We start from the raw sequence: 61,518 nt of genomic DNA on the forward strand, positions 1-61,518 counted from the left end.
AATTACATTTTGATGTTGTTTGGGTCGGTTTGGTTCCCAATTTGTATTACCTTCAAAAATGTTTATTGCATAACTTCTAGGAGCCATAAGAGATAAAACCATACATACAGCATACATACATACATAATAATAAAAAGGAAATATGAGGGGTTTTAGAACATGATGAACACAATTTTCTGTTGCAAATTTATAGTTTTCCTCTCATCCTGAAAAGGGTCGTGTGCCCAAATGTTCCTTTCCCCTTTCCAATCGTAGACAGCATATTGTGACCCCTTGTAGAGGATTTGACCCACAGGTTGGGAACTACTGTCCCAAAGTACTAAAAGTGCCCATTAACTGGAAAAATCCCAGAGAAAGGGTTTCATTTTGATATCAGTCATATTTCAAACACTCTTATTTCGGTAAAATAAGCAAAACCAACAAACCCACAGAGAGAACACAATGAAATTGTAGTGATCACTCTGTGTAGTGAACACAGAGTGATCACTACAATTGCATCACACTTTGGTGTGTTACTCACTGTGTTATCACGGTTCAACCACATGGGGGAGCTTGTTCAACAGCCAGAAACACTCTGGCCTCCGCATTACAGTTAGATGGACTTCAGTGCCTCCTCATGGTGTTTTTGTGGTAAGTGCCTCTCCCTCTTCTTGTTTTGTCCCTCTTATTCCTCCCAAAGCCTTTCACCTTTAATCCCCGTCTACCTTTCACGTACAGTGGACAGGGCACACTACAGAGATCCGCTTCACTACATTTTGCATAATGTGTTGTCATGGGGGGGTCACTTTCCAATACCAACAAGGAGTCATAAATAATATCCATGTATAAGTGTTGCCTTTCATCAACTGTCATCAGAGTCTGATTCAAATGTTGCTGAATTGTGTTTGCGTAGGACCCCAGTACTTCTAGTGAGAAGCCCATTGAGAAGGTTTTCAGGGCCCTTTTAAGGTGTTTTCAGATCGAAAGCAATGTGAATTTTTGTCTTTTGCAAAATATTTTACGACTAGACTGTGTTTATTTGCCCCAAAGAGCCATTGTACCCACTGTACAGATGTTAGCTGTAAGCTAGCTAGCAAAACGAGAAAAGGATACTTACTCATCAACTGCACTGCGCTTATGAAGCAGATTCATGAAGCAGCAGGATATGCATATATTATTTGCTCAACTTGAAACATTTTCAACCCACGTGGACGGGCTGCCCTGAGCGAATAAGTGTCCAATCTTGACTTTCCATGATGGTTTGGTGCACAACTGCCTCTAAAATTTTCTTTGTGTTCTGTTTGAACACACAGTTAAAACTAGTTTTTGACACGTACACAATCACAAGAAACGAAGTTGATATTGTACGTAAGTGGCGCAGGTTCCGTGACAAGTTACCAAAAGGGTCTACAGCCATGTGAGGCTTTGAGCTAAATCATAACGTCAGCATGCTAACATGCTCACAGTAACAATGCCAATGTTTAATGGATGGGCCATAATGTTTACCATGCTCACCATTATAGTTTAGTGCGTTAGCATTTGCTAATTAGCACTAAACACAAAGTATCACATAAGATGATGGGAATGTCATTAGTTTTGCAGATCTTTGGTCAGAGTTACACCAAAATATTGGACAATTCAAATGTTTGACCCGATGAGTAAACAGAGAATGCGAAAAGTTATCAGAATCTATCCTGAGGATGAGTTTTATGATTGTCATGACAGACAATCCATCGAATATTTTCTAAGATATTTCAGTCTAGATCAAAGTGGTAGACTGACCGACCGACCGACCAACACGACTGACTGAATTTGCCATCCGTTGAGCATCTAGCGTGGCTAAAAACCAGGGAGCAACCTGACATTCTGAAAAGTGAAGCCAATGCGGAAGTGCCTTTCACTTGCAATCCATTTAATGGCTCCCCTGGGTGTAAAAAGATTTCTGATTGATTGGCAACGGCCAAAAACTATGATGAGGACGGCTGAAATGCCGAACTCTGGGGCCTCGAGGCATGTTGTTACCCGTTGCTAATCCAACCACGCTTTTAGAGACAGAGTGCAGCCATCTATGTTTGAATCCAAAGTCAAGACATGTAAGATTTGTGTGATCTCGTCTATCCAGAAACAGGTGGTACTCATCATGGCTGGACTGTTGAAACATTGAGGGGATGTGCAATAGAGACTCGACAGAGACAATTCAAGCATTACCAGTGTAGACTGTTGTTTATTAGGTGTTTTGTTCATACAAACCATAACGCTGTTGCAAAGTGTTTGTATCTATTGATGAAAGTAAGAATAAAGTGCTTGTTCTTCAACTGTACATGTTGGACTAACTTTTCATGGCCCTTTTCAAGTGATTAGAACAATGGAATAAAAGGCTTATTTATCTAATGTGAAAAGTAACAGAACTCAAGCAGGAAGACAGAAGTTCAAAATACTGAAATATTTTATTTTTTACACAGAGAAAATAAGTCTGTTGAAGTTTGGCATTTGTGTCATGCCTCCTTTCAAATAAATAGATTTTTCTCTCATAGCATTTATGTATATGATGCATAATCATTTCAAAATTAAAACAAAATCATATCATATTTACAAAAACTCAATGGAAATCAAGAACAAAAAAACTTGACTTCACTGTAGATCATACACTGTCATATTGACTAAAACAAGAAAGCAATACAGTTTTCAAGATACCTCATGATTTGAGAGAAATACCCGGTCGCCATGTTCAAAAGAAGATGAGCTGTGCGTTGTTTAGATGCTGATGTTACAACTGAAAGTGTAATACCTGGAAACAGAGCAAGTTATGATCGAAAGCCGAGTGGATTTTGTGACAGCTGCAAAAAATATTTTATGTTCAAACTAGTTCAATACTTTGGTTGGATGCACACAGACAAAGAGATGAAACAAATGGATGGGCCGCCATTACCATCGATTAAACTCCTGACTCTCTGCTGATGTATAAAGGTAGGGTGGGCTGTAGTCTGTCAAGGCTGATCTGATTCTCTGAGTCCAGAACGCACAGCATCTCCACCTTCTGCTCCTCCACAAATGTCTCTTTGAATCCCAAGTGAATATCATCCCTTATCTTTACCTCTCTGTCACTTCTTACGTTCAGACTCCCCGCCTCCTCTTTCACATCCTCCTCGTCGTCCCCGCAGCACAAGGCCACCTCGTTCTCGTAGCAGAAAGCACTGGGGGAGTGAGGGCCCAGGATGTGGCGGGCTGCCCTCTGGGCAAATGGTGATGGAGACCGGGAGTAACTCGAGCTGGAGGATGAGGACTGCCCACTATGACCCATCATCTGGTTTAGTTCCCTGGCACTGCAGTGAGGCGTAGATGGCACTTCGTAGGACTTATGGAAGCGGGAGTAGTCCACCTGGTAGCGGTGACCCTTCTCAAAGACCACCGGCTCAAAGCGGTGACCCCACAGGATCTCCTTGGACAAGTAGGAGCTGCGGGCCTGAGTGGTCATAGCTGTGGCCTCCACCATCCCCTCCAGGATGACCACGATCTCAAAGTCTTCCTTGAGCAGGTCGTTGCGGCTCAGGTTATACAGAGGACTGTTCTTGTTGATCTCGTGGACCACCACCAGCGGTAACACCAGAAACAGCCGGTCCAGCCCGTCGTCATAGCCGACATCAATGTCCGTTTGCTCCAAAGGTAGGTACTCGCCCTCCGCCGTCACGTGTGGCTTAATGAGCTGAGCGCGAACATGTGCTTCAACAATGTGGCTCTTGCGCATGTTGCCCATGCGCCACATTAGGCACAGCTTGCCATCTCGCAGAGCGATGACGGCATTATGTGAGAACAGCAAGGTCTGCGCCCGCTTCTTGGGGCGCACCATCTTTGCCATGATGGTGCCGATCATGAAGGAGTCAATAATGCAGCCCACGATGGACTGGACCACCACAGTCGCCACAGCTGCTGGGCACTCTTCGGTGACACACCGGAAACCGTATCCAATGGTGGTCTGGGTCTCTATGGAGAAGAGGAAGGCCCCAATGAAACCCTGGATGTGGAGAATACATGGCCGCCATTCGTCTTTTCCGTCCCCTACGTTGTTTCGAGGATCACCTTCCTTCACGGGTATGCGAAAGCTAAAGTCTCCGTGAATGAGCGCAACCCCCCAGAAGATCACGCCAAACAGCAGCCAAGACAGAAGGAAGGTGGTGGTGAAAATGAGTAGCAGATAGCGCCAGCGTATGTCCACGCAGGTGGTGAAAATGTCAGCCAGGTAGCGCCGTGGCTTATCTTCCATGTTGTTGAACACCACGTTGCACTGACCGTTCTTTCTCACAAAGCGGCTGCGCAGGCGGCCGGTGCCCAAATCCAGGCCGAGACGACATGAAGGTGAAGCGCGGCAGCTTTTATGGATGATGGGCTCATTTGTTACTCTCAAAGACAAAGCCCCTCTTGCCTCATCACCTCCTGGACACTCTCCTCCTCCTCCTTCTTCAGCCCGCATGCAGGCCCCCGACAGCGCCTGCTGAGTCAGAGAATTGTGGCCGTTGTGGAGGCCCAAGCTGGAGATCTTCAGGGCATCTTCGTCTGTGGAAACGATGCTGTATCTGGACGAACAGAGGGGAGAAAATTTGTTTGTGGCTGCTTAGCTTACATACTTGTCCATATTTTCAAACAGTTTTCACATTTTACGTAACAAGAGAAAAGGCGTGTGCCGCTAACATTAGCCTGAACTCTGAAAAATGCCAGGATTGGCTTGCATACAGTAGGGAAATACTACACAGTGGATGTATTAGTGGTGAAAGGTATTGCTTTTGTTGTCCTTTTATAAATACACTGTTTAATTCATTCTTTATGCTTTTGCTCTTATGCTTTTGGCTTTGAAACAAATACACTACCCTCCAAACTCGTTAAATGCGGAGTATCTCCCCTACTACAGCTCCATGCACACTCCTTCAACATGTGAAGAAATCCAAAGCTTGCCAGACCTGCATTGCCTAGTTGTCGTTGCTAAACTACGATTGCCAACAGTTAATTGGATTATTTTGGTGCCCTTTTCTTATACGTCACATTTTATAAAGGGTTTATCTTTCTTACTGGTTTAACGATTTACTTTATTTTATGTCCATCAGTTATAAGTCATAATCTAGAACAACCTTTAGGTTGACAGGCTGTAACAAATCTCATGCTGTATAATAAGTCATGCCATCAATAAATCCTCATGATTCTCACACTTTCTAATAAGAAAGCAAGTTTGCAATTATAAATCTTGATACGCTATGTATGAAGAGTAATAAACTATCACAGTTACACAAACTAATAAACTCAATAAAGGGTCATTACATACATGGGTTTCTCAACAAAAATGAGAGAGTCATCTGCATGGAAATATAAATGTTATGTATACAGGGTTTCTGTAATAATCCATCAAGTCTGCAGGTATAAATGTTCTTAATAGTTTATAAATGTGTTGTCCAGATGCCCTGCAGCCATGTTCCATAAGGAGGTCAAATGATATATTTGAGGGTCCACCTCATGGTGTCCATTTTTCACTACCTGGCAACCCAAATGTTGTTCTAAATATTGACTTATAATTGAGCTATACCAGTTAATTATAAAAATAAGCCCTTTATTAAGGGTGACTTATAAAAGCAGTACACATATGTTTAATATCTGTAATTTTGTGGTGGCAGCAGTAATTTGTTATTTTTGAGGTTGACATGGAACAAAAATATCCAAAACTTTCTTTTTCTTTTCTTCAATAAAACAGTTGTGGGAACTGACACAGTTCTATTCCCCATTGTCTCTTACCTATTGACTCGCACCGCTCCCATGGCACCGGTGATCATCAGGCTGTGTCTGCGAGGGCAGTAATGTAGGTTGGGGCGGGCAGTTCCAACCATTAAAGTACTGGTGCTGGACAGGGAGGCAGTATGAGCTCAGGTGCTTCTCGCATTTGTTGTCAGTGCTGCCTTCTCATGATACATTTACTGTGAACAAAGAACATTTGATTAATCATCAGAATGGTGAACTTAAGTACATTTAACATGTAGTACTTTTAGCTAAATGCTAACATAAACATGCTAACGTGCTCAGAATGACATTGTTAACATGCTAATATTTACTGTGGCAAATAGTGTTTACCATGATTAGCACGCTAACATGCTAAACAGACGTGGCCATGGGAACATCTGGTAATTAGCAGCAGTACAGCTGAGGCTGATGGGAATGACTTTAGTTCTGCAAGACTTTGGCCATAGTTTTGGACAAATTGAAAATTTGACCTGAGCCAACTTTCGTGGCAGATCATCCAACAGTTGTTGAGATATTTCAGACTAAAAGCAGGGGATCAAGCAACATTGCCATCCATAGTGCCACGTTGTGAGCGTAACTAAAAATCTGAAGAATTAAACATCTCTCTAAAAATGTTAGCCTCGCTCTAATGCACGGAGCAGACCAGACAGTTTTTTGGTGATGAAAGCTTATTAATTAGGTTCTTGCTAGTGATTAGCCTTAGGGACCTTCATGGCCAACCAGGGGTGGAAAACCAGACATGCAGTGGAAGGGACAAATGTCTAAAAAAGAGATGAATCAGTGGTAAGCTACTGTTAGAGGAACAATTGATCTGCTGTTTGGCCTGATGACAAGATTGAAGGGTAATTTTGCTCGGCTTATTATGTCAGCAAGCTGGGAACCAAGAGAACCAAAAAGCACTGGGTTGCATAGAAGGCCAATCGCACGCAACACGAAAGGGCAGCAGTTGTTGTTGTTGATGTTTTATGGTACCCGAATCCTTTCGGCTGATATAAGTAAATTAGTGACAATAAAAGGTAGTCATAGATTGTCTTGGGAAAGTCTCTGAAAACTGCGTTTTAAAAGCCTTTGTTCAATATCACCGCCAATAACAAGTACACGCAAACAGAAACACACTCACACACACAAACACGAACAGATTTTGATGGGATTTGTTGTCATGTAATGTGTGTGTGTGTGTGTGTGATGCTTCAAGACTCTTTTTCCTGTTACACCAAGGACAGATGTTACGAACTGGCTGCTGATTGGCTGGATGAAGAGTGATTGTCGACTGGATAATCCCAAAAGGGCAGATGATTGCGTCAGCTCGATAACTCCCACAGCTGGAGGAGTGAGTCCTCTAAGTCCCAACCTTTTCTCACAGAGTCCTTAAAGACGACAGCCAATATGTCAATACGGGCACCGCGTAGGTCGGCGTCAGTGCCAGCAGCATCATGAACGAGATTAGGACAGAACAACACAGTTCACAAGCCAGTCTGCTTTAGTGAAAGACGTCATTATTGTGGTGTACTTCTGCTGAATTTATCTTTTGTTTTATTTTATACTGTTACTCTTGGTGAGGAGAACCCCATGTTTTTTTTTACATCAGCATCGGTTGTTTTTTTACATGTTGGTGTTGTTTCTAACGTTCCATGTGTTAATGTTGTTGGTTTGTTTTTATTTCCGTGTCATGCCAAAAATTTGGTCCATTCCACATGGAATTACAAGTCACAGCTATTTATAAAAAATATATAACATGCCTCTTTTTTTTTTAATAAGTTGTTACATTGGAAAGGTGTGGTCAATAAAGTTGCATTGCATTGTGTTATTTTGTTACATTTTCTGAGAATAATTCTCCGTTACTTCTGAAGAATGATACTTGTTTCATTATTAGAATCATGCAAAGCTGACTGTATATCATGTTCAGTTGTTGTTGAAATGACAGAGATGTGAGTGGACTGTTCTTTTGTCGACCTGTTGATAATGTAATGCAGTATAATAGTGTGTGGGGAAAGTGTTGTTGCCATGATGACCATCAGGTTTATAGTGGAACAGAGTTTTATACAAAACACCAAGACAAAGCTATCCACACTCGACGTCCACTAACTGGCTCTGCTTTTGGGCGCATGTGGACATGAAGTCCTAAAAATGCTCTGCTGTCATCTCCATGACAACTGAACAAATTCCATCCAGACAAAAAGATATCGAGTGATCCTCGAGTCAAGACTGTTTTTGTCAAAATGTCAACTACGACTTCAAAAATGATGTCAAAAACTCTCAAGATAAAAAATGATAATCTTCACAAATGTGGCATGTGTTGCAGGAGCATTACACCGGTCCATTTGACTGGATTCATGTTATTGTTTTAGTATCTGTGACTTATCAAAGACCTAATCCATGTTCGTTTCATGCCTGCCCGCGTGAAGCTGTGTTTACATTTCAATTTATGACATTGAACCCAAAATAACTGAGATTGTTCCATGTTTGTGGTTGTAAATGCTTTTTTTCATAAATGCTGATATATATGTATGTTAGTAATTGAATGCCTGAATGACCAATAAATACCACCATGAACTCAATATTGCTACTAATTCAGCCCGTATCTGCCTGGCTTTATTTCTCAGCTGACGAGATCCCTGGGGGAGAGTACAAGTAATTACGTAATGGCTGATCATCGTTACTGTATTAGCCGTCTCCATATCTCTCCTCTCCCTCTGGGCGTGGGCGTGTGTGTGTGTGTTGTGTGTGTGTGTGTGTGTGTGTGTTTTGTGATGGTTTATCATGTGAGACAACTTGAGAGGAGGAGGTTGAGGAGGTGGAAAACTGACCGAGGAGAGGAGAGGAGAGGAGAGGAGAGGAGAGGAGAGGAGAGGAGAGGAGAGGAGTAAATAAGCCCTGGACCAGTGAGTAGGATTCAGTGGAATTCATTGGCAGAAATGGTATATAAGTTTTCATGTTTTCATCAGTGTATAATCACCAGAAAAGTTCTTATCTTTTATTATTTTAAACTATCATTCTGTTTTTGTTGGTGCCTATATGGGAGCGGGTCATCTTTATGGAGTCCACCATGTTTCTACAGCAGCCCAGAACGGACAAACCAAACAGTGGCTCTGGCCTTTTGCATTTTTACATAAACAAGTAAATCACAAGGTAGCCCCGCCCTGAATCATATCCTGCTTTATGGTCTATTGACTCTAAATGGACCATAATTTACAAAATGAACATCATGCTGTATTGCAGAAGATTTGAAACTCGCGATTGAGACCATAAACTCATGTTTGCCATGTTTAAATCAATAAGTAATAAATCAAGTGAGAAGTACAGTCGGGTTGTTTTCTAATTAAATTTTTATACAATCACACTTCTTTTTGCAATCAGAGGAGTCGCCCCCTGATGGCCATTAGAAAGAATGCAAGTTTAAGGCACTTCCTCATCGGCTTCAATTTTCAGATGCAGAGGTTGCTGCCTGGTCTTTATGTCGTTGGTGTAATAATCTGCAACCTCACCGCTAGATGCCACTAAATCCTACATACTAGTCCTGTAAATTAGCCACCTACACTCATAAAGAAGCACCAAAACATGGAGTAAACCACAGCGGTCTACAAATACTGATTATTATTACTAGGCAGTGTGTCGAAGACTCTGACGCAGCTCTTATCCAGGTACGTCAGTAGAACTGAACTGACATATATTACAACGTAATCTCATGCAAAGTAAAAGTATGGAGGGAGCCCTTGTCAAATACCAGATTAGTATGTCTGGTTTAAGCCCTTTTGTGTAATCTGAGATACAATGACATGAGAAAGGAAGAGAGGGATAAGGAAAAAAAGGAATAAAGACCATGAGGTCCTCTACGTTGGACAGAGTGTGAGAAAAAAAATACAGATTAAGATGAAGAGATTATGACGTCGGACGATGTTACTACAACGTGTAATGTCATTTACAGAAAAGTAAAAAATTTACACACAAACATACGCCAAATGTGCAATTCTTTGACAATGGAATGTGTGAAAATGTGTGAGAGAGCTGCATTTGGTCATGCCCTGTATTTACACGGCAATCCTTTCTCATTCTTCCTCTCTTTGTCTGTATCTTTGTATCTGTGTGTCTTTAAGAGGACATTGGTCCCCAAGGACAGCAGTAGGTCCACACAGTGTCCTAAAAAAATATGGACCTGTGTGTCTAACAGCCACATACTTAATTTCACTAGAGGAACATCATCCTACACACACACACACACACAGACGCACACCAACAACAAATAACTCTTAACAGTAATAGATGAACAATAGAGTAGCCCATTTGTGTTCTCTACTACTTTCTAAATACATTTCCTCAAGTTTTGAGCTACTTGTACTTTACACAAGTATTCCTGTTTTTTTTGTTGCTCATTTATACTTTTGCTGCACTAAATTTCAGATGCAGATATCAAACATTTGTTATAGATCCTCCTTAAAATGCTGGTTCATGTTAATGCGTAGGTAATAATTGACTGTGTATGTAACATATGGCACTCTGAATAGGGACGTTTTGCATAATGAGTACTTTTATTTTTTTATTTTACGTATAATAATAATTATATTTTTTTGTTGTCATCCTACTAAACTAAGTATTGTTTAAAATAGAGAATGAAATGGAACTTAATACTTCATCTTTGCACATGCATCACTGTTGGAGGAAGTCAATGACTCACACAGTGCAACCAGAAGTTATGACGGGGCAGTTTGCAAACTAAGCTGCAGCTGTGACGTGAATTGGTTTCATTGAGGCCACAGGAGCTGTCCAGTGCTGAAAATCAATCCAAAGCCTGCAGGAATAATTGACAGCTGGGAGAAGAGAGGTGGTTGGGGGGATGGTGTAGGGAGGAGAGTTGAGTATTACCCTAACCTTGAAAAATGATTTTGGCCTTTAAAATCTTTGCCTCTATCGGTTTACGCTCCCCAAATATTTTACAGTCCACTTACTCAGCCACACGAACGGTTTATCAAAGTATTGATTGTTGTTGTTTTTTGTGCAGTTAGAACAAGTTAGGGACAGACAAACTAATGCAGGATTTACCAATGTGGAACATGAAGTTTTTTAAATTTGAAGATTTTTAAGGGGGTCAGGAAAGTAAATTTCAAATTGTTGATCATAACAAAATATAAAAATAAAAAGCATTTTTGGGCTTTACATATTTTTCAAATCTTCCCAGAAAAGCCAACGATAGTAAAAATAAGAACATAAAGCTATAGACTCTTACCTTGGTGTTACTGTAGACTGAATCACTTGAAGACTAACATCGGTTTCAGCCTCGAAAAAAAGATGCTTCAGTTGTTCCTCTCTTCTTTGCTTCCTTGGTTTTTCCTTCAATAAACAAACTCTGTTTTCATAAATGCGCTCCCAGATTTCTGTTACACAAACTTGTACATGTCTCCAGTCAGAGCTCCATAGTAGCTGAACAGAGCTGCTCCCGCCTGGTGGTTGTGCATCTGCTCCGATCCCTGCCAGTGTGTGTGTGTGTGTGTGTGTGGGAGAGAGACAGCGAGAAAGAGAGGGAGAGAGAGAGAGCTCTGATTATTATGTTCCTATTTATATATATATATATATATATATATATATATATATATATATATATATATATATATATATATATATATATATATATATATATATATATATATATATATATATATTCCCCAGAGTGTGGAGATGTGGATTGTATGATTTAGACTTTAGCCCACTCAGACTTGCACTGACATCCAACAACAACACACCCGTGAAGACTTTTGTAATCCTACAAGATTTCTGTAGAGACTCAGTGGGAGTGTTTCTGAGGCATTTTACAGTGTGTTTGTATTGACTCTATGGGGCTTATTTTGGTCTCATAATGGATTATTAAATAGACTGAGTGCATAACTGTGGCAGCTACAGTAAGTTTATAGTGATCTTGAATGCATTTTTATCTCTTTTTGCTTAAAATAGGAAGATGATACAGTACTTACTGGTTTTCACATTACAAAAGAAAACACAGAGAGACACAAAAACTCTAGAATTAAAAAAGTATCAAAAGCTGCATTTAAGTTCCAAAAAACGATGGATCCTACATTTCCTATAACGCACCCCATGTTCTATTACATGACTGTTGTAAGTGTGAAATCTCCACACCAGAGCAGAGATAACCCTGATTACATCACAGGGTTTTTCTATTCTTTAGACTGTAGAAACCTCTAGAGCTGACATGATATAACGGTGCGGTCCTCTCCTTAATCAGTAAACTGAACTTCAAGAGTACAATTGGAGGAGTTCCCCTTTAAACACCAATGACTTTTGACTTGAAACTAATTTATATCCTTGCTGAGCCAGATTACATAAAATCGCAATTGGTTGCGTGAGTGCATGTGTCCGTGAGTTAGGCTGAGTGTGTGAGTGAGTGAGAGTGCACCTCTGTCTGTCCATGGATGATCTTGCATTCTGCTGCAGCAAACTGCATAATATTTTGGGTGGCCAGTTATGGCTGCATGCTCAAGAACCTCTTGTGGTTGCAGTTACTCAAAATACTTTTTATTGCCTGTTTTATAATGCCATTGAATGCCTGCTTACTCCTCACTCACCACTCTTAACCGGCCCCTGGCCGTTAGGGGCCGCTTGTAATCATCCAACTGTGTCTCTGCAGAGTAGTGGATGGGGGTCGGAGATGCATCCCCATCCACTACTCTGCAGAGACACAGTTGGATGATGACAGTTTGCGGTGTGTTTGGCTAACAGCTAACAGAACTACCAGTACACACACTGCTGGCTAACTCACGGCCGCTGCTCTGCTGATCACCTTTATTATTTTGGACGGAGTATTTGGCTAACCGTAACAGCCAAAGGAACTACCAGTATACATACTGCTGAGTACATCGGCGATTGCTTGGTGAGATTCATTTTGTTTTTTTCATTTTGTTTTTGGCAAGATCCTATGGTGTGTCTACATCAGCTTTGAGCCAATTCCCTGAATGCGTCACCGTTTGTTTTCCACTGCTTCGTCCTCCTCGTCCTCTGTCCCGCATATCGGCCTCGAGCAGCAGCACCCAACAAAAAAAAATCATTATTTCACTCTTTTCAACTCAGCTCTTATCACATGCTTTTACTTGTTACTACACAAATAGCTGTGACAAGTAAAAATGACATACAACATTGCAACAGTGATGCTTGTCACAGAGAGGTTGAATGAGCGGCGACCTTGAGTCTCTGACCCTCTATCAGCTCGTTGACGTCCGTCTCCGGCACATTTACATGCAGTTGCATGCCAAAGGAGGAGATTAAGTCCTTAATGTGTGTTATGTCCCGTTAAACACAGGTTACATAACACATTTGTGTTTACGTCACAATTACTGGAACCTTCTTTTGTCAAGAAACTCTGAAAATGAGGAATTAAAAACATCCGTTGGTTGACCTACAAGTAGCAGAGACGCTGGAGCTGCAGTTATAAATGGATTAATCAATTAGACTATTGGTCTTTGCTATAAGAAAATGAATCAGCTACTATTTTTTAATCAAGCAAAAAATGACAAAAGAATATTTTTGCTTCCTGCTTCTCAAATGTGCTGATTTACTGCTCACAAAACAAGCAGTTTAAGAAAGTCACTTTGGTTCTGGGGAGTGGAGATGGGCCTTTTGCAAACTAATATTTATAGACTAAAGCAATTAATTAATGTATAATAAAAAATAATCATTAGCTGCACCACTTAAGCAATCAGAAGGGTGATTTTGGGATGCCTGAGAACACATGTGGATATGTTCAGCCACCAATCTTAAAAGTTCTCGTGAAAAAAGAGGGATTTTCTTTTGACAGACTGGTTGATTTGTTTGTTTGTGTGCGTGCGTGTGTGTGCCAAATAATCTCTCCTGCTTTCGTTTCTGATAACTATTCATCCCAGAAATAAAAATAGAAAGAACAGACAAAAAAAACCCATTTTGTACTGGACAGATTGAACGCCATCAGTCTCTGTAAATACATTTAAAAAGCATTAATAAAGTAAAAAAACAACAACAAATGTTGCTCGAGCATGGCAGTGCGAGTGAGTCCGACTTCATGGTTTCTTATTTCAGACCTCTTTGAGGTGTTATTGCCAATTAGATGCAGCTCTTTAGTTTCCATGGAAACCCTATTTCTCTCTTCTTTCTCGAGCATAAATACACCCCCCCCCCCCCTCTCTCTCCATGTGGCATATTTATAGACCTACTTTATTTTGAGCTTCACGAGACAACAGGTGGGTCTTGCATTAGGTAGGAGGGGAGGTGGGGGGGTACAGTAAAATAGGGCCGAGCAGTGTGGGCACGGGTCAGAGGTCATAGGGGATTAACTAAGTGGGAACACAGTGGGAATGAGTGGGCTGACAATAACTCGCCGTCGAAGGAACACAATGTCCTCCACTTAACGAGTCTGGGTGAAAGAGCTGTCACTGTTGCGCTGGTGAAGGCAGCAGTTTGATGATTCACGCAGACACAAAGTTACTTGAGACTTACTTACACTTGAGAAGTGCATGTGGGTTGCACACATTATAATACGATAAAATAACGGTGCAGACGCATTAAGATAGCTGTGTTTCAGCAGGTTCCCCGCAAAACCCTCTAATGAAAGAGTGTTAAGTCGTGCATCGGACTGAGGTGAGGGGAAAGACCGTCTGTCCTGCCAACACGGCCATCTGTGTATAGAAATAGCTCTGATCTAGGTAGACACAAATGCATTTTAGTGGCATATTTTACTCTCACATATGATATTATGACTCCACCTCGAACGCCACGGGAGACAATTTACTCAGAAGCAGGCGGACACCTCATTTCTCACTGAGGGCTGATCCAGGTCAATGTGTTTTTAGAAAAGCAGGCCAAGAAAGGGTAGGGCTGGAGGAGGGCGACAGGAAGAAAGAAGGGGGCAGTCGTTCCCAGCAGATGAATACATTTACTCTCAATAAGAACTGTACACAGAACACCAAAACTCATTTTTTGGGAGGTTTTGTGTAAATACGTGTTGCGAGCATTACTTTAATTTCTCTCAAGGCATAAAACAAAACATATAAAAAATGACACCTGTACTTCATTTAACTCATATGAAGTAACACTTTATTTACCCTCCCATTTATATGAACATAGTATATGAACAAGGCATAAATGGTTTATAAAACACTGTAAGACAGTACAATGTAGTTGTAAGCAGATGTAAGGAACTTATCAAGTGTTCATTAATGTATTCGTCAACAATATAACTCCTCTTAGGACGCATCCAACAGACATGAGTGACAATAATCTGCTGATGAAGATGCAGCTGAAAGCTCCGGGATGTCTGTTTATTTTGAAAATTACAAGAAACAATTTTTAAACAATTACATTTAATAACACACTTTAAGTGTGTTAGTGTGTGTAATTACTGTATGTATAACTAAATATAATTACAGCTATGTTATACCACAAAGGAAATTAATTCCTTAAGTGCAAACATACACTTGTTACATGCATAGTGTTTTTTTTTAAATAAACTTCAGTCTTCACAGCAAGTTAGGCTTAAACAACAAAACCACAAAGTCGTTCCCTGGGAGGTGGACTTCAGAGCATTCAGCCAAGTCAAGGACAATTTCAAACAGCAGGGAGTAAAAATATTCAAAGAGAGCTGAAAACTGTGGAGGAACAAAAGGCAAGTCCTGAGTCGATTAAGAAGTAAACATGAGCACAGATTATGACCGATTCTTTTAAAGGGTAAATATTTAAGAAAATGTTGGACCCATTTTTCACAAGCCACATGTTCCGAACATCCTGACACTATAAATGGTACTTTTCAAACAAAACAGAAGAAAAAAATGTCTTTTACTTAGGAGACAGGAAGTGTGTACTATTTCAAATCGGAGTGTGTAATGCGGAATCTTTGTCATAGAGCATTTTTGGTCATGTTTCGGAGCGTGGCGACTAACGAGTCACGTGACTCGTGTCTCTCCTGTCAAAATGGGACATGAGTCTTGTGGACAAAAGTCCTGTGTGGTGGCTGTTAAAGATTGATAATGATTTGAGTCTCTGGTAAACTTATAATCGAATCACGCCTTTGGGGTAAAGAGAATGTACTGGCTGATAAAGTTGTTGAGTTCAGAAGGTTGTCCTGAGCAGGAATACTATACGATCAATACTTGCCTTGGGTGGATCAAGGTTAGGAGTGCTGAATCAATTGTTATCCACAATAACAGTCATTCCCAAAGACTGGGTCGAGACCCAAAGGAAGGTAGCATATTTCATCAGGGTTGCCAAATACATTTGCAGAATTTCTCCCGTAGTCTTTTATTGAACGTTAATGTCTGCAGTACACTTTTGAGCTAAGCGAGTAAGCCTGAATGTTCGTATTGTTTTGATAATTGAAGAATACTTATAACAGTTAAAGTATTTGACATGTGTATGTATTTTCAATAACATGTGCATAAAAGGAAGTTAAAAAGTATCAACCATATGTCTCTTTATTTAGATTCATACATAAGGCAGGTTGGGAATTGGGTCGCGATGGTTTGTCATTTAAAAACAAAATGGTTCACAGAAAAGAGTTCTGGAAACACTTCAATGTAGGGACCCTTCAAAATAAAGGCGTTGTATTTTATAGATGCAAAAAAGTACAGTCATGCGACACTAAACTAATTAGCATATTATTGTAATGTTTCGGACCTTTGCCCGAGGAGATTTTCTCAATCTGGACCTTTTGGAATTTTAGTTGAAGACCCCTGCTATACAGGTAGTAGTGAAAAAGTAAAGGAGGGGGTGATTTCAGATGCACATTCATATGTTCACACTACGAGCCACAAAAGTAACAAAACAACCTCGCGCTGTAAATTGCGGTTGAAATGTTGCTCAAGTACTCGTTGACGCAGTTATGTCGTTAATTAGCCCTGCAAACTGACTAATGTGATTTCCACCGCGTCATTGGAGCGGCCCCCGTCACCCAGTGACACGTGTTGACCTTCAATTTGTGGCTCCATGTCACCGGCCTCCATTGAAAATGACATAAAGAATGTTGATGTGTCGCTCGAAGCATAAACGCAGCTTTAGTTTTGAAGGTTCTCCTGATGACCTCAACGTACGAGGACCTCATGCGTCGTACATAAAACCAATCTTGGCCAATTTCATTTTCACATAAACGAAAACAGGAAAAAGTGGAGCTCTCGCATCATTGCAATGATATTAACATGCCCTAATAATGAACATGAAGAAGCTTGATTACGATCATTAAAGTGTTTGTTTGAAGTTGTGTCAGCTGAACTTTTCCGACTGCATTTCCATGGATACCAGCTCTACTCTCTCATTATGGCTGCCAGGCAAGCTGAATGTAGCTACGGTGACCATGTGACACGCAGCAAAAGACAAAAAGATGTCCCCTTAATTGTCATTTCACTTGCCAAAACATTTAATTATACCCCCGCATCTTGGAGGTTTATCTGATAACGTTACGTGATAGAATGTAGGCTTACAAACTGTAATTAATCATCACAAACAGGACATTTCATAAGTTTACACACGCACACACACACACTCTATTGAGACAAAAGGCCCCCTCTTGCGGCTCAGTCAAACACTTAAAACCAATTAAAATAATCTATTTTAGATGTCTTATGCATCAAGAATAGATGCCTTGCTTCATTTATATTGGTCTCCCAGAAATGGTAAATATGAACAAACTTAAACAAAAGTGAGACAATTTGTGAAACACCTCTTTTTGCTTACCTGCCAAATAATAAATGTGAAGATCATTCATCTCACTCTCTGCAAAAGAGAAATATGAAAACTCCTAAATTATCTAAGTGTTAATTTAAAATATACCGCTGCTGCCTGTTTTTATTATTCTGTGTTGTAACGACATTTAAATAATGATTTCATTACACTTTTAAACTCTCATTGCCAGACGTTGTAACCCTCTCTTTCCTGCTCTTTTGTCTCTCCTCTTTGTGGGCCGCGCTGTCAGAGTAACCATCTGTGCAGCCAGCACCACCACCGTCCATTAGACATCTGTCGGGACGAGTCGTGCTGTGTTTCACTTTCTAGAGATGATATTTGATAGGACGCAGTCACCATATTGGGCCAATGTCAGAACCAATGAATGGTAGTTTTCTGAAAAAAAACCTGGGCCTCTGTAGCCTCCATGATCACACCACAACATGTCCATCCTGCTATGAGGAAACTGAGCTTTCAATGAAGGATCTTCTCTTGGAAAACGAAGACTTTGGATCACATTTATAAGGTAGAGTGTCATTATTAGATAAGATATAACTTATGCTGGAAGATTCCCTTCATGGAATGGTTACATTACACACCGTCATTTTCTGCTCAGTGGTGTAAAGGGATCCCATCAATAGTGGTGTGTGTTTCATCCAGCAGGATATTGGAGTTCTCACAAACTCTCCTTAACAGATATTACATTGTTTGTGACACAAATGCCTGACTCATCGAGTTCTATTTGTCGTAAAAACATCACAAATATACTTTTTAAAAATGTATATCTGCTTATATGCAATTCAAGTATAGATATCCAAAGAATCAGCCTTTAATCTCTTAAAGCCTGTCTAATCACAACTAATTAGAGTTTTGATGAGAGTTGTTATTGATATTATGCTAATGATACAGAGCCCCCTGGGAAATAACCACACCAGATCTATTGAAAATAAAGGCTGTGTTAGTGCTAAGGTGCCCGAGAATACCCATCCAAACGCCTCAGATGACAGATTCAGCAGGATGGACGTGGAGCCCCCTGGTGAGGACCACTACTGCCGTCAGTTCCAGCCCAACACCTTTGACCCCACCCGCTGCGGCTCCTGCCTGCGGCCGGATCATATGCACCTCCGCGACAACACTATTACTGCTGCTGCACAACAGGACGGCTCACGAGAGTGGGTAGGTAGCCTATATATAGTTCAGTTTGTGAAATAACAATGTGCTCATCAAACTTCAAAAAATGACACATGAGAATGTTTAAAAAAATGATTTAGAAGTTTAAAAAATGAAATGAAAAAAGTGAAGGATAAAAGCCTTTACACACTGGGGGAGTCACAAATATACAAAGTATAAATGGGAAATGCTAGGGCTTTTATTGTGAAAGGTAAGAACGGAAGGATGGGAGTTGGTCTGTGCTGCCTTTGTCAAGGTCGAAAAGAGTAAAAGTAATACATTTGTAGTCTCGAGACTACGGAGCCTCAGTGTTGTAGTTTCATATTCCTTATAAATAATGGCGCTGCATTATATTTGCATTCTGTGTGAAAGTACTCATGACAAAAACAGTGTGAAAAAATTGATTGACGTGCAAATTAATGCGAATTTGCTTCTGGTGGCAAATTCGCATCTTTGCATCACGTGGAGTTCAGCTTTGGTAAAAATCTGACCGGTGAAGTCAAAGGCTCTACCAATAGCAAAGAATGTTTTGCTACTTTTGCTGAAGTAAATGATGTGAATACTTCTTCCACTGGTGGCTATGTCAAATCATGCTAAAAGGCTGAGGCGAAAGCAAACAGGTCCCAGATACAAATGTTAGCATTCTCCAACCGATGATTGATTAACCTAGAAGACAACAATAAAGAAGCAGCATTGTTTGTGCATCGCAAAATAGATCTCTCAATTTTAAATTTGCTATTAGGAGAACAAGTGAAAGGTTTGCTTTAATAATTTATCCATTTATCATTGTCTAAAAATGTTTACCTGTAGCAGTTTGATAAATTCCAGCCCTGATGCTCACAATCAGCACCTGCCAAGTGTATGTCACCAGTGATCATTGTCAAAACATGTATTAATACACATTCATCAAGATTACACAATACATATCGAGGTCAAAATCTATTGCCATTAGGTCAAGTGCTTTTTAATGACATGCCACCATTCAATACGGCCAGTGTGTTAAAACTGTCCCACAACTTGCACACTGAGAGGGATGAGGTCAACTCCTAACACAATCACCAAGTGAAACTACCGTGGAGGTGGGAGAAGGATAATACACCACGGTGGCATTTGATTCTCTATCATTAATTGATGAAAGCTCATTATAATCCACGGGGAATGAGTCGTCATCTGATATGCCCCTATGACACATTCAAACATGTCCCCCTCACATAACGCTGGCACACTTCAGTGAAACCATGCAGAGGAATAAAGTCAAGAAAGTTCTTATTCCTGAAATGTACACTGTATTTCAATCTGTAAACAAAAGGTGACACTGTTACACTCTTTAAAACTATCGACAGATCAAGAACTAAAACGGGCAAAACTTTTGTGGCCCGCCTGTTAATGAGAGGTAGAGCTGAAGGAGGGATCAAGATGAAGATGAGAAAGACGCTGAGTGGGCGGTTCTGGTAATGCAAAAGCACGAGAGCAATGAAATAATCATGAGTGTGACCAGAGACCAGCTTGAGTTACGTCCTGTGCAGTCTAAAAGTATTGGCTTAGCTGGAACGAAGGGAGAGAAGAAAGGAGGGAAGAAAGGAAGCAGATTTAGCTGAAACGACAGCCAGCAGTCACAGTAAGTGAAATATGTCTTAATGTTTGGACTTGGGCTGTTAGTTGGCTATAAGTTAGTGTCTACAGGGTAAGTTTAAGTCGGCTTGTTGTTGTTGATCTTTAAAATATAAATATCTGTGTTTTTTTTCAGGACCATAATGTAATGTAAGGGATTGTGTTGGGGAATAATATTAAACATTATCAAATGAAATAGCATCAAAGCATTCTCTTTTGAATGCATGGTGATAAAAAAATCTCAATGAACATCTACTTTACAGACACAACCAAATTGAATGGTGCCGGTAAAAATGTCTCTGTGAACAACCTTTCAACAACTCTTCGAATTTGATCATATTGTTTTAGTTTGAAATACTTTGAGGTCACATGCCAGTTTGACTTTCCCTGAATTATCCAAACGATCCACCAACTAGGACGCAGATGAGGACCCCCGTGCCCTGTCTGAGGTGACCACAAGTGCCAGTAGCGATGACGTCAGCGGAGGTTGGACTTACGAGTGGAGTCCGGTCCACAGTCTGAGTCCTGAGTTGGAACTTAATATCTGTGACACTGACATACAAGCCAGGTGACTGTATCCTGTATCCTGATTTTAGAAACCACTTATTTTGTCCAAGAACACTCTGCCTGAGCAGTGAGCATGTAGAAATACTGGGAAAGAGCACACTCTCACTCAGAACGTCTTTGTCTTCAACAATAGCAGGCAACTGTATTCAAAAAAAGAAATATGCTACCTGCCCAGCACCAGTCAGCAACTTACTGGGGAACATATTGAAGCATTTCGCAGCTAAAGAGACAGATATTTCCCTCTGGAGCTGGTGGAGACCAAAAACAGAGCAAAAAGGAAAAAGACTTTTGGACTGCCATTTCTATATTCATTTACAACTGGATAATTTGTTGTTGTAGTTACGTAGTTATCAGCGTTACATTATCCACACCTTATAGCATTTGTAGCCCCTTCTTATAGATCACCAAGCCAAGAGTCTGGCCAGTAAACACATTTTTCAACTGACAACTCCATGTTTGCACAAGCTTCCTCTTATACATATATATATATCTATATATATATAATATATATATAGATATATATAGATATATCTGTGATGACATTCAACTGCCCTCCTCCAGCTCTCCAAATCAGTGGGACTGTCCAGAGAGGAGCAGATCCCTCAGCTCAGAGGGGCACCATGTGGCCCAAAGAGATATGACCCGGCTGGACCCCTCCAAAGCTGAATGCTCCTGGATGGACGAGAGGAGGGGCAGAGACAGGTCCCACCGGACATCAGGTACGGCCGCAAATATACGCTGACTAGATATTCTTGACCATGACTTGTGCCCATGCTCTCTTACAGGCTGCAGTGCATATTAAGGAAATGACCTCAGGTTTGTGTGATTTTCAGAGTCCAGAGGAGACCGGGAACAAGAGAGTGGCTACTTCTCTCCAGACCGAAGAGGTGATGGTGAGCAGCAGATGGAGGAGGTCAACAAGCGGTCGTATCGGTACTACGAGAGGGGGCATCCTCTTCCCAGCAACTATGTTGCTGATCCAAAAGCCTGCGTCCCCTACAGGAACGTCAACCTCGGCACGCCCTCCCAGAGGAGGAACCCAGAGACGTACATGCAGGAAATTTGGAGGAGCGAATCCCCAGAGAGGTACACGTACCACTCCAACTTTAGACGGGGAGCTGATTCACAGAATAATTCACCAACACGTCACAGCTCTGTGAGCCCAGATCGCTATAAGTTCACAGAGTCTCCTGTGGGAACCCAACGAAAGAGCTCCTCCTCCAGGAGTCAGGCCCGGTCTCATGGATCCTCTCCGCTTCCATCACGTGGCCTTTCTCGGCACACTTCCAGCAGGTCCAGTCCATCTCGCAGGAGGGGGTCCGTTGCCTCTCGGACCGCCTCGCCCTCTAGAGCCACTCCCTCTCACAGGCAAGCAGACTCTTTCCATTTACAGAATGGTGAGTATGATGCTCAAAGGAGGTGCAGCCGGGACTTGAGAAGTCGGTCACAAGCTTCAAACAAACACAGTTTGGACTCTGAGAAGCTGTACAGGAATCTGGAGTCTATCTCCCGCCGAGGCTCTTCAACCATCCAGCAACACTCATATGAGGGATCCCAAGCATCTCCTCGAATCAGAACGGCCATCAACAGCTCGGCCAACACTCGTACTCGCAACAGCCGCGAAGTATCACCATCCAGGAACGGCTACAGTACACACAGCCACACCCCACAGCCACAGCCCCAGTCCAGAGACAGCAGACCGAGTCCAACTCAAGGCTCCTGGCAGGGGTCATCACACTCTTTACTCAGCCTCCCACCCTCTCGAGGTTCCTCATCAAGACGGGGTGCGGACTCTCAGATGCTTGGTGGTTCACTTTCACATGTTGCAATCACAGAAACCGACAAAGGCCATGAGGGGAACAATCAGGTCAGCGGTGACAGAAGCAGGAGCAACATGAGGCGAGGCATGGAGGCCTTGCTGATCTCTGAACCCAAGAAGGCTGCAGTAGAAACAGAAGAGGTACGAATGTCAGGTGGTACTTGGTTGCTAGCCAAGCTAGCGGTGTGGCTCTACGGATGAATCTCGGTTTGCCTGTCACTCAGTCAACCACTTTGGTACAGAGTGAAATATCCAAACAACTATTCGATGGATTGTTATAAAATGTTGTACATATATTCATGATCCCCAGAGGATGACACTTACAGTGAAATGTTTCCACATCTATTGGATGGAGGTCAATGTTTCTATTTGTTCAAGACTAATCACCTGCAAAATGGCATTCCCATCAGCATCAGCTAACTAGCAAATATTAGCATGCTAACATGCTAAAATAAGATGTTACACTTTATACCTGCTAAACATCAGTATGTTAGCACTGTTCCCTAAATACAGCCTCACAGAGTCACTAGCATGTCTGTAGACTCTTAATCGTGTTACATTTTTTGCCAGACAAAACACTCATTACGCATATCAGGTAAGATGTTGCTCAATCTTTATGAATCTGAGGTGGGGATGACCATGGACGACTACATTGTCCTGGCTGGTATTCCAACCATACAGCTGGAGTATGAGGAAGAGTCTCCAGGGATGAGGAGGAGGAACCAGAGTCCCAGCCCATGCAGGGACAACAGGCTTAGAGCCTACAGGTTGGTGGTACCATGTGGTACTGTATGGTATCATTGTATAGCATTTATTCAGGGATATCCATAGTAGAAGTGCCATAACCATGCATCTATTCTGTATTCCTAGTATATGTGTTTTTTCAGGCTGTTCTTTTGGCAGCTGTAAGATTCGTAAAAGTGGTTAAGCAAGTAGAAAAATACTCAAATATCTTTTGATCTGATCATGAGCAATTGCCTTGGTTTGACCAAAGAAAAGACGAGGGCTCTAAAGGCCTTTGCAGAGGAATGTGTAAGTTCAGTCAATTGTGCCTTTGGTGTGTTCGTAAAATATTTCTGATTTGGCTCTGAAGGTACCAAGATGAAATAGACATCCACAGTTCAAGACTTGAGTCAGACGAGAGGGGGAGAGTCAGAGAGAGAGGCAGAGACAGGCGAGAGAAATGTCGGGACTCTGAGAACGGACGGTCATCTCGAAGACAGTCAGCTGCATCTATTCATTCACAGGTACGATTCACAATACAATCCATGTTGAAAGTAGAAACTCAGTAGAGTGCAGATATCCGCCAGGTGTGTCTGCAACAACCACTGCTGCATTGTGTGATTGAATGAATGCAACCCACAATTGGCTAACCACTCGTCTAGACCCTAATGGGCCGTAAGTTGCATAAAACACACTTGAAAAACAAGCAGTGGCGTATTCAGACATTTGGCTCGAAGTTGCTTCATACAATCAAAAACAAACTCACTAAGCTGTCTCCCCACTAAGCAGCAGCTGAGTTGCGGCAGAGTAGCTTTGTTAGCCAAACACACCGAACAAAACAATCAAAGGGAGCCACAGAGCAGTGGCCGAGAGGTACGCAGCAGAGTGTACTGGTAGTTCCGTTAGGTGTTATTAATAAAAGGTATTTTGAGAAAGCGTGAGTCCCCACAATCTTGAGAGGTCCTTGAGCATGCAGCCATAATTGGCCACCCAAATATATTCAGAGGACAGACAGTGAGAAGTCAGTCAGTCACTCACCAACTCACCCACGGACGCATGCAAATCTGCATGCACGCACACTGATGGCACTGATCGCATAATACTTTACTATGGATACTCCTGGCGGAGATAAGACCAACACTGCTTGTCTGTTTATCCTATGAAAGAGTTCAGACAATCAAAGTGGAAGACACAGATCTTCAAAGGTGAAGGAGCGAGCTCCTCCTGGATGCCCACAGACACAGGTGAGCGCGGCCCCATGACTTTTCTGCATCTGCATAAATCACATAAGCATCTGGAGGAAAATGGGTCATTCATACATTTACTTCTAAAGTAGATCCCTGATGTTTAGTTCAGCTGCTTTACCTCAGGCGCTCCTCTGAGGCAGGGAAAAATCCATTAGTTAGCACTCTATGTTTTAGGGCAGCATGTTCTATCATTTTTACATGAATAGATTCAGGATGTATCCTGCAGTTTCAGCTAAAACTGCTGAGTCGACAACAGAGGGATGGATGACCACAAAATGAAACATTCAAAATGTTATTTCAATGATTCACATGCAACCAAGCAAACATGTTTGTAGTAGTTGTGAAACCCTGACATGACATTTATATGCATGTGATCTCACTTTTGTGACTTCCCCATTTCATCTCACATCACGCGTTTTCATCTCTCACAATGTCTCGTACTTTCTCTGCTCCTCACAATATGTACTCTGCAATGGAATGCATCTCTGGTAACTATATTATTTTATGATAACATGCTTTAATAGCATCTGCTTGCTCTTAAGTCTGTCTAATAATGTCTCATCAGTTCCTCTTTCTCTTCCTATTTCTCACTGTTCAACAATGACAATCACTGTTTGCAAACGTTCACCTCTTCCTTTTTCTTACGTTCCCATTCTGCAGTATGTTTCCCATTTTTTTGTGCTCTAAAGTTCTGCCTGCCTCTGTATGTGTGCTTCAGAAAGATGTTATCTCACAGAGACACATTCGTCTGCTCTGACGGTTTCCGTTTCCTCTAGTTTCACAATCAAGCGCGAGACAGAAACCATTGCAGAATGCTTTCAAAGAGCTTGATCGTGATGCTTTAATTACAGGTGTTGTTGCTTGAAGGGGTGGATGTCCATACTGGATGAACATGGCAAGGTAAATTGATGTTTTTGGAATTATTTCAACATACATTTTTCTAAAACGTTAGTAATTTTCTATTCTAAATCCTGTTTTAACCACAATTGTCTAGACGACAGTACAAAACTCCAAGAACGAGACTTGACCTGAAAATGATCTACAAAGACGTTCATAGACTACAATAATGAATTTAATGTCTATGATAACTGTGTTTTGTTCAGGAGAGGAAACACTGGTTTATTCTAGGTGATACAACGCTGCGGTACTACAGAGACGCGGATGCTGAGGAGGTAGGAGCGATTGTTTGACATAAAAGTAATTTCTGATTTGTTAGTAAATGTTTGTCAACCAAAGGCAACTCATTTCAATCTACATACAGTGATGTATAAAGTGGTTGTCACTGTAGCATGAGCAACATCAGTTTCTCCAAAAACAATTCTATGGTGCCTGATACATTTGTCTTTGGTGTTTTGGTGTATTTGTGCTGCAGTCAGATGATCTGGACGGAGAAATCAACCTGACGTCCTGTGAGAATGTGTCAGACTGCGAAGTGGGAAAGAACTATGGACTCCAAATACAAGTATGTGTTTATTTCACTTGTGTTTAATTATGTCGTACAGTACAGCATCAGGAAGATGGACAGTCAGACCCCCCCCCCCCCCGTTTCCACATCAATGACACGTCCGGCTGCTTCCTGTTTAACAGCAAGTGTGTGTCTGTGTGTGTCTTTTGATCTCCTCCAGACAAAGAGAGCAGTGTTCACTCTCTCCGTTATGACCTCCAGAATACGTCGGAACTGGGTGAAGTTACTAAAGCAGGCGATCCAGAACAAAGCGCAGTGAGTCCCACTTTATTCTGGGAGACAGTGGTGGAGGAAATATTGAGAAGCTTTACTCAAGCAGCAACACCACCTGCAGAGAAATTGTTCCTTAAGTAAAAACAAATTGGTGTTATTAGCGAAATAGACCTAAAGTATAGAAATGAAAAGTACTCAATCCAGATAAATGTTACATTTTTATACATCAAATTGTTATTGCTGATGCCTTTAAGAATACTATCGTGTAGTTTAATAACATTGCATCCTACACATTTTCATCCACTGTACAATATCCATCTATATTGTAGCCCACTAGAAGTATAAAGTGGCAGTAAATACTCAAGTAAAGTGCAAGTGTCACTTGCACAAAGACAGTACTTAGAAAAGTACTGAGATACAATCAACTCCTGCAAAGAGGCTACTGTGCACTACAATCAGGAATAAGATGTTGAAAATAACATTTCAAAGAAGCAAAGCCCAGTAAAATGACTGAACATACTTTAATTGTTTGCAGCCACAGAAATATTAAAACAAGACAATCCCACGCAAGGATAGATACCAAATATAGTCATATAAAGATCAAATAAATTCAAAATAAACATGACGAAGAGTAGAGACACAAGAGTTAAAGGCTGTGACCAATCCATAGCTGACAAACATTGTCCAATACTGCAAGGAAACATTATGTCAAAAATGCAAATGTATTACTCAATACACAGTAAACTTGAACTCACTTTAAGCTATTATTCCGTAGCTTTTGATCACAAGTGAAATACTTCTACGAGTGTAAAACATCTTACAAAATTATAATATATATCATAATTAGTAATGTACAAATTACAGAACAAGACATCCTTCATTATATTATTCCAGGCGTTCCAGTGACCTGAACGTTTCTGAACACTGTGAGGAAATGCAGACAATGTGATTGGGTGGTCTGCCTGTGGCGAACCCTCTCTATCATCTTTCTTCTGATGTGTAACACTACCCTCCTGTCTTTCCCTCACTGCGACCTCGGCCAATCGGACACCGGCAGCGAGAAAGAGAACCCCCTCTCCCGGAGACCGTCGTCATGCCAACCCCCTGCTCGGTTCACCTGCAAGGACTCCGGCTATGAAGCTACCACTTCCACCTCCAGCGCCACAGCTGCAAACCCCCATCAGGCCGACCACCACCACCACCACCACGACCAAACTGTAGACCGGGATCTGGACTTGTCTCCGTCCAGTCAGAGAGAAGAGGGGGAGGGCTGGGACCACGAGCAAGCCAAGCGATTGGAGGAGAGGAACAAGTGGTTTGAGGAAGGGGTCTCCTTCAGTGAGATGGGCAGCAGGTGGGACTCCATGGAGCTGAAGAGGGGGAGTGTACCCATGCCCATCACTGAGACCATGGACTCAGACGTCAGCAGGAAGTGGGTAGAATTTGAGACGTTGTCATGTCGGGAAATGAGTGCGCAGTCTCTCATTGGAGCCCAGACGTATGAATCGAGTCCTGAAGAGGCCGAACAGCCTGCCACCGGATCACAAACTGATGCACCCAACCCATCCATGAATGGAGCTCAAACTATTCAAACAAATAAAGCGGAAGCTCTTCAAAAGGAGGTTAGAAAGAACTTAAAGGCACTCCATTGAAAAAAAATGTGTTTTTTAAGTAATGAGCAGGAACCCTCGTAAAACATTCCTTTGTTTCCAATGCAAGACAATTATGTTAATATCCATATCAATATTTTCCCTCCTCTCCATCTCCCAGGCCCTCTCTCTTCGAAACCAAGTGGAGAGCATCAAAAGGGAGCGCGCAGCCATGGGGGTAGAGGTGGAGAGCCCGTGTGGCCCCGGGGCCCCCTGTAGGGCCCGGCTAGAAGCCATGGAAGTGGCCCATCGCAAAGCTCTGCTGGAGCTGCAGGAGATGCACGCAAGGGAGATCGGGGAGCTGCAGGAGCAGAGAGACAGGATGCTGCAGGAGGAGAGCCGGGCTGCCGCTGAAGGTAAGACAGGAAGCACGACAGTATCTCCGGTTAAATAAATCTTGCAACCAAATTAACAAACGAACTGATTGATCATCACAGCTGTGGAGTTACTGAGAGCAGCTCACAGGGAGGAGCTGGAGAGGGAGGTGGAGAAGGCCAGGAGGCTGGCCGGAGGAGCTGCACATGCGGACGCTTCACACAGAGGCCACATGTAGGTTTATAATCCAGCTGTCCATCTCACAGGCTCTCGCTGCAGGCTTCAGATGTTCTGCACTTGACTGTGACACCCCTACCCCCCCCCCCCCCTCTTGCATGACAGTGCATTATTATGATTCACTCCACATCTCGTGTGTTTACGCGTGTCAGGCCACAGGCGGACGTCTCGCACGGTGAATTAGATGCGCTGTCCGAGCGCTACTCCCAGAAGTGCCTGGAGCTGCGCCGCACCGAGCAGAGCGGCCGGGGCCGAGAGGCTGAGCTCGACCTCAAGGAGAGAGAGCTGGAGCAGCTCAGAAGAGAGAACCAGGTTGACATACGTTTGAGTTTGTTTTGACGCAGTGTCACGCTGCCTTAGAGATTGTGTTTTGGGTATTCTCGTGGGGTTAAACTATTAAGGAAGCTGCAACATTCATAAGCATATATAGTTCACATTACTTCTCCATGACATAATTTGAGCCCAACATCTCTCTTTCAGGAGCTGAAGGCCAAACTGGCGGAAGAGATCAGCCGCATGCGCTATTTCATCACAGGTCAGAGGTCGGACACGGCATCTCTTGGCAACGCTGAGCGCACTGCGTCTGAATTAGAGGTACCAATTTAACGCTGGAGACTAAATTAGATCCTGCGTCATCTCATCTCATGTGAAAGCAGGTGACGCTGATTCAAAATCTTAACTTACTGCATCCCAACCCAGTTTCATTCGTCGCACCTGAAGGACTCATTTAGGCTTCTTTTTTTTTGGTGGCCTCGTTTGTGTTGAGCATCTGTGCTCGGTCACATTGTAGTACAGCTCATACTGCCATCTACTGCCTGGATAGGACAGCAGACCTTTTACTTATGTAAAAATACTCCATGACAAGTAAAAGTCCTGCATTCTGAGTATTATCGACAACAAGTAGAGAAAGCAGATGTTTTTGTAATGCAGACCATTTTTATTTATTGTAGTATTGGATTATTGTTACTGATGCGTAAATGTGCAAGTAGCATTTTAATGCATCATATTTTATAAGATAATCATATGTCTTGTAAAATCTTAACCATAGTAACTATACAGTAGCTGTCAAATGCATGTGTTCACGTACAAAAACACCAGCGTTCAATCTCAAATGCACTGGAGTATAAAGTCACATGAAAGGGCAGCACTCAAGTTGTACTTGTAGTGCTGTGCATATGTTGTACAGCGTTTTAACTGGTACTATTAAGATGCCACATTGTGTCTTTCAGACATTACTAAGAGCGAAAGACAACGAGGTGCAGTATCTTAAAAAGGAAATCAGCTGTCTACAGAACGAAGTGCAGTCTCTTACAAAGGTACGTTTCATGATCAGACCTCTCACTCTTTACAACTGCAATGCCAACTGATGAGTCTACCACACTCGTTCCTCCACACTTCTCCAGGAGAAAGCAGCGGCGTACGAGCGCTATAAGGAGGCGTACGTGGACCTGAGTGACGCGAGGGGTCGCAGCCAGCTGGAGACGGGCTCCCTCAACGAACACTTGAGACTGGCCAACGCTGCTCTGCAGGAGGGAGCGAGGCAGACCTGACCAATGAGGACCAACGAGAAAAAAAACACTTATCTTGAGTAGGGACGACGGCGAGCCAACATAGAAATATTCACCAAATACAACAGCAAAATCATGACATTACAATCACGACGTGTGCCGTTGTGAAGAGTCAGAATGAGAACAATTCCACTGTGCAAAGACCAAATAATAACAAGTGTTCATCCATGTGTAATCGACTCCCTTTATTGAGTTGTCAGACAAACATGCAAACAAGAGTGAAGGCATAACTAGTCGTTTTGATAGCCTCACATGATATAAGAGTGATACAGAGGGAATTTAGCAAAAACAAGATAAACAGCAGAGGGAGATGGGTGGAGGTGGCGGGATGTATTTGGATATCAAAGTGCCCCATCTTCCCCAACTTCCTTGTGCCGGCTGGTGTGCTCTCACTCAATATTGCAAAGCACCCTGTGGATGTGAATTTAAAAAGTAATTGAACTGTCATCAGCTGTCTACAACCTTTACACATGGTTAAGATTGTGCATTAAAAAAAAAGGTCAAGAGCGTCATTGTGGAAATGGTAAATAAGGTGCGGCTAAAAGTACACTTTGACGTTACCATTTGCTGTCTGGAGTGGGCTCAGTCATCGTCGTCATCGTCCTCGGGGACAAAGATGTCATGCTCCTCCAAGAGAGCGGCAAAGTTCTTGCTGATCAGAGTTCCCACGTACAGGAAAGGCACCACCACTGCTGTCATGCGGGTGAGACCAAATGCTGTCTGGAAAACATCAGGGGGACATCAAGAGACATTTAAAGAAGTTTATATAAGGCGGGACACATGTGCTATTCAGATTACTGACAATATTAATCCCCACCTCAATTTGCTCAGGGATATTTTGGTCCAGATTTGTGATTATGGAGAACTATTTCTCCCAAAGCCAAATACAAAAATCTAATCTTCAGAGTCACTATAGCAGAGAAATGCTGTACAGATTGTAAAGCTCCTTGAGGCAGATTTGTGATATTGGGCTATGCAAATAAATTTGACTTGACACTGAGTGTAACAAAGCCATAATACGTTGACAGCAGGCTACGCGAAACTGCATTCACATACATTTTTAAGTTCAAAACAGAATTTCAACGTATTTTTTTATCAGAAAAGCTTTGATTTAAGCACAATATCAACTGACCGTGGGTCCTGTTTTACCTAATTTCTAACTCAAGGCCCTGTTTTGAAGAGGTCCTGTGTTAAAAATCCTTCATTATCTCAGTGCATGTTGCTACATCATTGGCCAGCTAGTATTCTAGCAGAGAAAGATAGAAAAACTTGCAGAGGATGGGTGGACTGTGGGGTTAATGGGGGCCCATCAACTCATTTTTGTCCTTGTTTAGACAGCCATGAGTTGAGCAATTCTTTGATCGTTTTAGACAACATATTTCTTTCAATTTGGCTCTTCGTTATGTTCCATTTGTATTGAATCATCTGAAAAAGGGTAACTGTTATATTAGAGGGCCAGTTACAGATAACATTAACTGTATACATGCTATTCTGCTTGGGATATAATTGCGTGTAGAGGCAGCTTTAATCACATTGGACATCATTATAGTTCCCAAAAAAGACGTGTTAGTGTAATATAACGTTATACATTATATACATATAACACATTATTATTATTTAAATTGCTAACGTAAAATGTCCACTTGAATCAATACTGCCTTGAATTGACAAAATAAGTCGCGTTACTTCCTGAAATACATCCTACCTTTGTGTAAACATGCGTTAATTGGCTGACTTGACAAACCCAGCGCGTGTCCTGCATTTGTATTCGCTACAGCACCTGTCAATTTAGAATTAAGTCCCGCCTACGCTGCCACTCATATTTCTTTTTTTTCGTTTTTTCACTCGGTAACTAAGGCAGAATAAAACTCACTTTATCCGGTTTCGGTAAGATTGCCCCCGACGACGTTGACACTGCGGTCCTGGTTTGAGTCGACCTGGATATGTTAGATGTTTTCAAGCCGGTGTTACGGCTCGTTACCCCCGCATTTCTGGTGAAAAGTCGCAGCGGGAGCCGCAGTATACCCGTCGCCATTTTTTCCAGTAATGTGATAGAGGGTGGGTGACGCCTCTGCGCGAGGCACTGGGATGTCCTCAATGGGCGCGGCTTGACTATTGACCAACTGTAATAAATAGTTTCTATGCATCAATTGCCTTTATCAGTTTTATACTGCAAATTACCATCTGTCTCTGTGTTGTGGATACCGCATTCAAATTCATTTAGCAAAATAATGAATAAAAAAAACAAGAGGTACAAAAAACATAATGAATAGTGGAAGTTGGTACCAGAGAGGTAAATCATCTGTTGATTGAAGTGTATTTTCAAGACAAAACTAAACTAATTCACTTAAAATACAACATTACATCGAATCTATCAATCTGTGCATTAGTACACATTGTCTTACTGATTACACCAAATATACATGGGTGTAAGCAAAGTGACAAAAATATATGAAAAACAAGCATACATTTAGTTTATCGTCCATATATTTAGCCTAAATCAACACTTTATTTTCTGGCTCAATGTGACCTAAAGGATAAGGTAATTCATTACTTGGCTATTGACATACAGCAAGCCTTTATTACTGTAATGCCAAGTATAGACCAAAATAATGTTACTATACTGTGTAAAGGTTTTCTGATGTGAGGAGGATCATTATCTCAGTATGTTTTTCTGGGAACGGTTTTACGAAAAGTTTACATTCTACAATTACAAACTTTCCCAAGGTAGATACTGTATATGCTAATTCAAGTAAGTTAGACTATTTATATTAAAAATGGACTATCTTTCAGTCAGCATAAATCTCCACTAGAATTGTATAAACTGGTTATGTGGAGAGGGTTTTGAAATGGCATTTAGAGAAAATACAAATGTACTGTTATACATTTAAATAATGAAAAGACTTGAACTCATTACCAAAGTATTTCTAAAATCTTGCCAATTGACTGAAGCGTGATTGGTACATTTTTTAAGGGATTCACTCACCATTTCAGTTTGCAAAAATAGTCAAACATAAGCAATAAAACAGTTAGTTGTATAATATATTGTTTTTATTCCAGATAACGTGTCTGTGTGGAGAGTAATGCTGTTTATGTAAGGTAAATACCAACATAAAACGTACAATTAAACAATAAAAACAATGTAAAATTAAATAAATAATGTATTAAATATGTATTCCAAATACTGCTGAGTTTTTTATACATTCTACAATTCATTTGTTCATATTTGTAAGGTGTTCAAATAAATATTTCCCAATATTTTGATGTTTGAGTGAGGTGTATCGTCACTAAAACGACCAGCGCGCGAGGCTGACTGCAGCACTTCCTCGAGGCGGAGAGACTGGAGCGCGCTCCGCGGCGACGCGCACGGAGGGGAAGTGGAAAAGGCGGAAGAAAGGACGTTGAATAAACTTGCCAACTTCTAGCCGACTGGCTACAAATACAGTTAGAGAGTGTGTTACAGAGAAACTGGTGACTTGTTTCTGTACAGATCCAGTTAGCTAACCCACCGTCCTGTCTACACTCAGTCACCGCTCTCTCTACTCGACACACGACACGACTACGGGACTCCAGTTTTCAAACAGACGTTGTTCAACCGACCCGAAGCCATCCACCGTTACAAAGTCACATTTAGCTCTTGTTAAAGTGCTGTGATAACCAATCCATTCCACCACCGTTACACACAACCAGCTCGCTGGCTCGCCTGGAGTCGGGTTTTTTCCTCCTTGTGGGAAAAGTTGTCCGCGGTTGGCGGAGGTGCCAACGAGGCCTGCAGTCGAGGAGGCTGCATGTGTGAGGACTGTTGCTGGCGAGGAGTGACTCACACATCGTTAGCTAAACACTCTAAACAATGTCGGCCCAGGCACAGATGCGAGCGATGCTGGACCAGCTCATGGGGACGGGGAGAGACGGTGAGCACGGCTGGCTGTGGTGGAGACTGGTGTCTGCTCCGAGCAGGACGGGAGTTTGTGTTGGTGCTAGCATTAGCCGGGAAGCTAACAGATAAGCCAGTCAGTGCGGCATGCTTTGCGAACCGAGCTAGCTAACATGAGGATAGCTAGCCGACTAGCTACCTGTTGTGTGTGTGAGTCCAAGTGTAAATGGCAAGTTGAGTTGTTGCTAACATCCTCCACAAAAAGACAAACATTACTAACACGTTAGAGCTGTATTTAATCATGGTCCGTGTGCTCTTTTATCCGTGGCTCCCTTTCTTTCCACCAGATGTTGTCATTTTATCAGACTCTATCTGAGCAGTTAACTTTTAGGATTTACTGGCAAGATGGCTCATTCATGGCAAGTTTGAACCTCAGTGATTTAGTACGTATCATGCCATGTTTCAGTCTGTGCACTGGCTGACAAGTGCTCTTGTGCTTTTCTTTATTTAAGGAGATTCCATGCGGCAGAGAATCAAATTCACAGATGAGCGGGTCTGCAAAAGTCACCTCCTGGATTCCTGTCCTCATGATATTCTGTCTGGCACCGTGAGTATCATGTTCACACACACATCATATATCATATACTGAAGTCAGAAATAATTAGGACAGCTGTTATCACAGGTTTGGTCCTACTCCGGCACATTGAACTAAAATTGCACAATGTCTGTGCATATTTAGGTTGTGCACAGTGTAGGACACATCCGAGGATGAGATGGAAGCCCTGATAGTGAGACGGGAGGATAGCTACAGCACAGGGCCTGACATGGCATCAGTAGAAACTGTTTCAAATGTCAGCTGCAGTTTGGATCACAGACTACAGCCAAATTGTGCCTGTAAATAATTTAATGTAACTTTAAACTTGTCCAATGACTTTCTGTCCCCTCAATTTGAGAGACCGTAAATACGGGGAAAAGGGGGCTACATTTCCAACACTATTGATCAAAATGTGAATGCAAACACCCATGAGTTAAAGCAGAGTCAATCACTATTCATTACAAAACATGTACAAAACAAATACGAAGAGGTGCTTGTGTCTCAATGCTTTGTTGTGCTGTACATAACCATATAGAAACCGTCTGTGTCGAGGGCCTGGCCGTGCAGCTCTGTGATTCAAAAGATATCACGTTTACACTCCCATATGTGTAATGTTTTAAGTCGGGATGACATTTAACAAATAGGGAATTATTAGAATGACAAATCTCAAGATGAGTGATGAAGCATACAAACGCAGTACGTGGACGTCTTTCTATTTTCTGCAGAGAATGGATCTGGGAGAGTGTATGAAAGTCCACGACCTGGCTCTCAGAGCGGACTTCGAGATTGCCTCTAAAGAGCAGGAGTACTTCTTCGAGCTTGATGTGAGTAGTACACACGCACTGACACCCCATCATGTATAGCTCTCGAGAAAGTAGAGGTTGTGTTCTTGTCTCCACTGCACTCAGTCACAGAGTTATGCAACTCTCTCTGTCATAAACTGAGTCACACGTGCCAGCTTTACAAGCGAGACCAGCTCTGGCTTTCTACGCTTGCTTCCCACATTTCCAAGTAAATTTGGTCAAAGTGCTGCTGTGAAATTGTGACTAACTGCATAAGAAGTTGGAGGTGTAATTAAAGCAGCACTAAGGAAGCTCTAGTTTGTTGTCTGAGAAAGCTATTAAGAAGAAAAAGATGCATGCAAAGCAGATTTTTTTTTTTTCTTTTTTTTTTTTAAAACACCGTTTAAGATGAATTTGAAATTTTAATCTGGTAAATTTGTATATTTTACACACACTGAAAGTCGTTTAACTGGTGTGTTTTCTCGCAGGCTGCCGAACACCTCCAGTCTTTCATCGCTGACTGTGACCGCAGGACCGATCTGGCCAAGAAGAGACTAGCAGAGACGCAGGATGAGATCAGCGCTGAAGTGGCTGCAAAGGTGACAAACACTTTTTTTTTTTTTTTAATGAAGGCTGTGCTCTTTATGACGGGGAATAAATGGTTATCATGAATCTGTGCAAAGTGTGTAGAAATCAACATCCCCCCTCTGTTTCTCCTGCGGTGAAAAAGGCTGAACGTGTCCACGAGCTGAACGAAGAGATCGGGAAGCTGCTGGCCCGGGCGGAGCAGCTCGGGGGCGAGGGGAACGTAGACGAGGCCCAGCAAGTGCTGGAGATGGTGGAGAAGACTCGAGGCTTGAAGAAGGAAGCAGAGGTCAGAAAGTTGATAACTGCTTTGTTGTGACTTGTTTATTGTTTTAGAATAAATACACATTTGTACTCGCACATCACCTTACTAGAGCTGCAATATTTGTTTCAGACCGTGAAGGTGTATTGTTTACTCATGACTTCAGTAATAAAGGCAGTACAACACAGGATCTTTTCTCGTAATAACAGAAATCTTTATTTTGCAGTCGAGATTAAGCACAAGTTCAAATCTGTCCGTGCTTTAATTCCAGCGTCACTGCCTCATTACCTTTTGTTGTTGCAGGATGTGTACAGGAACTCCATGCCAGCCTCCAGCTTTCAGCAGCAAAAGCTCCGAGTGTGCGAGGTGTGCTCTGCCTACTTGGGTCTTCACGACAACGATCGCCGTCTAGCCGACCACTTTGGGGGCAAACTGCACATCGGGTTCATTGAAATCCGTGAGAAGCTTGAAAAGCTGAGGGTGAGGGGAGCACTGGAACAGAACTACTTTTAATTTGCACGATTATCGTTCAATGACACATTTTAGTTGAGTTTCCTTTTTCTTTTTTTTCCTTTTTTTTTTGTGCTGTTTTATCAGTTCTGTTCTATTTTTTTTTGTTTCATCCAGAAAGCAGTTATAGAAAAACAAGAACGAATGCGGTCGAGAAGACGAGAGGAACGTGAAAAAGACGACGAAAGGGAGCGAGAGTGGGAGCTGGAGCGGGAACGAGAGAGAGAGGGGGAAAGAGAGCAGGAGCGCGAAAAAGAGAAGGAGCGAGAAAGAGAGCGTGAATGGGAGAGAGAGCGCGAGAGGGAGCGGAGGAGGTAAGAAACGGTCTGACTTACGTTGTTGCTGAGTGCAAAGAAAAAGCTCGGTGTCCCGTGTAAACCCAACTGTGTTCCTGTCTTAGGTCCAGGTCTAGAAGTGGAGAACGATACAGGTATGTCTGCTTTCAACCGAATCACTCGAGGAGGTTGGTCCTTTTCACAGTGACTCATGATTTCACAAAGTCTACAGGTTCATGGTGCAACATACCGCTGTAAGCTGCAGATATGTGTGTAGATATACACTGTATAGCAAGTGTACTTACAAAACAACTCATTGATTAATCGAGATTATGAAAACAGTCGCAGTGGTGGACCTAAAGAAATGAGCATCTGGTTACCTTACCTGAAATCAAGAACAACCACAGCTCTAACATCATAAAAACATGTATTGGTAGTTTATTAAAACCTAAACTAAAAAAAGAGCACGCATGTCATGTCTTTAATGAGTGTAGCTGATGTGTAGGCAGTCACCTACCGACTCAACTGACTACGAGACGAGATGCTTCAGTGTAAAGCATTAATCTGAGAATCTATTTCCTGTAGCGGTGCAGCTATCTTTTTTTTCTACTTAAATCTTTCTCCTTTTCAAAACAATTTTTCTAGGGATGGAGGCACCTCGACTTCGTCCTCCCATCGCTCAAGACGCCACCACTCCTCTCGTTCCAGAGAAGAAGGTGGCGGTGGTGGCGGCGGTGGCGGCGGTGGTGGCGGCGGTGGTGGTGGCGGCGGAGGTGGTGGCGGCAGCGGCGACCGGGACCGGGAGAGAGAGAGGAAGCATCGACACAAGGAGCGGCATCGCTCGAGCTCCCACTCTCACAGGCCCAAGAGGAAGAGGTGTGGCTTCTATCATCACGACAACCATCCTCCTGTCCTGTTCACAGTTGTGACGGGCATTTGACCACAATTCTCTGCCATTTATTGGAGTAAAATAATCAGTTGTCAATAGTCATCATCATTTTAGTTCAGCTCTAGAATAATTTTTAGATTGGTCTGATAACTGATTTCAACATCACTACTTTTGCTTTAACGCAACAGCCACCGACTACGAGCCAAGAATTAAAAATATAGTTTTTGACCCCCAGGTCCTCCAGAGAAAGATCATCTCACACTCGCGACGGAGAGCCCTCGCCGTCCCAGGAGATGTCCAGACAGGGCGCAGCAGGAGAGGGCTGGCGTGAGGACAGGGCGGAGTACGGGGACTGGGAGGGCGCGGAGAAGCCCCCCCCCTCCGCCGACACTGCCACAGCCAGGACCAGGGACCGGGAGAGATCCCTGTCGTACGAGCGAGACCGGCGCTCCAGCTCCGAGGAGCGAGAGTCCGGGGAGATATGAGCAGGAGTGGACGCCTCCAAAGTCTTCGGATTGGATACATTAATTGCTAAAAAAGGAGCATGGGGAGATGAGTGTGTGCGTGTTGGTGCGACTGTGTGTGTGTGTTCACGGTAAGAGGGGGACGTGTACATCAGCGGGGTGGATGGTGGAATCTTAACATGGGGATGAGGGAACAACTTCTGTGGTGGCGGTGAAGGGAAAGATGCAAAACCAACTTTTATAAGTATGAATTGTGGAAGCAGTATAGTTTCTTTTTTTTTTTAATGCCATCTTGTCGGTCCTATGTAAAGTTATTTTGACAGTGACGAGTGAGCGATGAGACGGTAGCCCTACTTTTGAGTCTTTTTATTTTGTCATTTTAAAAAAAAATCTTTAGTCGCAACCTTCGACGGTGACACTGTGTTTCCTGGTCCATAAGAAATCCGTCGGTCTCGGCGGCTGCGGATTCATTCACACGGGTTGGACTCATTAACGCGGCGTCCACGGCTGTAGTGTTTGGAAGTGAGCTGAGAAAGACCGAAGGCACTTCTGATGTTTGTGTTTGATTTGCTGCCTTCAAGCCATAACGATCTCATTTGAGAGTTTCGATACCGATCCACGGGCCCGCCTTTTTAAATTCGGGATGCAGCGATGAGCTCGTACTACTTAATACATTCACTTGTCCTCCCCTGAAAGAAGTCATCCAAATATTTCCACTCAGTTCCTGACATGTGAATGCATATAGATGATGTGCATATGTACGTACTGACACTGAAAGACCCAGGGACTCCTGTTTGCTGTGATACGACCTGGATGTACTGGGGGAAATCTACTTTGCTGTGCCACCATTACGTGAATAAAATGTTCTGTTCTATTCAATTGCAACGTGTTTTATACAAATTTCTCTTCGACTTCACTTCCCGTTTGTACAGAAGAGTTTAGACAAATTTAGCATGTTGTATTATTTGTGATACAGCTTCAGTGTTGAGGTTAGAGCTCCTTTTACCTTCAATCAAGGCCAAAGGGTTACGGTTTGTATTTTAGCTGTTTTTGGTCCTGTCATTTATCAATAGTACAAAAATAAGTGTTCAAATTGTTTTTGATCATAAAAATAGTCCCGATAAGACCAGAGAATGCATCTCATTCATTGTAGGAACATGGCTCGGGATGATTTGTGCAGGATATAACTACTGTTTTAAATTGGAGGGGGGAAAAATGCATTAAAAACATAATTTCAGGATAATATATATTAAGGATTATAATTATTGATATACTATTGCTTAAGCGTCACTAATGTTGCAGCTTCTAACTTATTTATGTACTACCGGGGGGGCTTAATTCAGGACAGATGTGTCATAATGCATGATTTGATTATATTTTGCATTCATAATCTGCAAAAAAATGTAGTGAATTCAAATGTACAATATTTGCCTCCAAAAAGTGTGTAACCGTAAGAACATAATATGGAACATATAACGTACAAGTACCTCAACATTGTACTTAAGTACAGTTGCTGTTGTGACACTTGCCACTTTAGTTGAGTACCCGAATCAGATTAGTCCTGGATTAGCGGTTCAGCATTTTGCCCAAAAAATACAATCTGTACTCAAGGTGTGAAGTGCGAAACACCCAGCGGCCTGTAGGTGGCAGAAGAGAGCTGCCTTTGCGAGAAAACGTCACTACGTCGACTGCCGTGAAAACGTCATGACGTCGGACGCACATTCGGAAAAGAAGCGCGACATGAAAACTCCTGAAACGACCAGAGACTGCGTTTGTCTGCTTCGTTTATGAAACGGGGAGTGTTTCTATCGGGATGTCGCTGCTGAAGCCGTTCAGTAGGCTGCCTGGTTTGAACTCCGCGAACATCTTGGTGAGTTTGTGGTTCGTTAAACTAAGCAGGTTTAGCTGCTCAGGGTGAGCTAAGAGGAGAGAGGCTAGAAGTGTTTATAAAGTGAGGCAACGTTAGGCTAGCGCAGCCATCACAGTGGACTTGAACCCAGTCAATGTTCATGTGGTCTGTTCTGGAGAGATACTCTGATATAAAGCTCTACTTTGATCTAAACAAAGCACATGTAATACCTCGCCAAGTGACGTTGTATCCTGCCTGTGACGTGATGACGTCCTCATGTTTACAACCCTTCAGTTCACAGTGGTGCAAAGTAGATTCACTCAAGAGTTCCACTAAAGTGCACTTCTGAGATACTCTCCTTGAGCGTTCCCGTTTTCTGCTTCTTTATACTTCTACTCCACGAATGTAACGTTACACTTTTACTCCACTGTTGCATTACAATGTTAGCTGTTAATTTGCAGATTTAGACTATTCATACAAAAAATAAAACAACTCATAAATTGTGATGTGATGTATTGTAACTATATATATCATATACTGCGAAATTCTGCATAATGAGTACTTCTACCTTTGGTACTTTTCTTTAATGCAGTACTTTAACTTGTAATGTATTTTAACATCGTAGTATTGCTACTTTTACTTGAGTATAAAATCATAGTCCTTCCAAGATTATCACAGATTAAAACAATTAAGATATATATTTTTTGCTACATACAAGTACACAATTTACTCATTTTAACCTTTTTTTATGGAATAATGGATAGTTTAACTCTTCAGGAGTAATACAGAATTTAAATTAAACTATGTACATAATAAGCCATGTATTTAGACTGCATCTTTAGACTCTTTCTTTATACTTCCTTTATTTGTGTGTGTGTGTGTGTGTGTGTGTGTGTGTGTGTGTGTGTGTTATAGTGCACAGAGTTATAGTCCAGTTATGTGCTGACTAGGAGTGTTTTTCTTCCAGCTGGTGGAGAGCGAGGAGCAGTTTCAGCAGAGTTTAGCCGACGCTCTGGTGGAGGAGACCACATTCACCGTCAACGTGTGAGTACTGATATGTCCTTTATAAACTGCTGAGGTCGGCCGGTACGTTACAGGATATGGTCATTCGGCACACAACTGGAAACATCATCTGCTATTCTCAGGAACTAGTACCGTTTCCTGCATCGTGCCATTTTGACAGCGCAAAAGTAGTTTCAACCCTCGTACAACCGCCTTAAGCTGCAGACCTCTTCCCCATCTGTCCCATGTGACACGACCACAGAATTACCACCTCTGTTTGCTACATATCAGTGACCACACTCTGCTTTTATTGTACCCATCCATCAGGAGACTGGCCAAGAGTCTGCCTCTGCCCATGGAGAATGAGGAGAGCCGTCCCAGGATAGACCTCGTGGTGTTCATCATCAACCTGACCTCAGAGCTCAGGTATCTTTCAAATCCTTATTCTTTATTTTAAGTCTCCTCACCTGGACGCACGAGTCAAATATATCCTCTTTATTGTCGTTTTTTAGTTTGCCTACTTGTATGTTGAGTCTCTCAGTCACAGCTGTATTTCCTCTTCAATCACACATTTAAGTGTCACACTTACCCCGTCTGTTATTTAAGATATAGAGGAATTTTAACTCGATAACTCTAGATATTAAAAGGTGCTAAATATGCAATTCGGAGCATATTTAGTGCCTCGTCACGGCTCTCAAACTAAAATCACACATAGACACAGAGGGAAAGTGACTTCATTCTCTGCTCAGTTGGACATTACTCCACTTCATCTTTACATAGCAAATATATATTTACTGCTATATTAATGCTCTGAATACCGTATAGAGAACCTTTAAAATATATGATGTAACAGTTTATCGTGTGACCTTCTTGTTTTTCACAGTCTCCAGTCGGCAGAAGCTTCCCTGAAGTCTTTGGACCCTGGATATTTCCTCGGGAAAGTCTGCTTCATGGTCACCAATGGTATGGCGACTTATTTATTTATTTATTTTAGTAATAACAGGCCTCATCCCTCCCTATGTAGTTAACATGAACACATCTGTCTGTTGTAGCTCGCAGCGCTGCGGCCCCTGTCGAGCACCTGGACGTCGCCAGAAAGCTGGCAGCGTCGCTGCACTGCCCCCTGCTGTTTGCAGAAGATCAGGTTTGTATCAACGCTAGTGAGGATAGTTTGAACCTAAGACATCATTTCAGAGACGTATCTGCGTTTAGCATGTGCAGCATGAGACACAGATTTTTCTATCGATCGCCAAAGTGGAAACAGGTTATCTGCAGGTCTTGAAGTATTTTTTTTTAAAGTCCTTGAATGTAGTTTCTACAACAGAAAGGGGCCGTAGAAGGTGATGTTGGGTATTAGGGCTGCGACTAAGCATTATTTTCATTATTGATTTATGTTCTTGATTAATTGTTTTGTCTATAAAATGTCAGAAAATAGTGAGAAATGTGAACATTTTCTAGAATACCTTGTTTTGTCCGAGCACCAGTCTACAACCCAGTGATATTTAGTTTACCGTCCTATACAAGAACGAAAAGAAGCGGAAGCTCTTACCAGCACAAAACAACATGTAAACGATTATTTGGTTGTAGAAATTGTCAAGTAATTTACTGTGAAATTACATGTTTGAACATGAAACCGGCCACAAGGTATTAAATTGTGTTCTACGTGGCTTTAAAAAGGTCTCAAATTGAACTTCCCGCATGAACCCTGGGGAAGCCGTTTGTTGTTCTCCGTCCATAGCGTGATGTTCTTCCCCTCCAGACACCAGACGGCGTGACCAACGCCACAGAGAGGCTGCTGACCATCCTGAAGGTGGCAGCCGGCCTTGTTCCCATGGCTACCGCGCTCTACCTGTCCAACCTGACCCGCAGCACCGTGCCCCCGGACATCGAGCAGCCGAACTTCAATTAACTTTCTCTGGAGGCACGTCTCGTCTCGTGTGTGTGTATATATTCATTTGTAGTAGTGGACTCTTCCAAATGATATTTCCTTTTTTTTTTAATGTCATCATTACATGTTTGTGCTTTGGATGTTTAGCTGCAGAGGTTTCTGTCCTGTGTTCACCCGACAATGACCCGTCCACATGGCGGCATCGTTGAGGTTATCACTGACACCTGTGCTTTTCCTGCTATAGCGAGTCCAAAGGCCTCCCTGCAGCAAAAGATCACACAACTAAGCTCTGTTTGGTTTTTGACAGCTGGATGGAGTGGCTTACAGCTGCGTTCAATGTCTATTTCTTTAACAGCCACACAGATGATTTTAATTGTGTTTGGCTGATTATATCTCTGAACTGCATGTGTTTACACTCTGCTTGATTGAAACGATGTTTCAATGGTAGCTCCTCTAACTTTAAACCTAAACAGACGTGTAATCAGCCAGATTTATAATAAAAAAACACCCGTGTGGGAGTGCAGGGCCTTTAGATTATACTGTGCCGTGACACCGACTAACGTGAGACTGCTTGTTGTATATCAGGGCCAATAAGAACCTGATGCTGCACAGCTTCATTCCAAACCGCAGAATATCTCCGTAATGCACAATGTATATAATTAGAACAATGTGCTTTTTATGTATATAATGATGCTTTTGACAGAGTGTCAACACAGTGAAATTACAGATTAAATGTTCGTGTTTATCACAGATTGGACTTGAGTCTTCTGTCCTGTTCAATACCAGTAAAATGTGTGATCTCTGTTGGATCAACATCTGGGTCAGGCCTCAGAGAGGGGGGGGGCAGCGGTGCGAGAGTCGTCAATTTGGCAACGCTGGACCGGTCAACTTCAACGTTACTGTGCAAGGCAGCAGTAGTAGACCAGAAGCCATTACACTCCTGTGACCAATCCTGCTTTAGACAGAGGTTAGCATAGCTCCCACGTCATTAGCATACAGCCATAAATGTAGGTGAACAGAAATAAATATATGATATGTATTTATTTATGTCCTGTTTGATTATCAACTTTTATTTATTTACCGATGCATTCATTTATTTATTTCCATATTTATTTCAGCATTTAATTCTTCTTTTATTCATTTATTTCTGTATTCAAACATTTATTTAAGCATTTATTTATTTATACTTAAGTCATTCACATCTAACTGACTAAAGATAATTCTGTGCACAAAATGAATATTTGAAGTGTCACAAAAAGTATTTTCTCAATAATTCCAGACGATGACCTCAACGCATACATATCAGTCATTGTCTGAACTTATTGAGAAAATACTTTTTATTACACTTCAAATATTCATTTATTAGATATTTTCTCGATTCAAATGTATGACATTTACTTTGAAATATCTCCTAATTAGGACAGTAAAAATGTCAAATTTTCAGTATGGGTGGAGTCATTGATGTCATCAACACATATATATCAGTTGATAAAAATCACATGAACTGTGAACACCGTGGCAGTAAAAACCATGGTCAAAGAAAAACCACTGCGTGAAAGGTAAGCCCCGCCTCTTCTTAAAGATGATTGGTCCAGACACTAACTCCACATGACATTTTATCCAATAGCATCTTTAGCTAGCATCGCGTGAGCGTTCAACACCCGGAAATACTGGTGTTGAGCTCGAAAAAGGCTGAAACCGTGTTAAAGTTCCAAGTTTAAAGATATTTACCCACTCGTATAGGTTTTATTGCAATCATTTCTTCAGCAGAGGTGTTCTCCAACATGTTGCAGGCTTTGAAGGGTGTCAGACACCTGCATTCCAGTGCGTTGAAACAAACAGGTAACCAATATGTCTGTCGGCATGGAGAAACTTAGGAGTGTTTGTTAGCTAACAGACGTTTTTAAAACCATGACTGTTACTGACAATAGGAAATGCTGTTTATGATTTTAATAATGTTTGTGTATGAGCTGCAGACTGAGGCAACTTCACCACGGTCCAGTACAAGGTTACAACAAGGTTCATTTAATGTCCTAGTTCAACATGGTTGGGCAATGAAATGCAGTTTGTAATCCCAAAACACACACACAAAAACAAAGCAAACCTAAATTATATTTTGAGGATGAGTTGATGAGTCTCCCAGCCAGAAGAAAGAAGCTGCTCAGTCGTTGCCTTTTAATATCCCTTGGGCTCTTTGCAGGAACCTCTTGTCACCAATTTCAGGGGTTTTCGGTAGATTGGTGCCCGTTATTTTCTGGGCGGTTCTAATCTCTCTCTGTAGAGCCCTCCTGTCCCGGGCCGTGCTCGGACCATGTCAGGTTGTGATGTTTTCAGTCAGGATGCTTTCTATTGCTCCACTGTAGAAGTTAACAAGAACTGTGCTTGGCAATTTTGCCGTGTTGGGTGTCCTGAAGAAAAATGTTTATTAATGCTCTTTATTGAACACAATAATGATAACACGCAGTGAGCACAATTAAAGGGAAGAGATGGAGAAATACAAGTAAATGTGGACAAGGAAGTTATGATTTCATAGATTTCTTCTCATGGTGATCCGTATGTATCTTACTTAAAAAGGCAGTTAAACTGGGTTAGATATTAATGTAGGTAGCAGGCTACTTTGCTTGCGGAATAGTCAGATGTACTAAAAGGAAGAAGAAAGACTTTGCATTTTTGTTGTGCTGTTTTGCAGAAAATGAATCAACAATCCTGATATTCAATGATGAATGAATTTAGTGATCTCTGAAGCAAAAGTGCAAAACATCCGGTGGTTCCAGCTTCTCAAGAGAAGACTCTCCGCTTCATTTCCCTGTCTTATACTGTTGGAAATTGAATATCTTTCTGTTTGGACTGTCTGTTGAACATAGAAAGAGGTTTCAGCTGGTCATAGGCATAACTAAACGAGAGTGTTTTATCTCCAGTTTCAGAGCTCTCTATACCAGTACCATGGGGAGAGATCAGAGGGAAAGTCTGGGGTCCTGATCACGGTCGTCCTGTGCTGTGCCTGCATGGCTGGGCTGACAACTGTGGCACGTTCAACACTCTCATTCCCCTTCTACCCAAAGGTAATTGTTGTTCATGTAAAATGTACTCTCAAAAAAAAAAAATATTGAACCTTATTATTATTATAATATTGATGGAAGGTTCAGAGCGAGAGTGCATCTTTAAAATCTTCATTAATAATCATCTCTAACTTGCTCTATTTTCCGCAATGTTCACTCTTCATGTATCATTTTAGGTCAAGGTGAAGAAAAGTGTGTGCTCCATCATACACTGTAGCTATGGAAGCATACAGACTCACACATTTGGCCCCGTAAGCCTGAAAGTGACAGCAGTGCCCAGGAGCTGCCGGGGCCACAGCGTTTATTTAAAAAGAAAATACGTCTGTTTTAAAGTCACTCCTGTTATTTACGTTTTTCGACAGAGAAGCAAAGAAGCCCTCCGGTTTGACTAACTTTCCTCTTGACAAAACACTCTCTGGATAATTGAGCTTTGTTTCTTTTCTTTTCTAATTGTATGCCCTTATTTGCTTCAGAAAATGTTGAGTTTTGTTTTTAGTTTAGTATTGGTAATTGTTTGCTTAAAGAGATATGCAACAGTCGCTCAGTTCTCCTCTCTGTCCGTCCTCTCAGAGTGCAGGTACGTGGCGGTGGATCTGGCGGGTCACGGCTTGTCGTCGCATCGTCCTCCCGGAGTCTTCTACTCTTTTCCTGAGTACGTAATGGACGTGCACAGAGTCGTTGAAGGTGAGGAGTTCACGAAATTGCACAACACATTTACCCACAAACAAGTGTGGTCTGGGGCTGGGTGGTGATTTATTGTTAGTGCACGTTCACTGTCAATGGAAACATGTCTCTATGTGTGAGGTGTGAACTGTCACACCTCAGAAACGGGAGCAATTTTACACAAAGACCGCCTCAACTGTCGTAAGCCAGGTAACAAGATCTTCCTTTCAGAGAGGGCAGCTGCCAACTGGAGAGGGTACTTTAAGGCAGAGCCTTAGGGTCGTCACAGAACCAAAATGAAGGATTCTGAGCAGATTTGAATTATAAACGTTTTTTTTGGTCCTTCTTTTACAAGTTTGAAGAGTTTTGTTTACAGTTTTTTTTAGTTTTTTTTTATAGCAGATGACAAAAATGACAACCAATACACCTTCACCCCCCTCTGAGGAAGGGTTATTATTGTGATATATTCTAATACTACCACCCAGCTCTAGTGCATCTGTATTGCAGTGAAACCACAGCAGTGTCACTGTCTCTCAACTGTAAACAGTCCGAGTATTCTGTGGTGAGATACTGAACCTGGTTGATGATCTGTGAAATGACTCCCACAGCTCTGCACTGGAGCCACTTCTCCATCATAGGCCACAGTATGGGTGAGTGCATCGCAACAGCAGAATGGGAGCATTTAAAATGTTAATGTTATGTTATATTTACAGTATAAAAAGTCTATCTTTTTTATTTCAGGTGGTAACGTTGCTGGAATGGTAAGTGACAGTGTCTTGGCATGCTACTATTTTCACAGTACACATATATACTGACTCTGTAGAGAGTATTTTGCTGTACCGTGTGGTATTTGGTCCCTGTTATGTCCACAGTTCAGTGCACTGTATCCTGAGATGGTGGATTCTGTCGTACTGCTGGACTCTTATGGATTCTTACCTACAGATCAGGTACTTTCAGTTATTAGACTTCGGTTTCCTCAAAGCTGTAATTTGTTGTTTCGTTGAGAGTGAGGGAAAATACAATGTACTTTGAAGTTGTGTTGCAAAATATCCTATTTATATTTCCACCAGGTTTCACAACGGCCCGCCCACATGTTGAGAATCCATTGTTAGTCTTTTACTGTAGAAGTAATATTTTTATTTTATTTCACATTTAACACCAAACAATCTGTTCAGCTACCAGTCACAACAAACCTGAAGCTGAGCACGGACAGATTTAATAGAAGTGGACATTTCTTTTTGTTATTTGAACAGGGTGAATCCACAAAGAATATTAACGTTGTAGATAATATGGAGAGATTTAATGTACCAGGCTTTAGCAGATTGCCACTTTCCACCCGTAGAATAGTAAAATAGTGAGCAAGGAAGTTTGCTGTGTGAGTATCCAATGCTTCGTTTGAAAATGTGTAGATGCTTTTAGTTCTGATGGGAGATTATTCCATTGTTTTATGGTGATAAAAGAGAAGGATGACTTGCCAAGGGAGGTGTTGTGTTTTGGAATTCTGCACTCCCCCCTTTTAGTGATTAATCGATCTATGCATTTTATACCGCGTATCCAGGATGCATTCTCTTAATTGATTATGCCATCGTTAATTATTGTTCTATACGGCAAAGAATTACAGAAAATGATCAACAATTCTAGGTTATATCATCCACGCCGGCTTTCCATCATGCTTTGCCTCGTATGATCACGAAACGGGTATTAAACATCTTATCAAAAAAGCTCTGTAAAAAGTCTTAAATGGAACTGGCACCACTCCACTAAACATGCGGAGGAGAAGGAACGATGAGTTGTTCAGAGTTCAAATGTATTGTTGAATTAAAAACAGCTTTTGTTCATGTAGTTGCCTCACTCCATAATATTTCTCTGTGAAGAGCTGCGCTGTCCCGCATCATTGATGTGTTGTTTTTTTTTCCTTCTTTTTCCTGCAGAAAGAAATGTTTAAAGTGATGAGGCAGGGGATGGATGATATGTTGCAGTTTGAAAAGCAGTCGGAGGAGACGAAGAGAAGAGTTTACACTTATGAAAACGCAGTAGAGAGGTGTTACATCGTTCCTGTTCACGTTGTTTGAAACAGACTGCTGATCATCCAGTCATGTTTGTACAAGTGTTTTCTTAAAGCCTTTGTGATTTTCTTTCAGGCTGTCTGCTGTAAACCCGGCTCTGTCTGAGCGGTCAGTGCACATCCTTTTAGAGCGAGGCCTAGTTCAAGTTGAAGGAGGTACGCCTTCACGTTCCTCCTCTGGAATGTTTGTTATGGGTGCTCATCTTGGAACAAACTTGGTTTACTTTGAATACGTTTTCATTCCCATGCTGATCATAGAATGTATTCATCTCTTGCAGGTATGGCGTTTACCCGAGACTTTCGTATTAATCTGGTAGGTTTTTGCTGAACTGCACCACTGCTCTTTATTCTTTTATATCTCTCCCACGGGTGTCGTATTCATGTGCAGCATTGTGTTGTTTTGTCCTTTTTGTTTTCAGAAAAATATAGTGCGCATCAGTTTGGAGCAAAGTTTGGCGTTGCAGTCTGAAATAAAAGCCCAGATTCTAGTTGTTCTGTAAGTAATTCCTCCACCCCAGATTCTTTATTACATGTGCTAATGTCAGTGCAGTACTAGGAAACATACATGCTATCTTTGTCTTCTCTTTCTTCTTTGTCTTTCCAGAGCAGAGGACGGCTTTGACAAATTATTTGTTGGACAGGATAACAAAGAATCCATAGCAGCAATTGTGCAGGGCTACAGGGACAGAAAAGTGAGTGTATTTTTACAGCGTGTTTGTGTAAAGTAAGGTACACTCGCATCGTCGTGTTTATTTTGAGCCGTTAAGCCTGTGTGTGTAATTGTGCTTACAGACAGACGGATGCAAAAGTCGCTGCGTAGTTCGAGCTCAATATCTCAGAGCCAGCAAAAATCTTTGTAGCTGGGAATAGGGTTGGGTACCGAAACTCGGTGCCAATATGGCACCGGTTCCTATACGTCCGGTATCTACCGGACCGAAATGCAACGCAGATTTCGGTGCTTCCTTTCGGTGCCTGAGCCGATTGAAATACTTTTTTGACACTACTCTGATGACTCCGTCCTGGCAGCAGGACTCGGTCCTCCGCTCCTCACTCATAGTATTATTACAACGGGGTACTTAGCGCTGTCACTCATAAGCACAACAACACAGGCACGCGAAAGCTTCTTTTTCTTCTCCTTTGAGGTGTACTGGCCGTTGGCAAACGACGAATTGGTGCATTACCGCCACCAACTGGTAAAATAAAATAAGTCGTGAGACGTGTCTTATTTTTCCAGAGATGGAAAATATGCTCATATTTCGAGAGACAGCGAGATCCTTCTTGTGGCACTGGCACCTCTGCGTCACTCAGCGTCAGTCTGTGGCACGCAGCGTCACACAGCGTCCCTCTCTGTCTCTCAGCGTCCGTCTCTGTCACTCAGCGTCCCTCTCTGTCACTCAGCGTCCCTCTCTGTCAGTTCAGCGGAAAGATTCAGCTGTGGCACGCGAGCATAGTTCGGCAATTGTCAAGAAGCTGAGGGGGCGGAGCCACATTTCCTGAGACATTTCCTGAGAACACCCGTTGTTGTTACGACAGATCAGCTTCCATAAATCATTTTTATGATTTTAGTTGAGTCACAGGAGCCCCCTGTTCTCTGTATGCATCCTTAGAGTAAGTACGTTGTACTTTTTTGTTTCTCATTCATTTTATTTCAGTATGATTTAGCTGGTTTTGCAACAAAATGGAACATAATACACTTTCTAAATTATTACTTTTATAGTCACTTACAACAATCGGCTACAATAATGAAAATAAATCATCCGTTTTAGAATCATTTAAAAGTATATATTAAAATTAAGACATAAAATGTCCAATCCAAAAATACATGTTTGAAAATATCTTCACTCTTCCTCTGCTTATATGTATATGTATGTCAGTAAGACATATGTTAACTGTTAACAGTTTACAGCATACTTAAATAAATATAAATAAATACAAAACACACGCACACTTTGTACACACACTGCAGCAATTCTTTTGCAGGAATATGAGCATATTTTCCCCCTCTGGCAAAATACAACACGTCTCATGCCTTATTTTATTTTACCAGTTGGTGGCGGTAATGCGCCAATTCGTTTGCCAACCGCCAGTACACCAAAAGGGAGGAGAAGAAGAAGCTTTCCCGTGCCTGTGTTGTTGTGCTCATGAGCGACAGCGCTACGTACCCCGTTGTAATAATACTATGAGTGAGGAGCGGAGGACCCAGTCCTGCTGCCAGGACGGAGTCATCAGGGTAGTGTAAAAAAAGTATTTCAATCTGCACAGGAAGACAGAGGGTTACGCAGAGTAACAGAGCGTGAAGCAGTGTGACGGAGCTTGAAGCAAGGTGACGGAGCGGGACGCTGGGTGACCGAGCGGGACGCAGGGTGACCGAGCGGGACGCAGGGTGACCGAGCGGGACGCAGGGTGACCGAGCGGGACGCAGGGTGACCGAGCGGGACGCAGGGTGACCGAGCGGGACGCAGGGTGACCGAGCGTGACTCAGGGTGACAGATATTTGATGTTGATGGTTAATTTGCAACCAAGTTGTATACATCATGTATTTACTTGTTATTTGTATGTAATAGAAAAGTGAGCATGTGTACTTCATGAAGCAATAAATAATGACAATTGAAAAATATAGAGAGATGTTTGGTTCATTCTTTTCAAACACTAAGCCTAATTTACCTGAGTCATTGATTTAATTGTCACACTTAAATCCTGAATTGACTGGTGAAACAGAAGAAGTTAAAGGCCAAGATGAGAAGATATAATGTTGGTCAAATACTGTGGTCCAAATTCAATTTATTCAGTTGTATTGGCATTGAGATATAGAAAGTTTGACTCTAGAATATTCAAACAATTCTGAATCTCACAAGACAAGAGCAAAAACAAGATGAATGTGTTCTCCTTTCTTCGTTGCTGTCATGTTAACTGTCTTGTGACTGCTAAGATTGATCTCTGGAGCTGTAGGTGGAGGCAGACTGTCAGAAGTCTTACTATTTTGAAAATGTATCACTGATTGTGTTACTATGGTAACTGAAGCAAGGTCTACTGGAGGCTGTTTAATAATAGAGTGCAGTGATGAGATTAACGTGTTATACATTCATAATATCAGCAATTTCCTGCCACGTTTTTAATATTTTGTGATCCTATATTGAACGTAATTTTCTTTTCTTTCTCGGAACTGAATCACGCCGCTCGTAGATGAAAAGCAATACGTGTTTGGGATCGTGTTATAAAACGTGTTAAAGGGAACGATCTACGTGGATAACCTGTGGATACGTATAGTAGGTCGAAGTAATCAGCATACTTTTAGGAGAAAGGAAGTTGATTGACTGACTTGTACGAAGGAAATGGATCAATAAAACACGTATTGCTTCTTCTTCTCCTCCCTTTTGGTGTACTGGCGGTTGGCAAACGAATTGGCGCATTACCGCCACCAACTGGTAAAATAAAATAAGGCATGAGACGTGTTGTATTTTGCCAGAGGGGGAAAATATGCTCATATTCCTGCAAAAGAATTGCTGCAGTGTGTGTACAAAGTGTGCGTGTGTTTTGTATTTATTTATATTTATTTAAGTATGCTGTAAACTGTTAACAGTTAACATATGTCTTACTGACATACATATACATATAAGCAGAGGAAGAGTGAAGATATTTTCAAACATGTATTTTTGGATTGGACATTTTATGTCTTAATTTTAATATATACTTTTAAATGATTCTAAAACGGATGATTTATTTTCATTATTGTAGCCGATTGTTGTAAGTGACTATAAAAGTAATAATTTAGAAAGTGTATTATGTTCCATTTTGTTGCAAAACCAGCTAAATCATACTGAAATAAAATGAATGAGAAACAAAAAAGTACAACGTACTTACTCTAAGGATGCATACAGAGAACAGGGGGCTCCTGTGACTCAACTAAAATCATAAAAATGATTTATGGAAGCTGATCTGTCGTAACAACAACGGGTGTTCTCAGGAAATGTCTCAGGAAATGTGGCTCCGCCCCCTCAGCTTCTTGACAATTGCCGAACTATGCTCGCGTGCCACAGCTGAATCTTTCCGCTGAACTGACAGAGAGGGACGCTGAGTGACAGAGAGGGACGCTGAGTGACAGAGAGGGACGCTGAGAGACAGAGAGGGACGCTGTGTGACGCTGCGTGCCACAGACTGACGCGTGCCACAAGAAGGATCTCGGCCCTGCTGCATATTTCTGCAAAATAATTGCTGAGGTTTGAAGCTGCAGTGTGTGTACAGAGTATGTGTGTGTTTTGTATTTATTTATATTTATTTAAGTATACTGTAAACTATTAACAGTTAACATATTGTTCATAGTTAAAAAGTTTGAAGCTGTAGTTTGAAGCCAAGTGTTTTTGTATTTATTTAAACAGTTAATATACTTTAAACCGTTAATATATTGTTCAATTTGAAGAAAACAAAGTATCGGTTCAGGCACCGTTTAGGCACCGGTATCGTTTTAAAAGTATCGTTTTAGCACCGGTATCGGAAAAAACCCAAACGATACCCATCCCTAGCTGGGAACCTCAACGCTGACCTACATACTGGCACTTGGTCAACAGAGAACAGAACTAACATAGTGGAGCATTTAGCAGCTATAGAGAGAGCTATTTCCTTCAGGAAGCAGTGGAGACTAAAAACAGAGCTAAAAGAGAGAGAATATCGGACTTGGATTGATCATCTGACCAGAAACACGACTCTAAATGAATGCTAATGTTGCTCCATAACTGCTGGATGTGTAAATAACCAACTGTTTGATGACATGTTCCCTATATCAACATAAAAGTTGAATATGTCAACGTTGTGTTCACAACTTGTTTCTGCTGCCCCAAGGTGGCCAGAAGAAAACTGCCGGTTAAACTGTGACACTCAAATCCCTCATCTAATATTCCCCGTCTCTTTTCTTTAGCACACGTTGGTGACCGTACCAGGCGATCATCACATCCACCTGAATGACCCTGAAGTCGTTGCTCCACTTGTGTCTAGCTTCCTGCAGACCAAAGTGTTGACACAGCCAGCCAGACCAGCCAGGGAACAGACCTCGAAGATGTAGCGAACACCAAAACTATATAAACCATGCTGGATTGGGACATACATGTTTTTGTGGCATACTAAATAGTATGGTAACATTGGGATCATCTGATCATTTTGGGCTCTTATATTTATTTTCTGTGTCTTCATTTAGATGTGAGTGGGTACGTTTGTTCAAAGGAGTTGTGCTTTGTCTCGTAGTGCGCTTCATTTGCCGCTTTTATCAATAGTTACGGTTTCTGAACATATGAGACATGCTGGATTTAACTGCCTGCGGGAATAATTAACATAGAAGAGTCTGTTCATTCATGCTTATAAATTATATTCTCTGTGAACACGTTTCTCTTTTTGGAGAACGTCATGTGAGATAACCTCTCTGATTAGCGCAATTTTCCTGCTCTTGTTTCTATTTCCTCGTCTCTCCCCCGTGTGTCACGGTGTGTGTAAACCTCGCTCAGTCAGGAAACATGTCAGAATACTCACATTTGATTGGTTGAGCTTTACAACGCATTGGTCGTTGTCGCCTGCGCCGCTGAACAAGTACCGTAACGGCTGTATAAGATGCGCCGCTTAAAAGTAAAAACTCGCTGCCTAATATGTATGATTCCGAAATATCGATTTTAGGTCCTGGGTCCGGATCCGGACCGCGGTCCGCCAGTTAGAGACCCCTGCTCTAGGGGGTGCGCGAGAGGAAAAATGTAATGGTGGTCTCATGGTGTAATAATTAATATTAAATATAATTTCCACAAAATAAAAACATGAATTTAACAGACTGTCTCATGTTTGTCGTTCTGGTGTTGACGATGATATGTCCCTTGAGGGTTGCCGTAGCGACGGCGCAACCCCCGCCTCTGGCCAAAGGAGAAAACAATAATATAGAGTAGCCGTGGGCTGATACAAGATGTCTAATCTCCCGACTCCAGTTACTACTGTATGATAAGTGCCCTTATACACGAACCCAAGACGCTCGGTTACATGAATTATAAAAATTCCCCTTGTAAGATTTAAATTTAAAATTAAAAACGTACAATTTAATAAATAAATGCAGTTCAGCTCCTGCCGCCAGACTGTCTTTTACGTACACTAGCTAGCCTAGCTTGTGCAGCTAACGTCAGCTAACTTCATTCATTCAGCAACATTCATGTAAATATGCTAAACTGGGATGTAGAAGGGGGTGCGCGGCCTACAAAGTTTGGGAACCGCTGACATAGATACTTCATGTGGTTAATATCTCTCCATTAACTTCACAGAGTTCAAATCATAAGGGATCATATGTGAAGAAAGTGCAGCATTGACGCAGGAACCTTCCTACTTTGTGGACTGAATATATAGTCAAACCATTTTGGATTGAGGCTTTTGGAAGTTGATGGTTTGGTTCAGCAAGTCCCTTTGACTACTGGTTTATGTTTAGCCTACTAGAGGACAGATGTCACACTAAATAAATCAAAACGTGCATCTTCTGGCTGCCTGAATGAATTATCGCAGGTCTAATGCATTTGATAATAGTAAATATCTCCTGATTCAAAATTGGTGAATACAATGAGAGAGATACTGTTTCTAAAAGTCCATTGGTCGTTTGGAAGATGGCTCTTTCATTGGGGAAAATAGCTACACGTGAAAATGTCAACTGAGCAGCAGGCGCTGCCTGAAAAACCGAACCGAGGGGATACAAACAACTGTACCAAGAAGACAAGGAAGTTACTTTGGACCGGGGGCGGGATGTGTTCATGGCTTCCGGTTCATGTGGGGAAATGCGAGCGCTGCTGCAAACTTTACACGGCGCAACTGCAATGGCTGAAGAAGGTAACAAAGTCAGACTATGCATACAGTCATATATGTCACGTGACAACCGTTAACAAGCATAGCTATGCACTTGCTGACTAAAGTTGTGTCTTTAGCATCCAAACATCACCTTTCTTTTTGCTCATATAGGCCTGTAATGATGCTGTTCATTTATGTTTTCACTTATCTGACGGATATTTGTGTATGGGCTGCAGACTTTAGTGTGAGAGGGAGGGACCGGGCCACTACTGATTGTCTGATATACAATAATAATAACAATAGTCGTGTTGATGTTAACAGTTTGAGCTGTTCACTGCTGTAATAGCTGCACTGTGTATTGTGTCCAGTGTGTTCGGATCTCTCCGTCCCGGTCCCATGGGGACACATCAGAGGAAGAGTCTGGGGTCCTGATCACGGTCGTCCCGTGCTGTGCCTGCACGGCTGGGCTGACAACTGTGGTGCATTCAACACCCTCATTCCCCTTCTACCCAAAGGTAAACTATGGCTCGTGGGTAAAGGGTGACCGGTTTTTTTCTTTTGTGCGGTCTGTAATTGTCTAATCATTTTCTTGGACTTTTCCTGGAGAGAGCTTCGCAATTTAATTCGGCCCATCTTTGGGTCAAATGGAGTTATTTGTGCATTATTGCGTACAAACAACAGCTTTTGAGGAGACAGAAAAAGTCCCGAAATATTTAGTTGGACAAAGACCTAACAAAATGGTGGACATAACAATGTCATTTAAACTGATATGAAACTGCTAGCAGCTCAGGTCAGCTGTACATGCACATATACATTTCAACATCAATGGATATTAAAGTTTCCAATGATTTAATTCATGATTCATTTCCTTTAATTAACTCCGAGCTGAAGTGGAGCTGTTGGTTCACAACATAAACTCAACTGAGCTCGCTAAACTCTCAGAACTTTAGCTCTGTAATTCCCTTTAATCAGTAGGCTGCCAAGTTGGTGATCTCTTTCCCGGAAGCTTCCTTGGAATTATAAATTCTAACGTTAAAAAATTGTAATGTTTGGGATTTGGTGTCAATTCCCCTGAGTTTGTTGCGTGAATGTTTCACACATCTCCTCTCTGTGTTTCCTCTCAGAGTGCAGATACGTGGCGCTGGATCTGCCGGGTCACGGTCTGTCATCTCATCGTCCTCCTGGAGATTTCTACTCCTATCCTGCATACGTGGCGGATATACGCAGAGTCGCTGATGGTGTGTGTGAACTCATAATGTTGTGCAATAGTATTGTCCCAAACGTCAGTATAAGTTGAATGCATAAAAGTAAACCCCAGGACTTATGGGAACTAAAAAAAACGACCTCTGTGTTCTGTGACGAGATACCGAACCTGGTTGATGATCTGTGAAATTAACTCCCGTAGCTCTGCAGCTGAGGAAATTCTCCATCATAAGCCACAGTATGGGTGAGTGCAGCGTAATGGCATAATTTATCTTAATCTGTGTTGCTGTGCTCCAAAATCATAGAACGTGCAGCTTCTTTTTATTCACAGGTGCTGAAATCGCTGCATTGGTGAGCGTCATTGTCTTATTTATTTCCTCACTAAATATACAGAGACTGTTTTGCTGTGGGGGTTTTTTTTTTGCACGTGGTGTCATCATATGGTTCAAATTGTGTCTTCCACAGTTCAGTGCGCTGTACCCCGAGATGGTGGACGCTCTCGTGCTTCTGGACTCTTACGCATTCCTCCCTACAGATTCAGTACGGATCATTCTGACTCCCCGGGTTACACTCTCTGTGAAGCTTTAGTGGTTTGTGTGGTTAAATGCACGACCGGGACGACCTGATCAGATACCAAGCAAAAGAATTCCCCATTGTTAAAAGGAAAGACATTTTGAGGGGGATATAGTGAATCCTATATTTCAGTAATTTCAGTAATTGGTTCACAACATAAACTCAACTGAGCTCGCTAAACTCTCAGAACTTTAGCTGGCAAACCTGAGCCAGCCCTGACTATAACCGTCGTCAAAGGGGAAAGCCTGAAGCCTACTCCTAAATGTGGTGAGTGTGTCTGCCTCCGAGACTGAAACTGGGAGCTGGTTTAACAGGAGAGGAGCTTGTTTGCTGAATTCTCTGGCTCCCAGAATTTACTTCTTTATTTATTTTGTTGGCTGTCAATAGTTCATTTAAGTTTTGTCTCTAAAGAGTCCCAAAATCAAGCCATTTGATGCCCACCATTTGTGTTTTATTGATTGCAGAATGAAAAACTCCCTCCAGGTCGTTTTTCATTGTGCTTCAGTTATCTTTATTTCCATCCTTACTTTTTATTCATATACCCTTATGTCGTATCATATAAAAAAAAAAGAGCATCGTTGTACTTCCCACTCGATTATTGAATTGGGCTTCAATTATCTTCATTTTCAACCATTACTATCTGTCCGGTCATATACAAAAGGGGCTCTGCTGTACTTTCCACTCCTTTCAGTAGCTCCTGTCTCTTTAATTGCAGAAAGAACTTTCCAAAGTGATGAGGAAGGGGATGGATGAGATCCTTCAGTTTGAAAACAAGACAGGCGACAAGAAAAGAGTTTACACTTATGAGAAGGCAGTTGAGAGGTATAATTTACAAACATTTATTTCATATTTCTGAGGACGTTGTCTCTACAGTCAGCTGATGGCTAAAGTGTTTTTGTTTCTTTCAGGCTGTCGGCTGCGAACCCGACTCTGACTAAACAGTCGGCGCACATCCTGTTAGAGCGAGGGCTAGTTCAAGTTGAAGGAGGTGCGTCTTTTATCTACTCTCGGAGAGGAATAATCTCACTTTGCTTTTCGGCTGAATGTGTTTCTCTTCTGCAGGATTTGCGTTCTCCAGAGACCTGCGAGTTAATTTCGTGAGTCACCTCTCAGACCCTCCCCCACATTCACCACCTCCTCTCTGTTAACTTGTGTCTTTACACCAGCGGTTTAGCATTCAACTTTGCACAGTTCATGTGTTTTTTGATTCTATGTTTTCAGAAAAACATATGGCGCATCAGTTCGGAGCAGAGTCTGGAGATGCAGTCGAGGGTTCAAGCCTCTGTTCTGCTTGTTCTGTAAGAGATTGATCACCACTCTGAAATGGATCATTGCGTTATGTTATGAATAGCAGGCAGAGACGTTTATCACAGCTGACTGACATACAGTAGCTTATGTCTTGAGCGGAAACAGATGTGAAAATCATTACCTGTCACTGACGTGTTTTTATTTTATTTTTTAAATGTATGCAAGTCTCAAATTGTATGTTTAAAATATCTTTCTCCAGAGCAGAACAAGGCATCAATAGAATATTTTCCCAACCAACTCAAAGGAAATTCATCTCAACACGTCTCCATGGCCTACAGGACCAAAACGTGAGTTCACAACTTGGGACAGAATAACAAAAATTTGAAGTGGGTTTTTTTTTTTGGTGGTTCTGTATGTCTCCACTTAAAATCCCTCTCTGTTTCAGTACACGGTGGTGACGGTACCAGGTGATCACCACGTTCATCTGAATGAGCCTGAAGTCGTCGCTCCGATTGTGTCCGACTTCCTGCGGAACAAAGTGTTGTCCCAGTCAAACTACGGACGGCACAAGTTATAAGCTGCAAACATAGTCACACTGGCACATTTAAGTTAAATTGCACTGTATAGATGCTGAGGGGGTCAGTCGTAAGTGTACTTTTGTCTCACAACTTTGTTGACAAACCAGAACGGGGGGGGGGGGGGTGCGACAGACACACTTCTGCACGTACATAGCACCTTCAGCCTTCACTGTAAGGCTATCAATGAGCTGTCACCTCATTCCAAGATGCACTAAGAAGTCAAAAAAAAAGTCACTGCTGAAATGTTCACCCCTGAATGTTTTATTTTTCCCCAAGGGTTTCAAAAATGTACATTTAAATAATAAAAACATTTAAAGAAAATATGAAGTCTGTGGGTCATGATTGAATTCTCCCAGGAAGCGAGTCAACAAGCAATGCTGCCCTTTTTCTTTTTCAAGTTCTTAATGATCACAAATTGTGGATTCACAGTGGATTAAATAGCAGACTATTTCTTATCCATGTACAGCAGTTTAGGACAGAGACAGGCTAGCTGTTTGCCCGTTTCCACTCTTTATGCTAAGCTAACTGGCTGTAGCTTCATATTTGCGGCACCAGCTGAGGAGTGGTGTCATTTTTCTCGTCTAACTCTTGCAAGAAAACAAGTTGTATTTCCCAATTTCCATTTCGTTAACTTTTCTATTCAATGTGACACACTTCCAAAGGTGTGGCATACCGCCAAGATAAGTCACATAAACAACCTCAGCCCTGAATCACTTCTGAGAAACACCCTCCAGTTAATTCTCACGTAACAGTTTCCAGGTTCTTTGTGTGACTCTTCAATCTGGCTTCAGGCTGGATCACATCACTGGCTGTAAATTGCTTTGAACATTGCACCGACCACACCCCAGTGTGAACTCTCAGAGGCCTTTGATACAGTTAATCCCTATTTACTTCTGTCCAGATGATCTCATATTGGATTAGATTATTTTGTTGATGGTTTCATTATAGATAGTTTGTAAAAGTTGCTCTGGCCACCAAGTGTATAGGTTCCATGACATTATACTGTCAGCGATTGAAGATTCATTATTACCTCCACCAGGAAGACCATTCGACTGGTCGAGTGAGTGAGTGTGCATCTCTGTGTCTGTCCACGGCTAATTTCACATTCTGCTGCAGCAAGCTGCATAATATTTTGGGTGGCCAGTTATGGCTGCACGCTCAAGAACGTCTCATAGTTGAAGTGACTCATATTTTCTCAAAACACATTTTATTTCCGGTTTTATACTGACAGCTGACTCCTCACTCCCTACTATAAACCGGCCCCGGTATATAGGCCGCTAGTCATAATACAGCTGAGTGCATCGGCGATCCCCGGCCGCTACTCTGCACCCACAGTGAGCGGTTTAACAGTTTGCGGTGTGTTTGGCTAACTGCTAACGGTAGTACCAGTACAGACACTTGGTTCTTCTCGGCTGCTGCTCTGAGGCTCACATTTATTGTTTTGGACGGTGTGTTTAGCTAACAGCGAATGGAACTACCAGTGCACACACACTGCTGCACCTCATTGTCACTCAGCCACTGCTAAGAGGACAGCTTGGTGAGTTTAATTCAGTTTTGAGCAAGATTGCATGGCGTTTCTTATGCAACAACTTCAAGTCGATTGCCTGCATACGTCACAGCTTGTTTTTGAGTTTGAATGAAGTGTGTTTTTTACGACGTGTCTCTTGACGGGGAGTTAGCCAGTTGTGGATTGTAGTTGTGGATTCAATCACGCAGTACAACAGCTTTGTGCAGACACACCTTGTGGAGATCGGCACTCAACTGACCGCACTTTTCTAATTCATAGAAAGATATAAAATCATGTCAAATGCTTTCACGATGAGGCTCCAAAACGTAATAGTAAATATAAAAAGACAGAATTTAATCAAATTAAATATAAGAGCAAAATAAACAAGGCAATAAAAAATATCCAATGAAGAAAAAACAATTGAGACATTGCATTCAAGGTGATTGCACTTATGCACAGATGTTGGATTGCACTTTAATCATGCAGGCCACAGAAACCATCATTGTGAAATCTCACACTTGAAGTCTCGTTACGCATCTCTCATCTCTCTCCAATCAGTCATTTCCTTAATTCTGATATTATAACAATACTAGAAACAATACGATGGATTCAGTGTAAAACTGCTGAATCCATCATTGATGGAATTGCTGCTGACTCACTGAAAATACCAAACATTTGCAAACTTTACACGTACAAACAGAAGTGCAAATAATTAACTGTTTAGTTGTAATCATGATGACTGGAGTTTGTCTGCTTCTTGAAACAAAATGGTACGTTGTTTGTTCATATGATTACGATGACGGTTTTTTTTTTCTCTTTTTATAGG

At 41.9% G+C, this 61,518-nt stretch overlaps 5 protein-coding genes across 5 annotated transcripts; 3 read left to right on the forward strand and 2 right to left on the reverse strand.

Annotated features, from left to right (window-relative positions):
• Positions 1-2,914: 2,914 nt before the first annotated feature.
• On the reverse strand, positions 2,915-5,846 carry LOC306785222 (ATP-sensitive inward rectifier potassium channel 12-like; the record flags this gene model as incomplete). Its single annotated transcript, XM_079279509.1, has 2 exons — positions 2,915-4,550; positions 5,755-5,846. 2 exons carry the CDS (start codon positions 5,844-5,846, stop codon positions 2,915-2,917), a joined length of 1,728 nt encoding a protein of 575 aa, XP_079135635.1.
• A 24,350-nt stretch (positions 5,847-30,196) lies between these two features.
• On the reverse strand, positions 30,197-32,075 carry LOC306784167 (essential MCU regulator, mitochondrial-like). The gene is made up of 3 exons (XM_079278021.1): positions 31,900-32,075; positions 30,588-30,746; positions 30,197-30,437 (listed from the first exon to the last, which is right to left on the reverse strand). The coding sequence occupies exons 1-2, from the start codon at positions 32,059-32,061 to the stop codon at positions 30,609-30,611; spliced, it is 300 nt and encodes a 99-aa protein (XP_079134147.1). The 5' UTR covers positions 32,062-32,075; the 3' UTR covers positions 30,197-30,437; positions 30,588-30,608.
• A 1,310-nt stretch (positions 32,076-33,385) lies between these two features.
• On the forward strand, positions 33,386-39,136 carry LOC306784476 (putative RNA-binding protein Luc7-like 1). Its single transcript, XM_079278494.1, has 10 exons — positions 33,386-33,937; positions 34,413-34,507; positions 35,221-35,319; positions 35,766-35,876; positions 36,008-36,151; positions 36,428-36,604; positions 36,752-36,948; positions 37,035-37,064; positions 37,555-37,785; positions 38,034-39,136. The coding sequence occupies exons 1-10, from the start codon at positions 33,877-33,879 to the stop codon at positions 38,281-38,283; spliced, it is 1,395 nt and encodes a 464-aa protein (XP_079134620.1). The 5' UTR covers positions 33,386-33,876; the 3' UTR covers positions 38,284-39,136.
• An 860-nt stretch (positions 39,137-39,996) lies between these two features.
• Positions 39,997-43,799, forward strand: pane1 (proliferation associated nuclear element). The gene is made up of 6 exons (XM_079278778.1): positions 39,997-40,132; positions 41,079-41,155; positions 41,441-41,539; positions 41,997-42,076; positions 42,166-42,257; positions 42,873-43,799. Exons 1-6 carry the CDS (start codon positions 40,076-40,078, stop codon positions 43,020-43,022), a joined length of 555 nt encoding a protein of 184 aa, XP_079134904.1. The 5' UTR covers positions 39,997-40,075; the 3' UTR covers positions 43,023-43,799.
• Positions 43,800-44,677: 878 nt separating this feature from the next.
• On the forward strand, positions 44,678-59,427 carry serhl (serine hydrolase like). Its single transcript, XM_079278610.1, has 23 exons — positions 44,678-44,843; positions 45,920-46,063; positions 46,631-46,744; positions 47,332-47,373; positions 47,465-47,484; positions 47,596-47,670; positions 48,655-48,764; positions 48,865-48,944; positions 49,067-49,101; positions 49,208-49,284; positions 49,393-49,480; positions 53,701-53,840; positions 55,486-55,625; positions 55,952-56,098; positions 56,708-56,821; positions 56,989-57,030; positions 57,118-57,326; positions 58,075-58,181; positions 58,268-58,347; positions 58,422-58,456; positions 58,581-58,657; positions 58,867-58,954; positions 59,053-59,427. The coding sequence occupies exons 1-23, from the start codon at positions 44,786-44,788 to the stop codon at positions 59,182-59,184; spliced, it is 2,154 nt and encodes a 717-aa protein (XP_079134736.1). The 5' UTR covers positions 44,678-44,785; the 3' UTR covers positions 59,185-59,427.
• The last annotated feature ends 2,091 nt before the right edge of the window (positions 59,428-61,518 follow it).

The sequence above is a fragment of the Melanostigma gelatinosum genome (genome assembly GCF_949748355.1).
Source record: "Melanostigma gelatinosum genome assembly, chromosome: 11".
Taxonomy (NCBI): domain Eukaryota; kingdom Metazoa; phylum Chordata; class Actinopteri; order Perciformes; family Zoarcidae; genus Melanostigma; species Melanostigma gelatinosum.

Excerpts from the sequence above, each read along its gene's own strand:
- LOC306784167 (XM_079278021.1), bottom strand. The coding sequence starts at position 32,061 with ATGGCGACGGGTATACTGCGGCTCCCGCTGCGACTTTTCACCAGAAAT. Across the intron at positions 30,747-31,899 it reads TCTTACCGAAACCGGATAAA|ACAGCATTTGGTCTCACCCG; the intron begins GTGAGTTTTATT and ends GATGTTTTCCAG.
- LOC306784476 (XM_079278494.1), top strand. The coding sequence starts at position 33,877 with ATGTCGGCCCAGGCACAGATGCGAGCGATGCTGGACCAGCTCATGGGG. Across the intron at positions 36,605-36,751 it reads AGAAGCTTGAAAAGCTGAGG|AAAGCAGTTATAGAAAAACA; the intron begins GTGAGGGGAGCA and ends TGTTTCATCCAG. Across the intron at positions 37,786-38,033 it reads CACAGGCCCAAGAGGAAGAG|GTCCTCCAGAGAAAGATCAT; the intron begins GTGTGGCTTCTA and ends TTTGACCCCCAG.
- pane1 (XM_079278778.1), top strand. The coding sequence starts at position 40,076 with ATGTCGCTGCTGAAGCCGTTCAGTAGGCTGCCTGGTTTGAACTCCGCG. Across the intron at positions 40,133-41,078 it reads TGAACTCCGCGAACATCTTG|CTGGTGGAGAGCGAGGAGCA; the intron begins GTGAGTTTGTGG and ends TTTTTCTTCCAG. Across the intron at positions 42,077-42,165 it reads CTGCTTCATGGTCACCAATG|CTCGCAGCGCTGCGGCCCCT; the intron begins GTATGGCGACTT and ends TGTCTGTTGTAG.
- serhl (XM_079278610.1), top strand. The coding sequence starts at position 44,786 with ATGTTGCAGGCTTTGAAGGGTGTCAGACACCTGCATTCCAGTGCGTTG. Across the intron at positions 55,626-55,951 it reads AACTGCAATGGCTGAAGAAG|TGTGTTCGGATCTCTCCGTC; the intron begins GTAACAAAGTCA and ends TATTGTGTCCAG. Across the intron at positions 58,658-58,866 it reads GCCTCTGTTCTGCTTGTTCT|AGCAGAACAAGGCATCAATA; the intron begins GTAAGAGATTGA and ends ATCTTTCTCCAG.